The sequence below is a fragment of the Telopea speciosissima genome, chromosome 6 (assembly GCF_018873765.1).
Source record: "Telopea speciosissima isolate NSW1024214 ecotype Mountain lineage chromosome 6, Tspe_v1, whole genome shotgun sequence".
Lineage (NCBI taxonomy): Eukaryota > Viridiplantae > Streptophyta > Magnoliopsida > Proteales > Proteaceae > Telopea > Telopea speciosissima.
Window position 1 is genome coordinate 68,663,706 of NC_057921.1, and position 72,089 is coordinate 68,735,794.

Genomic DNA, 72,089 nt, shown 5'->3' on the forward strand with positions numbered 1-72,089 from the left:
ACAAAAATTTGGTGCTTTGTTTTGCAGCTACAGGGTTGGTATAACAGGTTACAGAGGGACGAAGTGATTAATTTCCATTTGACTGATCTCCTTACTATAGAGAAAGGAGGAGAGAAAGGGATGCCTGCAAGTTGCAGGTGGTTTTTTTTTTTTTTACCTTGTAAGGGCAAGTCTGTCAGTTTAAGTCTGATTTTTGACGGTGTTAGTCATAAACTGACGGACCGCAGAATTTTTCAAAATTGGGGGGTAAAAATATCCTTTTATCAAACGTCAGGGGTGATATGTGTAAATTTCCCAACAAAAAAAGCTGATTTGTCATCTAGGCAGGGTGAAAAAAACCAAAAAAAAAAAATAGTTGTCACATAGCCTGGAATTAATAAGGTTTAAATTTGTCATTTTATCCAAGCATGAGGTGGAGATTATTCTAGCTATCTTTCTGTTTTCATTGTTTTAAATTTTTCATTAATCTCAGGAGATTCAAGTCAGAATATTTGAGTAAGGGAGGAAGTTTATATTTTAAGATTTAACGGTACGCTTAGGGTTCTTCATTGATACTGTGAGAGGTAGATTTAGATTTTAGGTTCACGTTTAAGGTTTCAACTTTCATGGAGATTAAAAGGTTTAGGGTTTCAAGAGACAGGATGTCATGAAGAAGATCCCATCAATCTCATCGCAATAACTCAGATCGACCCCAAATTCTTACCTAAAAAAAAAAAAAAGATCGACCGCAGTCCCCAAACGAAGAAGAGTGAATTGAAAGGGGCCAAAAAAGAGGAGTGAATTATTGACAAAAATTTTTTCTTTCATCCATCAAGGGAAAACAGAAGAAGAAGAAGAAAGAAGAGAAAAAGTACAAGCAGAACAGGCACGAGCACAGAAGGGAATAGATCGAATAGAGTACACGTAGAGGTGAAGCACGATCGATGACGATGATGATGATGATGATGATGGTCATTTGTGATTAACAAACGAGTCCAGCACTAAAACTCTAACTTCCGAAGGAGACTAGCTTTGATTGCCTCTTCAGTTTTCAGTAATCCAGCAGTAGTAGTAGTAGCAATGGCTTGTGGAACCCTAACCACTACATCCTGAAGCATAACTTGTTTGACGCTGGAAACACTGGCGTGATGAACTTGAAAACCCAGTTCACGAATTGCATCCATCAGTCTTGCTGACGGGTGGTTCACATTCTCCGACTGTACTCGGATCACTGCGTCCGATCCCAGGATCTTCACCTCTACCTCCATCGTCCCTTGACCTGTTTCTGTGGCTGTATCACTACCTGACCCAGCGCCAGCTTCCACCACCTTTGTCGATTTCGTGATTCCTATCCTAAAACCGGTGGTGCATGTACTGCTATCTTGACGATGTTCATGATCGTTCACCATATCGACGGTCTCTCCTGCAGCTTCCATCTTCACTCTGATGGTTTCTCTCTCTCCCTGTTGTCGGAGAAGCTGAGCCTCCAACCCTTCTACCTTGGATTTCAACTCATTGATGTACGACACCGCGTCAGCAAGCAATGATGCCTTGTCCATCCTTGACACATTGGGGACCACCGACCTGAGCGCGTAGAACCGATGGTTAAGCTTCTCCCTCCGCTGCCTCTCCGCTTCCACGTGATTCACCTGCAAGTCTCTGCCGTTTAGTATAGGTTTTCTCCCTCTCTTCTTTGGCTTCCTCTTCTCCGGTATATCCGCAGCCGTTGTCATCGGTAGTACAGTACCTTCGGTGTCCGAAGATGACTGTCGATCTCTCTTCGACTTCTCTACCGCTTCTGCTACTTGTTGCTTAATCTCTCTTCTCTCTTGATGAAGAAGAAGATGATGATTACGATGATTATTATGCTTGTCTTCTCCCACTGCCTCGGACCCGGACTTTATCCCGATGTCTGCGAAGGAAAGATTTCTATCGAAAAAGCGCTTGGGAGGGGGGGTTAGTCTTCTTTCTGGGGTCAAGTCGGATCCAAACAGAGATTTGGTTTGCTGCACCAGGGTGGAATTCTCCGTGATCTTATCAGAAGAACCCAGCTCAAGCACCCCGGTCGAGGTTGGGATACAGACCAGAGTCTCAATCCCATACATTTGGGCTTCTTTGGCTCTCTCACAGTTGTACAGCCGAAGCTCGTGACTCCCCGACAACCACACTGGAGAACCGGAACTGAAAGCCCGAGCAGGTGCTCCGTCGCCTGCCGCGAAAGACCGTGTGAGGGATACCATAAAGAACCATTCCACATCGGTGACATCCCCGTCCATCCACCCATCGACTTGCGGATTATTACTTTCCCCAATCATAGCTTGGAAACCCTTCATCATCTTCCTTCGCCCCTCCGGATCGGAGCTAGATCTTTGCTGCTGATGGTGTTGGTAAGATAGGGTGGTGGTTGCCTTATTGGGACCACGGAAATGGCCATCGCCCCAAGTTAAAAGGAGGGGGCCATTATCATCGAAGTTAGATTTTTGCCAGAAAATGGCGTAAGCCCACCATTCAGGCCGGCTTTGAAAGAGAAACTGAAGGCGCTGCTGAAGAGTTGGTGGGGTTTCTTGGTCTTTTTGACAAACAAACTGTAACGAAGAAGGAGACTGTGAAGAAGAGGACGAAGATATCATCCCTTCCATGGACATTGGACGATGAACGCCTTTGTGGCTCTAATGGTTTCAGTCACTCGATCACACGACGGGCAAAAGATTTTAGTACTACTACTCTTAAATTCTGAATTGAGTGGAGAGATGGATCATGGATGGATGGATGGGGGGAGAGGAGGAGGAAGGAGGTGTCTTCTTATGGTGATTCCGATTCCATTGGCATGTGATTGAAAGCGATATGATTGGTGATTCCGATTCCATAATCCCGCCCGCTTGTCCGTTTTCCTGACACTTCTTTTTGGTGAAATGTCCCATTTCCTGACACGTTTGGTACGAAACACTCTCATTATAGTTTTTGTTGGCTGATCTTTTTTTCTCTCTTTTTTCATGACACTGTTAGAAGAACTGTTTAAGGTATCGGTGTCCGGCCGATATGTATCGGAACATAGCATTGGTACCTGATATCAATACCGATCTACCTATTCGATAGGGGTAACCGTAACGATAAAAATAGTTGTTTCGTACCGTGTTTTAAATTCATGGTGGAAACTGGAAAGCCCTCCTTGCTTCATCATAGTAGAAGAAGCATTATTCTTCAATATGAGACACCATCAACCTTAAACAAGCCAACACTGTCGAGGGGTTATTATATGTGAAAGTGACAACAACGAGTCAACGACCATACGAAACATGTTTTGGGGATGCTTCCAGCCTTCCACCCTCAAAACTTTGGAAGCCCATAACTTGGGCATGTAAGGCAAAGCGTAAAGAGGCATCTGATCATGGATCTGGATCCTCTCCAATGAGTGTCGAATGAGGCATTGGCCAATGCCTGGATTTCCTTGACACGTATCCCAATGCATGTCCAAGAAGCTCAACCGTTGGATGTTCATTTGGGATACTCATTGGGTGATGCCCTCATTGGAGAAATCCATATCCTCCGATCATAGTATCAAATAACTTTCATTTTCTAAAAACAGAATTGAAGAAAAAAAACTCTCATTTGTGGTTTAGAGATTGGGATCCGATTCCTCTCCTACGACCTGCCCCACCTCCCTCCCTCCTACCAGACATAAACAGGGGTGAAGTGAGAAAAATTATCACCATAATTTGTCTGTCCTTCAATTTCCTCAATTCCTTCTGATAGAGGGAGGTAGACCCCACCCGGATAGTGTGTTCGAGCAGGAGGTAGGGTTGTCATTTCTGCCCTCCCTATTAGATGGAATTGAGGAAATTGAGGGGAAGGTAAATTGAGAGGATAAACATCCGATGAAATGACCACCCTAGTACCCTACCCCCTACCTGGGTGAGGTTCACCCCTGTTTGTGTCTGGTAGAAGGAAAAGAGGTGGGGCAGGTTGTAAGAGAGGAGCCGAATCCAAAGATCGAAGACATAATTCATCACAATGGCTAGGCTGCTAGCGCCCATCGAGTCAACAACACTAGAACCCATGTAATTTTGTGATCTACAAAATAACACGAGAAAAACAATTATTCCCTGCATCCAAAATACGACATATGATGAGGACACCTTGAAATATGTCAATCCTAGTTTGCCTTGCTTACAAGGACAAAAATAGAACGAAAAAATAGGGAAAGGGTACAGTTTTCATTCACACATGGAGAAGGTAGAATCCCCTCCTCAATGTTCAATCCAGATCTTTTACTGCCGAGCGGCCCGGCAAGACTTCAATGTTGATGTGATCCTAAGAAAATGCTCTTGTCCATGCTAGTGGAAGAGGTCAAATCTCTATCATAAGATTCTTTTTTCACTATGGATGAAGAGAAAATGGATCCAAAAACAAAAAAGAAAAAAATGGAAGCAATATAGAGGTCCTAACCACTTTTCCTCCATAAATAATCAACCATGTTCTAAGAAAAAGAGGATGGATGGGTGGGGCGTAGGGTGGGAACAGGAAAAAAAAAAAAAAATCACAAAATAGAAGATCACGATAACATGTTTGACCTTATAGGAACCGCTTTGTGTTTCCCGCATGTGAGCAAGATCACAATTGACATATGTTTTTAGGATCCAGATCCTCTACGGTGCGTTGCCCATAGTGGCCTGAGCGGTGTAGACTGAGCTGTGCATGCAAAGACTGCCTTACCTCTGCCCAAACATCTTGCCCGAGCGGGGGTAAGGCGGTCATTGCACGTGCGGCCCAGTCTACACCGCATAGACCGCTACGGACAGCTGCACCATAGACGATTTGAATTGATGTTTTTAACTAGAGAAGAACCCCAAAGGCAAGGGCTGGGGGTCTCATTCGTAACCATCTAGGTGTAGTGATAAGAGCTTTTGCTGGTTATCAAGGAGTTGAAACCAATTACAATGCTGAATTGGCAGCCTTCTTTATAGGCATCAAGGAAGCTAAAGCTCTAAATGCAAGTAAACTCTGGGTAGAGAGTGACTCGACATCAGTGGTATCATCTATACTCTCACCCAAGCTTCCATGGAGATTCATTCAGGAATGGTGGATGGCACAAAAATTCCTAAACTCCATCTAATGGCGCATCACTCATTGCGACAGAGAAGGTAATGCCCCGGCGGATTCGCTCGCAAATCCTGCTGCAAAATTAAAGTCTAATCATGTTTGGAATGCAACTCCAAACCTCATAGTTGATGCAGTTAACTGAGAAGCTCTGGGTAGGCCCCTTTACAGGTTCTGTTGAGCTCTAGATATGGACCACAGGATTGGTTGTATTACAACTAAATGCAGTTGCCCTATGTAAATTATTTTATTCTTCCTCATTAATACATACATTGCTGATCATTAGCAAAAAAAAAACCCCAAAGGAGATTTCCGTAAAGCACCAAAGATCAAAAGTGAACTGTATATGACTCCGTCTCATTTGCTGGGACATTATCTACATTCCAAATTTGAGAGTTTATAAACCCAAATTCACACCAACCAATCAGGGGCGGCCACGTGTCCTAAATCAGGAAAGAAGACCCGCCCAGGGCCGAACTAGAACTAAACCGGTGAACCAAGGATGGACTCGATCCAAACCGGGCATGGGCGCGAACGACCCTCCACGGACGGCCATCCACATGATCACCCTCCACGGACGGCCATCCGCATGACCACCCTCCGGGTGTGACCTTGGACAAGCACAGGTTTAGACCCTGGTCTAAGAACAAGGTACCACGGTCGCCATCAACAAGACATGTACCATCACAAGGACTCTAGGCCACCGCCTATTGAGTCACGTAGTCTGAACAGACTCATGCACCAGAAACCCCATCTACCACGTAGATGAGGTCTATCCACCAAGGATGCTAAGTCTATCAAGGACACTACTTCTTACAAGAAGACAACTACCAGGTCTACCATGACACCATGTCTCATGGAAAGACAACCTATCAAGGAGGAACCCTGCTACTCAGGGACTCTATCACCCACGGCAAACACTCTACATCAACTGGGACTCTCCACCCCGCCATACACTACTATAAAAGGCAAGGTACACAACCTCATAGGGGACAACTTAACTCATATTGAATACTACTATTCATCTATTTGCTTAGAGAGATCTAACTTAGGCATCGGAGAGTCCTAGGCCGGAACCACATCGGTCCTCCTTTATCACCCCAGGGTCTTTTGCAGGTTACGGCACTCGAAAGACCGCTGAGCGATTTCTTAACTCAACAAGAGTCCAAAGGTTTTCTCTCAACACCGTCACACCCCTAGAATGTTTCACAGTTTTGTCACCCCCACCCCAAACAAAATAAAGAGATTATATATAATACTAGGGAAGTAGTTTTCTCTCAGGGAGCGATGCCTACGCCAGCAATCCCATGTGTCTATCTCTCTCCTCCTCAAAATAAGGGGCAAAGGTGTCTTTTCATATGGAGAGGAGAGAGATAGAGTCATGGGAGTGCTGACATAGGCCACACTCTCGGACAAAGTTCTTTTTCCCATAATGGTATAATACTAGCATCACCCAATTTTCTGAAACTGAGCATGTCCCTTCAATCATTGGGTCAAACAGTTAATACATTTAGGTTGTGTTTGTATGCATTCTTAAAATAAATTCTAGGTCTAGAATGCATTTTGAAATCCAATTCTTTTATACTTTCTTGCTTCAGAATGAGTTCCAGATCAAGAATCTATTCTACAAATGCATACCAAACAAAACCTAAATGTTAGATTATATGATAACTATTAAAGAGAGCTAATTAAAAGGGTAATTCAAGTGGTAATGTATTAGTAAACAAAGTAATGAAAATTGGAGTAGAGTTTAACTCTTGCTAGGGAATTTTTAAGATTTTTTTTTTTTTTTACTTGGGTCCGTCAGTGAATTTTTTCGATTAATATAAGAAAATAGAGCTCCCACTCTGCACAAGTTTACTGTCAAGTGGTAGTATAGGGAAGGATGAAATTTATAAATGGATAGACCCCAATATCCCTTGTTTATATGTCAAGATTTTGTCATGTGATTGCGAAGTGGCAAAATAAATAAAAACATAAAGAATTGAAAGAAAAGAGAGAGAGGTGGATAGACATTCATGACAAGATAAACAATTGACATGAGACTGAAATTTGATATGTGATCAATTCAAATAATTTCTGAAATATTTTTTTTTTTAAATTCCTAAATATCCAACAAGTAGAGTTGTCATATCACATTTTTCACACGAGACAACACAGTGTGCACACCAAATAAAATTACATTGTCTGTGCAAACCAAGTGAGCTTAAAGTTTCGGAGAGAGTTTTTCTACACCATCCTTCAGCCACCATCATAGGGTCCTTAAATTTCAAAGAACGAAGTTAAAAATACCACCAAGGTCGGGTGTGATTCCCTCTCCCACCCATCTGAAGGCCTCAATCAAGGGATTCTCTCTTGATTGGGATTGAAGAAAAACCATCCTACAATTCTTAGAATTAATATTTCACAAACTGAAGACTCGTGGAGGTGCACTCTATCTAAGAATGGGAGCTTCTCAACCAAGAAAGCTGCTCTATTCATCAACACCTCCACTGTTCATTATCCCAATGGTGGAAATTTTTTTGAAAATTACGAATTCACCCACGGTTTAAAATTTTTTTTTGGCGTGTTTTACATGCAGGGATCCCTATTTGAGGCACCCTTTCCAAATGGATGGCTGTCGAGGCTCAATGTGCTCTCTGTGGCTCTAGTGTTGAGTCCATCTGGCACCTGTTTTTGTCTTGTGATTGGACTAAGCATGTGTGGGCTTCTGGTCATTTTGGATTGAGAACCGAGCATTTATCTGCTCCATCTCTCATCGTTCTCGTTATCTCTTTGCGTGGTCCCCCACTCTTGGACAAGGCTTCATTAAACTGGTTTTTTTCTGTTTTTATTCTCACTTTTTATTTTATATGGTTTGTAAGAAACAAAGTTATTATGTGTAATGCTCCGGCTGACCCTATTACGGTTATCAACAATGTATCTCGGTGGTTAACGGATATGGACATCACCCCCTATACGGCATTTGAATAACCCCAACTCCCCCCCTTTAGTTATAAATCCCATTTCCATGAATAAGTTTAATTTAAATATGTCTGATTTGTTGGTCGCATGAATTTATAAACCAGATCTTAATTTAGCAAGGTAGGCTTATTATATTTTGATAGATGGTGAGAGTGTCCTAACAGATGCAGGTTGGGTGGCTACACAGGATGATATGGAAGCGGAGTTTTTTGGATTATGGAAAGGCTGGGAGAATTCACAGCAAAATACAGTTCAGATTAGGGACATATGGTTGTGCAATAAGTAAACTATTTAATGTTCTAACGTTTCAATCCCCATCCCCTCTACCTTGGAACACTTTATCTCTTTTCCTTACTTTTGTTGAAGCTACAGAAAACTTTCCTAATATATTTTTTTTGCTAAATGGTCAGCAAGTATATATTAAATGAAAGAAGAAATGTACAAGAAACTAATCAGCTGAAGAGGCACAATGGCTCAACCAGCCAGAAAACAAAACACTAAAAGGCATCAGCCTCACAACACATTAGCAGAAGCGATAGTACGGTCTGCCCGAAGCTTCCTAGCTAATCGAATGAGCAATGGAATTTCGGGAATCATTCCACTTCTCCGAGGTTTTAGAGCTTGCTACCCAATTTGCAAGAGCATCCGCTGGGACGTTTCCTTCTCTGTAACAGTGGGTAATACGCCACTGTATGGATCTAAGGTAAACTTCAACAGTCCACCAATGTTGAAGAAACTCCCAAGGGAGATTAGAAGTTAGTATACCAGTGACCACTGTGGCTGAATCACATTCCACCCAAAGCCGCTCCATCTGAAGCTCTTTCGCCTCTTTTATGCCAAGGAAGAAAGCTGCCATCTCAGCTTGGTAGTTCGTTCCAATACCTTGAAAAATGGAGAAGCACCTTCTTGTTATCCCCAAGTGATTCCTAAGAATCCCCCCTGCACCTGTATAACCCGGGTTCCCAATGGTGGATCCATCGATGTTCAGTTTCCACCATCCTAACGGTGGTGATGTCCAACGAACCTCTAGAGCCCGCTTCAGTTTTGGCGCAGCCGTGGTTACCTTAAAAAATTTTGCAAGCATGAGCTCATTTACTGAGTTAATTTGGACACCTTTGATGGTAGAGCAATCCGAAATCTCATTGATGCACCTTTGCACGACTTGCCTTGGAGAGCTACGTTGGTTGTCATACCTTCTTTTGTTTCGTTCAAACCAGATTTGTTGACAAACAATAATAAGGAGGGCCTTCCAAACGTCAGCCACCTTGACTACTTTTGCTTTCCTCTGCCACCATGAGAACAAGAGCTCAATAGAGGGGAAGCCGGTCAAAATTTCGTTGAATAGGCTTAACACCGCGACCCATATCTGGTTCGAAAAGTTGCAGTTGAGGATAATGTGGTTTCTTGAGTCATCTTCAGCCCAACAAAGCTCACACTTGGACACCAAAGGGAGCACTCTTCGACGGACATTCTCATCTGTGGGAAGGGCCTTGTGGACTAATCTCTAGCCAAACAAGGAGCTGCGGGGGTGAAGATGTTTTAGCCAAACAGCCCAGGTCCATTCCGGTTTGGCTGCTTTTTGTCTCAACTCCTCCCAGGCAGTGCAAACCAAGAAACAGCCCAATTTTGTGTGTGCCCAAACATGAGTGTCCTCCCTTCCTGAAGGAACGATTTCCAGGCTTTGTATCTTATTGAAGACGCCTTGTAGCTACCGATCTTCCACCTGTGGGAACACCCAGCTATCCTCCTCAATAAAATCCAACACCATGGCTGTGAGGTTGATAGGAATTTGGGCTGGAAGGAGCTGGTCTTCGATGCTTTGGTTGCCCATCCACCTATCATACCAAAACCAAATGGATTCTCCATTACCAACCACCCATCGTACAGTGGCCTGAACGAACCCTCACACTTTCTTTAGACCTATTAGCAAAGTAGAAGAGCACACATAATTCTTCAAAGAACCGTCCGTATTGACCAATCTACCTCTCAGAAAACCTGTTAAGCTTGACTTCCCACTTCTGATTGACCAGGCGAATTGGCTAAGAGAGCCAAGTTGACCTCCCTGAGGCGCCTTATACTCAACCTCCCTTCATGCTTCGGTTTACAAAGAGTGTCCCATCTCACAGTGATGGCTTTGCTCTTATCAGATTCCCCTGACCAAATGAAATTACGAATCCTTTTCTCCATGCTAACAAGTGCAGTCGCTGGCCAATAGTAAACAGAGAGATTGTGGATTGGGATGCTTCCCATCACAGATCTTACCAATCCCACGCGCCCTGCCAGAGAAAGGAGGCAACCCTTCCAAGAGGAAAGCTTTTTCTTGAAGTGATCAAGAAGGGGTAGCACATTTGCTTTAGTTATACGTCCCTTGACCAGCTCCACTCCCAAATACCTTGTAGGAAACTTTCTTAATATAACTTTTCACCTGTATAGGGAGAATGGTGTAGCACCCAACCGGTTGTACATCCCTTTTGTGCAGAAATGAAGGTTTTTAATTTTCATCCAAAAAAAAAGTTACATCTCATTACAAAAGTTCTTGGTATACTTAAATTTTTTTTTTTTTTTATCACTTTAAACTCACTTCCAATGCAGCCCCCACGCCTTCCCCAAGGGAGAAAAAAATCACCAATGCGTTTTCTCTCTTTCTGTCAAATGTCAACCATTGCTAATATAATGATCCATAAGATATTTCCTTCTTAGTCTATGATCCTATTATCATAATATATTGAGGACAAGGTTCAAGTAGATGGAATCAGACATGGGTTAGATTTGACCAGACTCTATAAATTGGAAATGGAAAGAAGCAAAAAAGTATTAACATTTAGGGGAATTCATTCACCAAAGCGGCTTCATATGTGTATAGGAGGTATTAGAGGGTATTTTGGAAAACAAACTAAAATCTAGGAAGGATTTGTGAACCCTAGGATGATGGGTGAGAATCCATTCATCATGGTAGAGGGAATCTTAATTCTAAAATATATGATTTTTTAGAGTATGTGATTCAATAAACTTGGAATCTTTCCACAAGATGTAAGCCTCTTTGATACCGGTATTTTTTTTGGTTAATTCTTTGATACCGGTATGGATCACCGATGATATTAATATTGATACCATACATATAGGAATCAATACGGAATCAAACAATATTTATACTGTATCAATCAATCTATATTGATCAAGACCGGTACTAGTACGAATCAACAACCGATACAGAAGATCGGATTCCAAAATCTAAAACCATGGAAACAATGACAATCGAAAATCAACCATAAGAATGGAAGAATTAAAAGTAAGAAAGTGTCAAAATCCAATAAAACTTTACGTCGGTCATTACTGTTTGCCTTTTTATTTTTTGTTTTTTTTGTTTTGTATAGTGAATGCGGTCGGGCCTACTGAAAGAGGAAAGTAGACAAGGTGGGGCCGGCATCGAGTGTCAGCATCAGAACGTGTTAATACTGCTGATGACGTTGAGAATATTAGATGAAGAACGACAAATGAAATTTCTAGAAGAAGTAGCGTTTTTAGGGTAGGAAAATAATGCAAAAAGTTAAAAGCGGGTCCCAATATTCTCCCAAGGACAAATCACCTAACCTCCCTCGATTAAAACGAGGTAAGCTAAAGTTTGCCCATTCTTATCTAAGCTGCCAATCCTCTCCTTTGAGTTACTTCACTTACCATCATCAATTAAAAAAAGCAGTCCAAAACAAGATTTAGTGTCATCTCATCGTTGCTGTGTATTGTCCATTGTTAAGTTTAAGATACGCCCCACAAAAAAACAAAAAACAAAAAAAACAGAGTATATATTTTGTCCATTGTGGAGTTCTAACTGTGATATATATATGGTCTAAGGGTTTTTTTTTTTTTTTAATTGAGTATATATATTTTTTTTTTGGAGACAGGAGGGGTATCCAACTTTAGGCCGACTAAATCCCCCTGGGTTCGTACATGACTTCCGCACCACACACGAATCGGGAGCTTCTAGACCCTAGTGAACCTCAGGCAGGTGGCCCCAAGAAATTATGACCACGATTTTAGTTCACGGTGTACTAATACTTAATTGGTATCGATACTCTCCAATATCAATGTTTTAAATTTTGAATGGGGTCGAATTGATTCCGGTCAATTCTATTCTGAATCAAATTAGAATCGGTACGAATCAATTCCAAAAGCCTCAGACTTACCCTTCAAATCTGAAACCCAATGATCAGGTCCCCAAAACCTGGAAGTGGGGGGTGGGTGATAGCAATATGGATCCATCATATTCAAGGATTTTAAACTTGAAATGGGGAATCGAGTTGGTCACTCCATTCTGATCTGGTGCGGCTGAAATTGGTTCCAAAAACTCCTATACTTGTTCTTCAAATATGAAAATCCAATCGTACGATTCCAAAATCCTAACTTGCAAGAACAAGAATTTGTCTCTCTCTCTCTCAACCAAATTTAAATAAATCATTTGACAAAGTAACACTAATGGAAGAGAGAATGCCAAATAAGGGTAAAAGAACACTAACTGGTTATGTAGCCCTTCACCAACATGATAACCAATAAAAATGCACACAAAAGCATTTGATTTGGATGCAATTTTTTATTTCTTTGAAGACTGAATAATCTTTTCACACACAAAAACATTGATTTATGTCTGAACGCAATAAATAATGCTAACCACATGACCGACTAGCATTCTTTTTTCCACAAAATACATTTTAAGAATGACAACAATCCATGATAATAAGAGAAAAGATATAGATAGCGGACACCATTACCGTTTCTCGCTCTGTTATGGTCCCTATTTTGTCTTATTATATCTTTGTACTTGCACATCATAATTAATGTCTCTCACCAGATTAACAACTCCTGATCTGACATGTGTTTTTATAGCAGCCGTCTAAATTAGGAATCCGGATCAGCTATCCACATGGGCTTAATGAAGATATCACTGAAAAAGTGAATAATTGTTGATGGACCCTTCCAACTTAGATGAGTACGTTGTGGACCTGAAACGGTCCCCTCATTGTGAAAGTGAAGAATTGTTGATTGATTCCTTAAAAACCTTGGTGCAGTGCTAAAAACAACATCTAATTTAATGTGCAGGGAACGTTTTAGAAGGTTTTACCTCAAACCCAAAAACCCAAGACTGAGTATGGAGGGGTTGAAGGAATTTAATTTGAAGAACAAAAAACCAACTGATAATATTTGGCATGGCCGATACTGATACGGATCAGTTGATACCCCGATCCAATACTTTTTTTAAAAACCATTGTGGGGACGGGGCTGCTCTTATCTTATGAAACTTGTAATTGTCTCATCCGGCAAGAGATCTCTACTTGATTGCATGATCTCTACACAAGCGTCTGGGTCAATGGATGAATACGTTTAGGTATCTATCCAGAGAACAGAGATGTCATTTCATAATGCCCTATGAGATGGGGTAAGAAACACCACCAAGTAGAGATTTTTTTCCATCGTCTCTTATCAGTTTGAGCAGTAAATAGTAGTGGAACTGTGGAAGTCAGCATGGAATATGAACATATAAATGTAATCTTCCCTTTAATATTTTAGTGTTCTGTAGAACAAAACTGAAGCAGCAGTCAGACTTGGAGAGGCCAGAGGGGATAAAGTTTGAGATTTATGATTTCTAAGACACGAACGAACCAACCCAACCTTACACAGAAAAGGAGAAGCATATCCAATATTATGTCAAATGTACGGATGTGCTACTATCGTAAAGTGGCCTTGGCATGCTGACTTGCAAAACCAATGTGAGAAATGTGGGCTGCTCGATCAATAGAATGCCATTTTGACTTCAGCATCTAAGATTACTTCTTCACTACGACAATATCCAAAGGATTTCAGCTTCAAATATGTCTTGTCCCTCGTGCAATCACACGTCCTGTATTTCAACCTCACGAATGTCTTGTCCTTTAACCCCCCCCCCCCCAACTCTCTCTCTCAAAAATGACAGCAATTGCACACATTTCATTTGGAAGGAATAGAAAACTAAACCACTCAATCCAGATATTATTTTTGTGTGGCCATCATGAATGATCCATCAGTTAAGAGACCCATGGTCTCGATCAATTCAATTTATTAATCCATGTTGATTATAGTTCATCGTCTCAAAATTACCAAATTTTGAAATTATGGAAGAGAGTAATTGAAACCTGTTTGAGATAAGAGGTTAATATTTGTTTTTTTGTTAGTAAGATCAATAACAAAAGATATTTACTTACTTCGAAGACTATTGGAAAGATTTAGAGAATGTAAGAAGGATCGTTATATGGTCTTTAATTACTTAGAAAAAGCTTGTGATAGAGTCCGGCCTTAGAGAGTTACTTAGACAAATATTAATAAAAGAGAAGGGTTTTGAGTAAATATATGAACATAATTACAGAGATGACTAAGTTTCCCTCCACCACCCGGAATTAGCCTCAATCACAATGAAATTAGTTGTGGAATCATGCATAATCTAGGGATTTTGGACCGTTATGCCTAGGAATTCGACACAACTAACGGTAAAGTGTGCTTGAAAACCAGTTTGAAGACTGTGTTGCTTGTGACGCTCTCTTTACTGATCACTTGCCAATGAACAGATTTCCACAATCCTAGGGTTGGCAAACCCCTCCTAGGTTTTAATATTTTTTTCAAAATACCCTTTGATACCTGTTGAGAACATCTGAACCCGCTTGGTGAATGGATCCCCCCATTCACCATGACTGAAGGGAAACTCGATCTTTAAAGATATGTATAATAATGTTGTGACTAGTATAAGAAGTAGAACTATGGGGGAGGGGAGGGGGGGAAGGTAATGAATTCCCAATTGCTATTGAATTACACAAAGGATTAACTTTAAGCTCATATTTGTTTGTAGTAATCATGGACTAGTTGATTATAGACATTCAAGATTAAATCCATTGGTTTATATTTTTTTGGTGATGATACTGTTTTAGAGGATGAAACAAAAGAAAGGTAAATTTAAAATTGAAATTATGGAGATCAACCTTGCAATCAAAAGGTTTTAAGATAAGTAGAACAAAAACGGAATTTATAATATAACTTTAGGAACAATAGGAGAAAATTGATGATATGAGATATATGAACAAATTACAGCTAATTGATAGGTTGTGAGAACCTTTGTTTGAGGTGGCATAGACAAGTGCAACAGAGTCCTTTGAATGATCTATTATGGAGAAGTGATTTGAGCCAAATTGAAGGAGCTATAAAATGATTAGAAGAGAAATGATGAGGAAAAACAGTTTTGTTTTTTTTGGGGTAAAGACGAGGAAAAACATACATGACGACTTAAGACAAGTAACAAGTATGGCTTTGAATAGAGTTGCAGAGATAAAAAGGATCCTTATAGCCAATCCTATTTAGTTCGAAGTAAGCTAAGTTGAGTTGAGTTGCATTTCTTATTTATTTCTTATTTTAAGGTAATAAGTTGAGTTGCATTTCAAAATTACCAAATTCTTAGAAGTACCTCAAAGCAGAGATCCATTTTGGTAATTGATGTAACCTTTTTTTGCTAAAATTTATCATGCATGGATGATGTAGCCAACATATGAAACCCCTACAACTTAGGGTTTCAATTAGCTTTAAAGGATCAAATGTGAGTTTTGGTTCAAGAAAATCTCGGCAACGCCTTTTAATTTTCACCTCACAAAGTCACACCCTTGCTGCAACTCCATTTGGAGAACCCAAGACGTTCGTCTTTAGCCCCCCAACTACTTGGCAATGATATTTTACCCGCCAGGTGCAGCCATTGACGTAAGGACTTAGCAGAAAATGTGCCATTCGAATTTCATCCTCTTGACAGGTTGAAGAGTGTTAAGAGTAATCCATGAACACGTTATTCAAAAGAATTATCACATCCAGAGTCTAGCCTGAGAAGGGTCTACTGAACTGAGGATTCCAAAGTTTTCTTTACAGCTTTACTAAACACAAATTTTTCCAAATCTGTTCAAAGTATAACCCAAAATACAATATTCAAGCTTCAACCAAGAAGGGTGGGGGGTGGGAGGGGGTTGTCCTATGCTAAGGAAATTGAAAGCCTTGGCCATTAACTTCCAGGTGTGAATGCCTATCAAAGGTTTGTTTATGAGCCAAATATAATGCTTCTGCAGAGACTATTCCAATCCTTCACTTTATTCACAACCCTTTTTATGTTAGTGACTTGGCATTCTACAGCAACTCAAGTCCTTTCAACAACCAAAGCAACCTAAATTTTCCGATTTTAAAGACAACAATTAACTACTAATATTCCACAAACATTAAGGCCTCAATATACACACTTACAATTACATGCCCAGACTCCAGCAACCATTTAATGCCCAAGCCTCACCACCCCCGTACTCCCCGTCCCCTACTATTTACAACGTCAAGATTTTCAAGCTTTTTTATTGGCTTACTCAATTGAAAGACCGGGAGCCTGCAGAGCTTCTTCACTCATTTTCTCAAGCTCAGCCAATCCAAGCAGAACCCTTCAACATCCTCACTACTGTAACCACTCTACTACAATCATTACCTACAGCCCCGATGTCATAATTCACACGTGTCATTCCAGGAAGCAGACTCATGTTCAACATCAGATTCACCATCGGTAGGGCTTCTGAGAATGTTATGCGAGATAACATTTCCATCACTACTACAAACACCAACTGTTGCCTTCAAGGATCTGCCATCAGTTTCCCTGCTCAACTTTGGTGAAGGGGGTTCATCCTTCTCGTCCGGACAGCAAAAAGATGATAATCTAGCCTCAGCAGCTGATTCTACTCTCTCACGGAGGGCTTTCAAGATCAGTGTCTTGAGAAAGTTCATTACTTGAACTGCATGGATCAGTGCAGTTAATGGATCTGCCATCTGGCAAGGCAAAAAATAATTAATTATTTATGTCAGATGAAAAAAGATACATCTCAGCCTGAAGAGAGAGAGAGAGAGATTCATGAACATGAACTCCCATTCTGGGTATCACTGAAATGGACACAGTGCAGGTTGGAAAGCCCTGCATTGATGGTCAAATTCATCTAATCGGGATAAATGACCATATATTTCTAGATGGAATCCATCAGATTGTGGATCCAGATTCCATCACCCAACAATGTTGCACTCTATGGTCAGTTACAGTAACCACCAACAGCATCTCCAAAGGGAATTTCCCAAATATTTGGGATATGTAATTTTTTTTTTAAAAAAAAAATCAATAACCTGTGTCATGTTAGGTGCAAAAACCAGAGCAATGTTGCGAGCATTCATCTTGTTCTGATGTTCATGTTGCACAACATCTGACATGAGATTGATGGCCCAGTCGAGCAAAGCAGCTTCCATGGGTGGCAGAAATTTTACAAGTTGGGTGTAATCCTCTTCAGTGTTGCAGTGCATTACCTGATCTGGCGAAAGACAGTCGAGTACCCCTGTAGGGAGTTCTCTAAACCATGCCTATTGAGCATCAAAAGATTCATACTAATCAATTAAAACAACAGTTACACCACAGAAGGAACCAAAGTACACCACTAGAAACCTCTTATTCACTGAATAGATGTGCACAAGCAGACAAACACACATGCACAAGAGAATTAAGCTCTCGAATGAGAACTTAAAGTTATTAATTAAAAAATTTGCAAGACCAAAATTCATAAATTCTAATAATTGATGCAACGAACCCACCACCTAGATCAAAGAATTACTTGAAACTGATAGTTTGAAGGTTTCTTGTTTCGCTATTTGGCACTATTTGCACCATATTGTTGGATCACCTGACTATCAATCGCAGGACCAAAGAATTGGCCACTGCTCCATTGATAAAGAAATATGGTTCTGCTGAAAATTTGGTATGGTAACTCCAGATTTTCTTTTTCTCTTTCTAGTTTTCCTTCCTCCTTTCCCTTACACAATGTGAACTAAAACTTACATGAGGTCTATCTTCTTTCATAGAAAGTTAATGACTAGCAAGATAACACGATTAAATTTATTTAAATCCTATATCCTTGTCACTATACACATTGTTTACAGCAATATAACGCTTTTAGACATATGGAAATAGCTATTTTCTTCCATATTATGCAATGCGAGTCCACACAGACCCTGTGCTTTATGCCTCTATGAGATTCTGATACAGAGGTGCATATCAATGCAACATGGACTAAAATGTTGAGCTGTCAACTAATGCTAATTATAGATCATTATGGTTCAGTGCATGGTTTTAAAGGTTGGAATTAAATCAGTCAGATCCAATCGATTATATACGCTGGATCAGCCTATCCACCCATGTATGGGTTATTTCTCCTTGGATCAGCCCAATTCTTTGTTTTGATTTTCTGATCCAGAACAATCAAGATCAGAATTGCCCTGGATTGCCTAACATTTTGTGCAGTGAATGCATTCAGAATCTCTAACCAGGCTGAACACAGATTCCCTCAATCATCATCTATGCCAGAAAAATTTATCAAGACAACAAAAAAGGTTTTGAAATTTCTAATGACTACCTTTATCAAACCTGCCAAACAATGCACATCAATTCCATGTGGTACTACACCCTTGTTTAGCTGGTCGCGGACATACTCCTCTTGGCTATTCTCAGCAGTGATTCGGAATATTCCTTCCATCTTCAAGCATAACAGGTATGAATAAAAAACCATAATGAGCAATAGAGTTAAGTTATTGTTTAGTAGTTCCAAACAAAACAAAGACATACTTCAAGGCCTCCTTCCAAATACAAGCGCCTTTGCATCATGAGAAGAATTGTCGGTACACTGTTTCCCCTGTGATCATAAGAGCATTGCATAGACTCGGCAGAGACTCCAAATACACTTGCACTGGACAAGAGAGGAAAAAGAATGATGAGGCCAAGAACATCAACTAAGAAAAATTTTACCAAAGGAGCAGGAATACAGTTGCAAAGAACCATTCTATCCCGAAGGCACGAGGAAAAAGACGAAATCAAGAGAAAAACCAAAAATAAGCTAATTTTAATCAAGAAGGTCAAGTTTTGCACTCAAATGATTTCTAGCCCATTCATAATCATTATGCATGGTCCCATAATCTAGAACATAATTCCTTTATGTCAAGTTTTCACTAAGCCTACCTAAATTCACAAACCCGGAATGCAAGATTTACCAATCTAAAACCACCCACAACACATAAATTGACAGAGTTCTTTAGATTTAAACAAAGATCCTGCTCTTTAACTAAATTTCCACCATGACAAATGACTCCAAATCATTGATCAAATTCTCTACCATCATGACCAAATCAGAGAAAATTGGTTAGATGAATAGACAATTTTCCTGCTGCAAACTAAGAGGGAAAGTAAAAAACTGACGGATAATCATAAAAATTATAAGGAAGCAGTTGAGATTGTGAAAAAACCTCCTCAACGTAGAGCGGAGCTGAATCAAATCTGGGGTGAAAGTCGAAGAGAGGCATCCAATGTGCAGAGAGTATTCCGTCTTTCCATTGATCCTTGTTGGAGTGCCATCTGTTACGATCCGATTCTGAGTTGTAGTGGCTTCCATTCATTTCCACTGCAGTTATTGCGTCAGATGGACTTCGGTCAAGTGATCATGGGGCGTCCATCGTGCATTGGTGCAGGGCAATCTATTAATCTTCTATGTTTCGCTGTCCCTAGGATCTTCTAAGTCGATGGTTATCCAGTTTGCAATTGGGGTGGGCTCTGTTATGTAGCTGCATTATCTCCAGCTGTGGCGTCCTCCGAATTTCATGACAACTTTGAATCGCAGTCCGGTTCTGTCCAGAATCCATTCTCCTATTCCTGTCTCCCTCTCTGGTTTCCTGGCCTCTCTGTTTTGGCTTGGTTTACTGCTTTCTTTATATTTCCCTTTTGTTCAACTCTATCCTGCTCTCTGCTTTTATTTTAAATGTATGTTGTTTCTCCGTTCTTCGTTGTGTTTTGAATGCCTTTTTTTGGATTGATCTGGTTCAGGTTATCCATCAATGTGTTTATTGGGTTTGTAGTTTTTTCATTTTTGTTGGTCATTTTGATGGCCAATTCTTCTTTAGAGGTAAAATGGTATTTTAATAAATATGGACAAAGATCAAAAGCATAAGAATCCTGTATTATGTGCTTCACATTGTCAAAGACCAAAAGCATAATCCTTCAACCAACAAGTCATCCACATCTCGACACTAAAGCGATAGCTAGCTCAACGGTATTGAATAGAAGAGTTAGATCTAACATTAGTTATCCCCTGCCAAAAGAAACTCTCGAGGATCTCTCAAGTCTCTGCTCAAAGCTGTCCGAGGTTCCATATGTATCAACCTCAAATCACTCCACTCAAGGAGAAAATGAAGCGAGATAGAGAACACTCAAGCTGAATTAGAGTAGTAAGTTCTGAAAAAGATGTTTCTCATTTGAGACTTTAGAAGATGAGATTCATTCTTCTCTATTTCTAAAGTATAACTTTCGTCAGTGTCTGAAAGAGTGCAGACTATGAAGGGCATATCATACGACAAGAATCAAAGGATTCGAGATGAACTCGTAAGCAGAAAATAAAACTTAGTTTTCCACTAGCAGAAAGGTGCGGCAGAGGTACAGAGAGAAAGAGAGAGAGAGAGAGGTGCTAACCTGGCACTGGGGACTCTCCTTGGAACATCGGACTCGAACTCAGCGGGCAAACCAAGAAAACCATTGAATCGATCAAAAGTAACGTGGGAGACATGGCGGACATCAACCGGCCAGCCGATATCCATGGAACTAATATCCTCCCTCTCCACACTACAGGTGGCCAAGGACTTCCTCAGCGCCGCAACCAAAATGGCCAGAACTGGGAACTGGTGATTCTGATCTTTGCTACTATTCCGCTCTCCCCCTCCCGTCGTGACGATCAATGGAGTGGATATCGGTCCCGTATAACACCCATCACTTTCTTCTTCTTCTTCATCTTCGAACTGCTCCTCTTCTTCCTCTTCCTCTTCATCTTCTTCGTCTTCGCCGCTAGTGAGGTATAGAGAAGGACTCGGGGGAGAGGAGTTCAACGCCATCACCCCTCCAAGTTTACAAGACTTGGATCTGAAGAGTTGAGTCATTATTAGAGGGGGGGCACCAAAAACAGAGGAACAGAGAAGCAGCAAAATTAGAAGCGAGATTCGAAAAGAAACAGATAATGGGATTGGGATTATGGTATTATTAGGATAGTTGTTAGTGGATTTGGTGAATGAAGGAAGTTAGCAGAAATAAAGGAGAGTAGTAAGAAGAAAGGTTGCTATTGCTTAAGTAAGTTGGGAAGGTGAATGATTGATCAACCAAACCAGACAAGACAAACAGAGAACAAGAAGGGATTAGGGATGGCGGGTTTTGAGACTATGGCGTGGATAATTGGAGGGAACATTTCACTCTTGTCAGCTCTCCTTCTTATGCTTTTTTTATTTTGAATTTTTGATTACATCAAGCATAAATCTAGAGAGAGAGAAAGAGGTGGAACCTGGAAGAGGAATCGCCCGGTCGTGAAACGGCGAAGACAACACACCATACACTGCATCATTTATGTTTGTTTGTTTGTCTGTTCGGTTTTGGAAGTTATACCCTCTATCCATCATTTTAACTCTTTGAAGTGGGAGGACTCAACAGCTGTGAATACTAAGTTACTAACTACCAGCAGTGACCCACTACTGAGTATTGACCAGTGTGTAAAGGTTAAAGGTCTGCCTCGCACTATAAAGGCAAATGTTCCATACCCACCATCAGGGGTCCCCAGGCTCCCAGCCTCCAGGGGTCTCTAATTTTAACCAACCATGATTTTCCTTCATCTCCTGTGTCTGGTTACATCGTGTGGGCAGCCACAAGGGCACATGATGATGTTATGCTCTTTTCACACTTCTACTCATCTTTCAAGTGTCCTAATGTTTGGGGGTCGCTGGCAATGGGCCTAAGACAAGTATGAGACGTAGACCAATACAACAAATATGCAGGTTTTTGGAACGGTTCATGAGGCCCATCCCGACACAGCCCTTCTTTCTCTCTCTTTCTCTCTCATGTCAAAACGAGGGCTCCACTCCTGCATCTTCTTTGTTATAGTTTGTAACACGAGAATAGAGCATAAAAAGAAGGGGACCGCTCTGCTCTCTCCACTTCTTACATTGGTTATACAACACAATGGGAGTGGGGTTCCACCATGCTCAGAATTCTTTTAATTATGCTCTTAATAACTGTCAAATGATAGTTTAATTGATGTTGTTATCTACATCATTATCTAATTATGATTAAATTTATGGATATGAGATCACTACTTGATCGCATGTTCTCTACACCAGCGTCTGGACAAATGGGGGAGCATGTAGGGATCTTTTTTCCTAAATTTATATATAAGTTTATTTTTTTTAAGTATCATTATAAGGTTTAAAAGGGTTTAATAGAGTGCATTAGAAAAAAAAAAATAAATAAATGAGAAAAATACCATTTAATGCTAGCTACTCTCTAGAGCTAGATTTTTTTATTTTTTTTTTTTTTGGGGGGGGGGTGGAGGATACGTAGGCCCCAACGAGAGTTGAACTCTTGACCTCTTTATTTTGAAGAGTTGGTTCGCCAACTCAGCAAACTCCACCTTGACAACAACAAGCATTTCTCTTCTTATTAGAGAGAAATCCTAGCTAGCTAAAGCTCATCTCGAGTTTGGATTGTAAATTTTCTATCTAGGAAAAAAAATTTGGAGCTTAAATTGTCGTGACTTTTGATCCTTAGATCTCTTGTACATAGTTTTAGTTTACGATATCAGTCACGATCATCTGATATCAATACCTAAAGCCATGCTCTCGTGTGGTGTAAGTATAGAGGATAACATGAAGAAAGTGGTGGTGGTGTGATGAATCATGGTGGTTGTAAAAGATTACTTTGGTGCAAAGTTGGGTGAAATGTGCTTTCCGATGAGAAATTAAGAGGGTGGGGAGGATCAAGATGATGGAACAGAGCTTACCTTCCCAAATACTCCTCACAACTTGTCACTGTATCAGTCATACGGCCACAACCTTAATTCTGATACCACTTGTAGGGACTTGGGTAAAACTCATCTTCAAAAACTAGTTGTTCCCCAACAATTACCTCCTATTTTCAAGGTTTCCATAATACTCCCTCTATGCTCAAAACTGTACACCGGCATCAAAAAGAACCCTCTTCTTAACGAGAGATAATATAAGTGAAGAGAGAGACTGTCAGTCTTTATACACAAAGGCATGTACTAATGTACTATGGGCAATGTGCCCATCTTTTTCCCTTGCTGCTATGTTTTGCTTGTACAAGTTACCTTCAAGCTTTTGTGTTTGCAGTACTTGCATGTTATTTGGCCCAAATCGGACGTGGTTGCCCCTGAGGCCTTTACCCTAATCCAGCTTGACCCAACCACAAGTTAAGATTTCTCAACCCTAGCCAGTCCATTGGCTGAAAATCCTAGTTGAAGCCCATTTGGGCAGGCTGAGCTTGGGCTGGGTTTTTGGGGCCCAGGTTGTTTCCCTACTTCCTACAACTTACTATTCACCAGGATCAAAATTTTTTAAGGGACTTGAGGGTTGCACTGTAAAGTCAACATGTCTTCATCTTCCACTACCTTCCAAGCTCCCCCCCCCTCTCTTATGGAAAAGCTTTTTCTCTCTTCTCCTAACAAATAAATAAATAAACTCTATGAGTTTGGTATGTTCCAACTGCAACATATTTAATTAACAATTTTTATGAATACATATGGGATCAGCTTTTGAAGAAGGCAGACTTGAGGACAGATTAAGATTTCATGGATCATGCACATAAAAAGATGTGGCATAATGAAGCATGTAGACCCATTTTTAACTATCACATCAGCTTCAATATGAAAATGGATTTGAACATTTTTATCCTTTAAATTCTTATAGATTTCATTTTCTTTCTGAATAAAATTTTTCTAGTCTTGCCCACTTATCTGCGTTAACGTTAAAAAAAGCTGTGGTAATTCCTATTGTTGGATATATAAAAAATAGTCTAAATTGGTCATGTGTCAAACTTCAAGCTCAAATTCAATAATGGAAAAAAATTTCCCACGATGCCAGTGTGCTAGCACTCCCTCACAACGGGTTATTTTTATCGTTCTCTATTTTACACCTTGACCATGTAGACCCCACGTAAGAGATATTATCCATTGCGCTGCTATTGGTATGGTGTAGCAAATTCCCCCACACACATCATGGATTCGTGGGGAATCCCTTCAATGGTATGTATATCCTCCCATGTATTGTCACTTTCCCCTTTGTTTTCAGCTACTCATTTCTTTTAAAATAGTTTCATTTTTCTAAAGATTTTTCAAAGGCATTGCTTTCCCAATTGGTAGATTTATTAGGGCTGAAACTTGACATGTGAGTCTTACCAGAAAAAAAAAACTTGATATGTGAGAAGTGTGCCTTGGTATCTAAATGCTTACAAAACTTCACATTCAACTATTCCAATTGTATTTTATCCTTCAAACTGAACAGTCTACACTTCTGTTATCCAAAGCTTCATGAGTCCCCATCCAAACTGCCCTATGGCAAATATAAGTTCAAGAGTAGGAGTTTTCTTACACCTGTTAGCTCAAAAACCCCACTCTTAATGGGTCGGGCCTTGTATGGGCCCTGGGGACTTCCGTATGGGCCTGGGTTTTCAAAAACCTGGTTGTAGCCTTGCCCAGTTGCACCGTATTTACTAGTAAACAAGACGAAGATACAATAAACAATGGAGAAAGTTTTTGACCACCCAATCTCATTCTCTTCCTATAATTAAGGTGATGTGATCCTATGACTCGACTTATGGATAGAGAGTTTCAACATTGCACTCCTGCTCTTTATTGTATTCGACCGAAATTACCCTTCTATAGCCAATCTAGGATCATATGAGATGACTTAAGAGATTCTTTCTTCATCGTGGGTGAAAGAAAATTTGATCCCTAAGCAAATTAGCATGTAAGATGACAAATCTACTTTTAATTGTAATGATATGTATCTAAAAAGTGAAAGCATTATTTCCTTATATCAACTAAACCAAGCAACATTCAAAAAGGTTATTCACACTAATTATGGACACCATTTTACTCAATAAAATGATGTAAAAAAATTTTACTCAATAAAAGACCTTATCCGCTAGTAATTCATATCCAATTTTGTCTTTTCTCACCATCACTCCATGTCAACCAAAAGGTATTACAACAATTCGACATAAAAATTAAAATAATAATAATAATGATGATAAACTGTATAAAAAATTAAAATTAGAAATTAAGAATAACCACTAATAATAAAAGTTGAAATATTAACAGGGCCAATGGGGCAGGTTTGCGAAGTACCACAATACACGTGGCTCTATTCGTCAGATTTTATAATCTCTACTCGCAATTTTTGCATCTCTTGGCTTATTCCTTCACATGTAAGGTAGCATCGAATGGCCAAAGGGGAGGGGCGGTTTCCACCCCAACAATAAGGGTTTAGTCCCATCACCAGTTCTCCACTTTTTTCTTTTCCTTTTTCTCTTTTTTTTTTTTTTTTTTCTTTTCTTTTCGTTTCGGGATAAACATCTTCCTCTCTACTGGTGAAGGAGAAAACTTTCACCTTAATCAAAACCTGCTCTAAAACTGTACCAAAAAAATGCATAAACTAGTGGGCTTCCATAAGTAATGGGTCAAATGAATCCACCGAAAGGTCGTTGACCCTATCATTTGTCCCCACCACATGATCACATACGCGTGTACAGTAGGAGTTTGATCCGTTTGACCATCTGTCTTGTTTTTCAATCATTTTAAAAATCTTTGTTATTAGGTGATTGTCTTTAGATATTGCCTATGACTTGAGCACTCTGGGTTTTGAAATATACGAATACCCGGTATTGATTTTTACCAATGCGTACAGTCTTTATTCGTACCTGTCTTATTTGCATATTAATTGATAAGTTATCAAACCGTTAGTTATTCTTAAATGTTTAATTTTAACTAACTGACCAAATTACCTTCAAATCGACTTAGGCAATTTTCACAGACACCCCAAATCAAACCGGTTTAAACTCACTCAACAAACCAATCAAACCCTTGAACCAAACTAAGGAGAAGGAAGGGTTTGGAAAAGAAAATCCCCAAATCTGTTCGTTAACCTCTCCATCGTTGAGAACTTGATTGCAAGCTTCTTCTCATCTGTTCCATCTTCGTGTAACCGTCGGTCTTCACATCTCGGCCGAATTCAGACCTCTTCTCTTCTTCTCCCAAAACTCAGAGCAAGACCATCGGCCTTCAAAATCCGTTGCAGTCAAGTTCTCAATACCGTCGGCCTTCAACACTGTTGTAGGAAGCTCTTCTCATCTTCTTCCTAAAACTGTGCTCCACAATTGATCTAAGCCCTGTTACGTATAACATCATCTGTTTGAACAACAGTTGCTAATCCAATATTTAATTGAATTTATTTAAATTTCAAGGAATTGATTTTTTTTTTTTTTTCTCTCGAAAGGACTTTTAAGAAATTTGAAGAACAAATAGAGAGAGTCAAGCCTCAATCGTTCACAAAGATTTAACCATTCATGGTTTTACAAGATACAATGATGGGTCCAGCAAAAAATAAAGATTGGACCATAAAGCATTGCGTTTAATCGAACGTTAATAGGGTTTATATGAAGAATTACATGTACCCATCGATATTATAGATATAGGAGTTTTTTGAATAAGAAGTTGTTAGGGTTTGATCTCCCCACAGCCCTTTTCTCCTATCCTCTTCATTGTTCTTTCCTCCTATTCTTTATTAATTTGTTTGTTCATTACTATTCTTCTCTGCTACTTGCGTTACATGGGTTGGAAGGAGTTGATACAACTCCTGGTCCTAAGTCCAATATACATGAACCTGAGGGGAAGGATCTCCCACCCAAAACGATCCAAACCCTTGATTCCTAATCCTTACAAATCTCCCTAGTATTGCATCTACCCAACCTGCCCTGTTTTGCAATTGTGTTGAGCCAGTCTCAGTCAAACCTTTCCAGTGGGTTGAGCTTCCTGAGTGTTGATTACATTTTAAACTTTGATAGATTTAAGTCTCCTTGATTCCTGGTCCTTACAAGTCCAGATAAGGAGGAGGCGCTTCGCAAGGGGCATACCCATCCCCTCCACCTCCACCAAATTATCGGCCATGGTTTTGGGCCTGGGACGACGACGCTGCACCCTGTTGAAAGGGTAATTTTGGGCCCGGGACGACGATGCTGCACCCTGTTCATCGACGGTGAAAACGATGAACAGAGAGAATGAAATCTGTATTTGGGTTTTACCCTTAAGGGTATTATGGGGAGTTCACCCTGTTGAAAGGATAATTTTGTCATTATAAAAATATTAACAACAATTTAACTGCAAAAGACTAGTGGACTAACGATTTGGACTAACTTATCAATTAATATGAAAAGCAAGGGAAGTACGAGTAAAAAGTGCGTACAGATGGATGCATCAATAAAAAATCAATACCACAGGAGGTATTCATAAATTTCCCTTTTTGTTTTTTGATAGAACCTTGAGCCACTCTGTTTCTTACCCCTTTTTTTGACGTGCTAAAATTAATCAATTAACTAATCAAGTTATCATTTTAGAAACCGTGTGATCCTTCCAATGTTTATATAATTTAGATAAGGGCAAAAGTTCACTTTAGGAGAGTGTGGTCCCTCCACATGTGGGGTCAATGGGAGCACGAGTAGGAGCATCATTTATGCAGATATGTTTGCTTTTCATGGGTAGGGCGGTTATTTTATCCCTTTTTATGTTTGGGCATGGGTGATACGCTCTCTCACAAAAAACATTTTTCCTTTAGATAAATATACAGGGAAACGGTTCCACACAACACTTAGGTGGGGTGAGGGTGAGAATCTCCCACGCTACACCAATGGTGATCTGGAGAACATTACCCTCCTTATGTTGCTCAGTGGGTTATGGCAAGAGAGAAAAATGAAATAGATTTAGGGTCTAGAACATAGCTTGAAATTCATCTCTTCTTTAGTTTTTCGCTTCAGAATGTACGTATTTTAGATTCAAAACTTGTTCTAACAATACATACTAAACACAACCTTAAAGTACACTTAACTTTCATTCCTAGATCTCTTAATAAGGTGGTTCACTTTCTTGCTTCAAGTGCTTCAAAATTTAATATGTGTAGAACTTGGTGGACTAGCCCACCTCCTTTTAGCTGTAATCTAGAAAGTACTATGGTGATTTTTCGACGGACCATTTTGCCTTCGAAACAATCAGAAGGGCCAAAAAATGCATGTCAGCGGCGTAATCGCTGATTCCTGGAGAGCTCATAGAGAGCTTTGATTTGATATGTATTTCGCCCTATGTTGTTTTGAAACGGACCAAATCGGGTGGGTTTCTGGGTAATTTTGTATTTTCTAGTATTAGGGTTTTCCTATATATTGTTGTTTATCTCTTTGAAAGTTGTGTGTGAAGGTTTGTATTTTACTTCACAAAAAGAGTGGATTCATACTATCGCTCGGTAGTGGATGTAGCCTTCCTTTTTAGGGGTAAACCATATAAAATCTTGTCTTATGTATGCGTGATTTCTCTTTCCATTTGTATTTCTTCTACAAAATCTCTATTCTATTGCGTTGCTTTTTTAACACTTCAATTGTAAATAGGTCTTTTCTCAGTTGGAATTGATCTTTGGTTGATTTATATTAAGAAATAAATTCGGATCTTTATAGAAAGATTTAAAAAAAAAACACTTAGCTTTATTTGGTTAGCATTTTTATTATGTTCTTTTGGCAACAAAGGATGCAGGTCAACGGAAAATAGATGTAAATGTGTAATATCCCCACTTTTCTAGGTAGCATATGAACTAGGCATATCAATTTGTTGATTAAAGAGAGGTGGAGATCATGTGTAGGTCATACATCAAATTTTGGGCTCAAAGGCAATCGGTTGGTTCATCTATTATTGCATATTTTTTTCTTGTATTTTCAATTGTTTATACAAAATAAAGTTCGTGTTTTTTTTAATTGTTGTTTTCCTTTGATTTACCTTGTAGAAGAGTCAACCATGGTTCAAATTTGACTTGTAAGCAAAAGTGAGGCCTATTTGTCACTCAACATTTTGAATCCCAACAAACTGATCATATGGTAAATAGTACAATACTACAATATAACCAGTTTTCTAAACAAAAATTATTTGACCAAAATGTTATGAGGTAGAGGGAGCATGTTTTTCATAACCAAAATGATCCATTCTGATTATTTGACCAAAATGTTATGGTAAGAAAGGAAAACAATGATTTTCATGAAAGATTGGAAACAGTCTCCTATTTGAATTTTTCACTAAAGACATTGAAAAAATGATAGAAGATTGTAGGAAGAGGGAAGAGGACTATCACTTACTTCTGGATTGAGTTCCTCTCCAGGGAGCCCAACACGCCTAGGGGGCATCCAGTCGTTGGGTTGTGCCACACACATGTCTAGGCATACACCGAGATGTATGCGGCACAGCCCAACCCTTGGATGCCCCATGGCACTCCCTGGGCCCTAAGCTCCCTGGAGAGGAGTTGGACCCCCTTACTTCTTCATAAGAAAGCCTAAGAAAAACAATGATTTTCATGAAAGATTGGAAACAGTCTCTATTTGAAGCTTTTCATCCAAGGCGTTGAAAAAATGGGAGGAGGATTAGAGGAAGAGTGGAACAGGTCAATCACCCTCTTCCACACAAGGCCTAAGAAAAGCAATGATTTTCACTGAAGATTAGAAACAGTCTCACATATGAAGCTTTCCATCAAGGGCATTTAAAAAAATGAGGGATTGGAGAAAGAGGACGACAACTTCATACGAAGGCCTAAGAAAAAAAAAATTTATCCGCTCAAGTGCGGTGCACTGTCCAATGCACTTTTAAAGTGCATCAGACCGTGCACTGCACTTGAGACTTTGATTTTTTATTCTCCCAAGTGCAGTGGCCACAGTCCAATACACTGGGCAGTGCACCGCACTTCATGAAAGTTTGAGAACAGTCTCATGTTTGAAGCTTTTCATTGAGGACAATGGAAGAAAAAAAACCCTAGAAGATTTGGAAGAAAAGAGAGAGAGAATTAGATGATGACTTTTCCATAAAAAAGTCCTAAGAAAAACAATGATTTTCATGAAAGATTGGAAACGGTATAAGGTTTCTTAGAAGCTTTACATTAAGGGCAATGATAAAGGACTTTGGAGGAATAGGGGAAAAAAAGACTTATCCTCCTTCATCATAAGAAGGTCTAACAAGAGAAGGGGCCCAAAAGCAAACCATTTATTCAATTCCTCCTCTCTGTTGGGATTTAGGAAGGACTGTGAGGATGACAGTGATGGATGAGGACTCACCTGCTTCTCAGCTGGAATCATTAATCTTTTTTCTTAATAATCCATTCCATTTATGTATTTGTATTTTGCTTGATTGAATGGTTTCTGCCTTGGCAGTTACAAGAGGGCCCACATCTATGATACAAGGAAGGACTGCACCCTCTTTCGACCCTATAATGTGTAACTGCTGTTTGAAAAGAGAAACAAACATATTCCATGAATTTCTCCTGTCTCATCTTATATAATCTCAATATTTTTTTTAAATCTTTGCAATAAAAAATAGTTTATCGTCCCCTTCAGATAAACAATACCAAATGGAGTAAAGGTCAAGGGACCATGAATGAATTTTGAAGGGACATAATAACTAACGAGTCTGAACTTTTGATCATCTAACCATATGAGTACGCTTTATGTTCGATTAGATGATGATATAAGTCTCACTTGTTGCCATTAAGAGAGTTTGGGGTTATTTATAAAAGCCAAAAAAAAATTCATGTCATCACTTAACCATATGTGCAATGTATGCATAGGTAATATACATTCAACTAACATTAATGTTGTTTGTCTTCTCTTTTCATTTTAATTTCTTTCTTAATCAATATAATTTATAATAAATTGGTAATTATGTTTAACAAATATTGGAAAATAATATCATCTTGTTCTTCCATTGGAGTGAAGGGAGAAACCTCAATATCATTTAGATGGTTAATTATTATAAATTTCTGTTATCACTCCCATATGTTTATCTCTCTCCTCCTCAAAATAAGGGGGCAAAGGTATCATTTCAAATGGAGAGGAAAGAGATAGACTCGTGAGAGTGTGGCCTCTGCCACACTCCTGGACAAAGAACTTTCTCTTAATTTATTATTATCGGCCACCTACCACAATGGAGGTCTCGAGCTTTAACTTTCTTGCTATCTTGAACAGGTTTTTTTTTTTTTCCTTCAAGTTTAGAAATCCATAAAAACCAAAAAAACAACTGAGCCAAACTCTTCTCCACTCGCCAACCAAGACCCCTATCATGGACAGGCTATCATTCAAGACATTAGTATTTTACAACGACCTTCACATAGTGTACTTTTCCACCTATTTATAGGGATGCAAACTGTACTTCCCATTCTCTAGCGCGGATGACCCCATGTCTCTGACAATTAAGACAAATTGGCCGATGTTCACTTCATAGTTTTTTGGATATTTGTAATTTGGAAGTTGTGAGTTCATCTTGTTTTGTTTTAGAATAATAACCGCTTTTACCAAAGAAAAAAAAAAAAAGACTTCGGATTTGGTTGGAATCCACACTTAAATCAGTGAATCCTTTCTTCGCATTTTCTGTATTACGAATTAGTTGAATTTTTTTTTTCACCGTGACTATGGGTCAAAGTTAGTATGCTACTTACTATCCAAATTAAAAAATGGCCTTTACTATTTTCAAAGTCTCATTTCATAAAAACTAGGATTGTGTGGGTGAATGAAAAATCCTATCAATTATATATAAAAGTGAAAATCCTACAGTGAGGTCCACTAGACCATCTTAGGGTTCACAAACCTCTATAGGGTTTTAATATGTTTCTCAAAATATCCTCCTGATTCTTTTTCGTGCACACCTGAAACCCCATGATTAATGAAATTCCATTCACTGTGGCATAAGAAAATTATGTCCATTGTTAAACTAGCCTTTATTTGTTATCTATTATTAGGTCAAAAAATAAATAAATAAATGGACACTAATAAAGTCGAAAAAAAAAAAAAACCAAAAGTCCAATGAAAGAGAAAGAAAATAGAAATATTGGCAAGGCAAAACAAAGAGTACGTAAGAAATGGACCGTTGTCTGCTCTTGCTAGTTATGCAACTGATACACGAGAGAGAGAGAGAGAGAGCACTCCAATGAGGTGCAACAAAATGGTATTGCACATAGGAGGCATCAAGGTCATTTCATGTAAGAGAAAAGATCTAGATAAACATATAGGTGTTAGTGTACCACACCTGGAGGCTTGGAAAACCTTTTCCCAAAATATAGATATTACATTTATGAGACTGAGTTCTTTGCCTGAGAGTGTAGTGCTTCTCGAGTCTCTCTTCCCATGGAATGGGGCAAATACATCATTTCATAAGAGAAAAGAGAGAGATAAACATAGGGAGGTACTACCGTGTACGTTAGCACTCCTAGACAGATAACATTATCTCTATATTTATTAGTTTATATATATTATAAATATTATATTAAAGATTTTTCTTATTGACATCTCCTAAGATGTCAATTTGTAACCTTACTTTTTTGGATTTGGATCCTCTGCAGTATGGGGTTGAGTGGCCATCATGCTGCACTCAACTCCTAGGTTGCCACATCAGATTCCATATTGATCCAATGCTTGGTAGGCAAGCTCCAAAATTTCGAATTTTGAATTGATCTCATCTACCAACCATTGGATCGATATGGAATACGACATGGCAATTTGGGAGTTGAGCATGGCATGATGTTCGCTCAACCCTAGGCCGTAGAAAATCCAAATCATATTTTTTTGCTATTTTAGTATAACATACTTCTTTTTGTCAATGAAGGTAAATCCCGTCATTTTACAGGTGTACTTGAAAAAAATGGGCACGACAGCAATAATAGTAATTCAAAATAGGGAAAAAGATATATGTTCGGGAGTGTGGTGTACGCTAGTATTCCCATGAGTCTATCTCTCTCTTCCCCATGTGAGAAAAGACACCTCTGCCACCTTGTTTTAACTTTTAAAGAGGAGAGAGATAGACTCATGGGAGTGCTGGCGTAGGCCACACTCCGGTACAGAAAACTGCTTCCGTTCAAAATATATATCTCTTCTAAATTAAATTGAAAAACCTTATATTATCTTTGACTTAATTTTTTCTTAAAATAAATAAAAAATGAGTTTTTAATACACCTACAAGTAGGGATGTAAATGAATAGCCAAAATTCGTTTCTGTATCCTTGTTCGTATTTGTTTAGCATTATCTGAATCCGTCCGAAAGCTAAACGGATACGGATACGGGTAGGCTATAGCTATCCAAAAAGCTATATTTACATGTAAACGGATAAAATATCCGATCCGTATTCGTTTAGCACTATCCGAATCCGTTTGAAAGCTAATTGAATGCAAATGCAGATGCGGATATAGCATTGTCCGAGCCGAATCCAATCCGTTTACATCCCTACCTACAAGGTGTCTTTCAGACAATTTTAAACAGTCGCCATTACATGTTTAAAAAACAAAACTTCCATTATATATATTATATTATATGAACAAGGGAAATTTGTATCAAACCCCCTAAAAGAAAGAGACACAGAAAAAAGGGGGGGGGGCTGAGGAGCAATATCTGCTTAGAAACGAAACTCTCGTGCTCTGCATAGGGAATAGGGATTATCAAATCTCAATCCCCGAACAGATTCATGGTTTTATACCCCCCAAAGATCTTTTGTCTCTCTGTTGCTTTCGACTTCTCTTCAGTTTGTATGCTTCTGTTGTCTCATTCTTTCTCGCTCTTCGCTGACACTCACCTCCTCAGTTCTCACCTTCTCTTCTGGTTTCAACAGTAGTCTCGCTGCCGCTGTGTGTGTACCTCTCTCTTCTTTTGTCCGGCTCAATTCATTTATTCGCTCCCTATTTTTAACGTTTTCTTGCGGTAGATCTCTTTCTCTTTGTCTCTGCCGAAATCCAGAATCCTCAGATCCGTACAGAGAGCGATTGATTCCCATGTTAGGATTTTGACCGATCTTTCGATCTCGAAAGTCGTAGCAAGCGATGGGGCAGTGCTACGGCAAGAACATTTCCGTCGTTGAAGACGACACCATCGTCCGCGACGGCGATCGTCCTCAGACGCCGTCCACTTCAACTGCCGGTAATGGCTTTTTCGGTTTGCGCTCAGTGAGGAACACTCCAGCTCGCTCCTCCTCCAACAGCCCTTGGCGCAGCCCTTGGCGCAGCCCTCACCCTCACGGTTCTGGTACTAGTCCTCTCCCACCCGGTGTCTCTGCGTCGCCGGCGAGGTCCACTCCCCGCCGATTCTTCCGCCGCCCTTTCCCTCCTCCGTCGCCGGCGAAGCACATCAAGGCCTCCCTAGCCAAACGTCTTGGACCCCCAAAGCTCAAAGAAGGTCCGATCCCTGAGGATGGCGCGGAGGTTGAGCGCCCGCTTGATAAGAACTTTGGATATTCTAAGAATTTCACTGCCAAATATGAATTGGGAAAGGAGGTTGGCCGCGGACATTTCGGTCATACTTGCTCCGCCAAAGGCAAGAAAGGAGAGCTTAAAGGCCAACTTGTTGCCGTCAAGATCATATCCAAAGCTAAGGTGCGGTGGTATGCTTTTTATTATTTTCTTTGCTACTGACCAGCTGCAACTGATTAATATTCGACACGTCTTTATTATGAACTTCACTATAATTTATTTGGCTTCTTAAAGTTAGCATTTTTCATGGCAATGGTTCAATGGCTTTACTCTTTTGCCATCCAGTGGCCTGAAATAGTAAAATGACTAAATTAGGTAGCTTTCTCATTTTCCAAACTTGTTTTCCTTTAAATTTTGGACTAGCAGGTGATCGTATCCTTCAAGTCTCTAAATACTTTGTCCAGGTGTTTGATTCTTTATCCTGTGTTGAAGTTACAGAACACTCCTCACTTCTGGGGTGTCTTCTTACTCATCAAAGGCAAAAGCAATTTAATACTTTTTTGTCTCATTGTTCGTGATCTTGACAACAATTCCTTTCTTTGTTCATTGCACTACACCTAATCCGCCAGCATTGTTTATGGTTAAATTTGCAATGGTGAGGACACTGGTTTGGGTGTGACAATCTTCGTATTATTTGTATTTTGTCATACTCTCATATAGGACTGAGCCCCAAATTAGATTGTGAAAGAAATTGCCAAGCTTATGAGGAACATTATTAAAATCTCAACGGGAGATTGGTAAGTTCTTTATTGCATCAAGCTGTTGATGGACAGAAACAAGGGATCTGAGAATGTATTCAGTGACCATGCTGGGCTCATCTTTGTGGAGTGGAGAATTCTTTTGAACAATTAATGGAACATGCTGACGATGGTTGAACTGGTAGTTCTCTTTTTCTGTTTACTTGGTGTTGAGTAGAAGCATTCTGTCCTATTGGCCTAAGCGAAGAAGGTGATCGGGATTTCCTGGGATGGTATGTAGGATAGATGCACATCTTGTTGGAAATCTTTAACAGGAGGTGGGAGGTAAACAAAGAAATTCAAATGAGCTAGAGATTACTGGATTTTCACAAAACTAGCAACATAATGGATTGGAAAAATGAGAAATAGCATGCAACCATGGGAACAAGATGTTGACTGAAACTCCTCATCACCATATTATGGGAGAAGAAATAGTTGCACTGTTAATCTCGAACCAGTGAAAGCCAGCGAACGACAGTATCGCTGGTATAAGGATAGAGCCACGTTTGAGAGTAAAGCAAATAACTTGATTTAAACGATTCTGATCAACCTCGAACTCCAGTCGAATGAACAGTACAAGAAGTAGTTTGAGTCTGTAAAATATGTTCTGAATTTGACGATGTAACTATGGGAATGAAAGATATAAAAAAAAAACAATAGAAAAGATATGATGGAATCGCCACTGAGGAGCCTACTGAATCGCACCACAGAACCAAAAACAAAAAGAGAGAATTTTCATTCATTCGATAAATCATGTAGCTAGGCTGTGAAGCCATATATATATATTAAACTAAAAAGAAGGGTGGGCCTTGGCGCAACGGTAAGGTTGCTCCATTGTGACCAAGTGGTTGCGGGTTCGATTATGGAAACAGCCTCTTTGCGAAAGCAGGGGTAAGGTTGCGTACATTATGACCCTCCCCAGACCCTGCAGTGCCGGGAGCCTCGTGCACTGGGAACGCCCTTTTTATATTTTAAACTAAAAAATAACAAAGTTTGATGCATGCACAGGAGAGGGAAGAGGTAAAATAGGAAAAAAAGAGAAAATAAAGGTGGGAAAGAGATGAAATAGGATAAAAGATAGATATGCTCTATTGACGAAGCAAGGGCGTCCTGGCGTAATTGGGAGGTTGCCCTATCCTCTTTCTCACAAGAGAGAATTTTTAGGAATTTTCAGATACCTTCTTCATTATCAATTACTGTTAAATAGGTTGCTCAAAGAGGCAACCGTTAAATAACCGACACCTTAGCTTCCCATTTTGTTTAGTTACAACTTCCATTCTCTACGTGCAATACTACGTGCACAGTAACCTACTCCATAATGACTCAACAACACATATCTTCATACCAATATGTAACTACTACTATGCACAGTAACCTACTCCATAATGACTCAACAACAAATATCTTCATACCAATATGTAACTACTACTAAATACATACCACGTGGCAAGGTGCACATAACAAATTCCTTCCCCTTTAAAAGGAGCCTTGTCCTCAAGGCCGAATTTAGGGGGTGTTTTTTTTGTTTTTAAAAGTATATTGGAAGGTCTCCCCCCATGTTGCCTCGCTGCCGCATTATGATCTTGCACCTCTTTCTTGTTCAGCTTAACCTGGTCGATTTCTCATGTTTACGATGGGTGGCCATGTCTTTCTCCATTGGGTTATGGGTTGCCGTCTTCCCACCTTCTCTTGGACTGTAGCTTTTGTCTTGTCCATGCCCGATTTTGCTGACTCAATATTTTGATATGCGGAAGTCTTGGCTTTGATACTGGATGATGCGTACAAGGGTGGGAAGTGGAGAGAAAAAAAGGGAAAAAAAGGGTAGGGAAGAGATAAGGAAAGGAGATAGAAATTGAGATAGAGAGAAAATAGGGATATAGATTGGCTTTACAGACGAAGCCATGACGTCTTGGTTTATTAGGAGGTAGTCCACCTCTTCTTAAGACAAGATCTGGAGAAATAAATTTGGAATTTTCAAGTCTATCTCATTAATGGAACAACAACTATATAAAGAGTACAATGTGGTTATAATAGTTAGTACAACTCCCCACCTCTAAGTAACCAACCCCATCTTTACCACTATCAGATAACTTCTTAGTCTACTCTTTAACTCCTTAAGTTACCTCCTACTCACGTTGGTAACTCCCATACATGTCATGCCACTCCTTCTGCCATGTGGATAGCTTCCATGCAAGGTAGAGGATGCCCATGCACGTAACAACTCCTTCCCTCTTGAATTGTGGTCATGTCCTCAAGACCAAGTGCTGGAAACTGATACATCATTTTTTCAAGATCTTCCTAAGTGACTTCAGCAGGGGAAAGTCCTTGCCAGTAGATAAGAATCTGCTTGCGCTGCTTACTTGTCCGCTCATCTGAGTTTGCTTATGGCTGAGGATGCAATGTTCCATCAGACTCTTGTGTGGTTGGCAAGTCTTCTTGGATGAGTTAATGACTGCATTTCTTCTTCTTGAGTGAGACGGGAAAGTTGAAACATAAGATTGATGTGGGTATCTGATGATAGGGCCTTGCCTGGTGCTCTGATACCAGATAATACGTACAAGGGTGGGAAGTGGTAAAATAGGAAAAAAGAGAAAATAAAGGTGGGACAGAGATAAAAGATAGATAATGCTTTACTGACAAAGCAAGGGCGTCCTAGCGTAATTGGGAGGTCACATGATCCTCTCTCTCACAAGAGAGAATTTGTAGGAATTTCCAGATACTTTCTTCATTATCAATTACTATTAAATAGGTTGCTCAAAGAGGCAACCGTTACATAACTGACACCTCAGCTTCCCACTATATGTAGTTACAACTTATTCCATTCTCTACGTGCTCAGTAACGTACTCCATAATGACTCAACAATACATATCTTTATACCAATATGTAACTACTACTAAATACATACACATGGCAAGTTGCACATAACAAAGTTTAGACACAGTAAAGTACTCCTTCAAGCTGCCTGTTTTGGGGCTTCTAGATTGATTTAACTACTTGACAAATAAACCCAAATAGATAAGGAAACTTCCTACATTGGACTTCTAGACTGACTTAACTACTAGACAGAATAAACCCAACAAGACAAGGAAACTTCCTACAGTCGATGGCTAGACTGACTTAACAACTTGACAAAATAAACATAAGGGCGAGAGATCGCTGTTTGGTTGTGTAGTGCCTGCACCAGTGCAGGGGCCAATGAGAGCGGACACAAGAGCATCAACATAGATGCGGTTTTTGATTTCATGGGGTGCAGGGTGGTACTTTGCGCTCCTGGGTCTGGGCACAGAGCCACATGACCAGGTAGTGTTCTTTTTCCCTAAACATAATAGATAACGAAACTTCCTACAGTCTATGGCTGCTTTGGAAGAGTCTAATTGACCAAACACTTACATAAAAAGACCCAACTGAAAAAGGAAACCTCCCCCCCTTGCGTGGGCCAAGATGGAGTTCCTCTAACTGACTAGGAAACTGAAATAGATTAGGAATCTAAATCTAAATCAGGTCTAGAATTAAATATTACTTTCCCAGCCTGTCTAAACAGCTAAACAGAAATAAAATAAAGTAATTAATATCCTAGAACTCTTCCACAATTTGGGTTGGAGATAATATTCCTGATTTCCGGAATTCTGGAACCACAAGTCAAAAGAAAGTCTCCAACAGCTTGGCACGCCTAGATCCACAGGCTGTGGTTTGAACTAAACTTGTTCAAGGTTGAACCAGACTCAAATCAAACCGCAAAAACAGGAAACAGAAATTGGGTGGCTCTAGGAAATTTGGGTCTGTTGGCACTTGGCAATTGTGATTTGATCTCTGCAAGTGTATCTTTGGGACCAAACATAGCTGTGCCCTTTTGGCATGGAACTTTCTGTGTGACAATGCGTTTGCGTCCCCCCAGCCCTTGTTGTTTTTTTGGGTGGGGGGGGGGTGCATTTCTGCCAATTCTTCATCTTATCAAAGTCTGTCTTTAAAGGCAAGCTGTAAGCAGTTCGTTATTAAGTTTTATCCCTCCATGACGATCAAATTAACAGCAATATAATATTTAATACTACAAAAGAAGAGCTAACTATCTGGAATTTATTCATTTGGCATCATATCCTTTTCGTCATAAAGGGGGATGGGGGTGGGGTGTTGGATATGCCTTCACTTGTACCATTTCCAGCTAATTGCTTGATGATCTGTATCTTGATCTTTTTTGCATGTGAGGTAAGGTTTGCTTACTATTCCCTTCTTTATGGAAGCTGTGACTACATTGGTTGAACGTTGGTGTTAAGTTGAGTTGTATTTGCCCATTTGCTAACTAAGTGAGTTTTATTTCACCCTTGGCAGATGACAACCGCAATATCAATTGAAGATGTTCGTAGAGAAGTCAAAATTTTAAAAGCTTTATCTGGGCACCCGAATTTGGTAAAATTTTACGATGCGTGCGAGGATGCCAATAATGTCTACATTGTCATGGAGTATGTCTTTACTATTTCTTTTTCTCGTCCAGATCATATGGGGCCTTTCATGATTGAGATTTTTGTTTTATTAGATATTCTTGTTCCTATGGGTTCTGTTTTCTCCAGGTACTCACCCAATCTCTCCCTTCACCATTTTAGATTTATAAACATCCAGTGAAACTCAACAACTCCTTATCATGGCTACTTTGGGGTTGGCAAATCCTGCACCAGGGATCCACTCCACTAGATATGGGGCCATATCTTCCGCTACCTCATAAACCTATAAATTTTTTTCCTTACTATTTTAATCCAGTTTCCTTCTTCCCATCTTCTAGTTCTTTTATTTGTTCGTATTTGTAATGTTTTTTTTGCAACATTGTGTAACTCATGAAGATGAACTCTGTCAGGAGTTGACTATTAAACTCCGAGTCTTATGTCTGATCTGGAAGATTCCTTTTTAACATTCTGCATCCAAATAGTGACCATTGGTCCAGTTACGTTTCCAAGTCCTTCTGTTTATGCATTTACAACATTGCAAATGAAATTTGTCAGAACCTGACTCTTTATCCTAGTCTAATGTATGATCTAGATGCTCTTTTGATGTGTACTGCATCCAGATAGTGACAATTGATTGAATAATGTTTCCTATCCAGGATGTAATTAATCATGTTTTTTGCTTAGTCAAACTCGTTTTCTGATTCTCTGACTGGAGTCACAGATTCAAAATGTGGTATTTAATGATCTCATGATATCTTTCTGAATTTTAGTATTTTTTCCTGTCTTTTATTTTTTGTAAATCAGATTGTGTGAAGGTGGAGAACTGCTGGACAGAATTCTATCCAGGTAAGGGGGGTTGCTTATTTATCTTCATGGCAACTGGTGAAGGTTTCAATTTGATTTAATTTTACTTTTGAAGAGGAAGTTCTTATATCCATTTTTGGGTTAAAGGACTTTTTTGAAGTTTATAATATGCCAGTCATTTGTTCCAGAGGTGGAAGATACACAGAGGAAGACGCAAAAGTTATTGTTGTCCAAATTTTAAGTGTAGTTGCCTACTGTCATCTTCAAGGTGTTGTACACCGTGATTTGAAACCAGAGGTTTGCATCGATAACACTTTTTGATTAATAAAGGCAATTATACTTCGTTATAACACTTTATTATTACCAAATAGAATGGGATTTCCCCTACTGTTTCACCTTCCTCCTACCTTTCTACTGACATTTCTTGTTCTTGACTGTGGAACAGAATTTTCTTTTTACAACTAGAGATGAAGATGCTCCAATGAAGCTTATTGATTTTGGTCTTTCCGACTTTATCAGACCAGGTAATGCTTAGGCGTCTGTTATGATTTATATTTACTGAAGTTCATTGATGAACACTCCTCCAGTCATTATATACTGCCTTGCAATGAGAAGTTGAAACAATGATGCATCACCTCTTAGAGGAAGTGTGCTTTTATTACCTTATTTTTTGGGTAATTCTGTTATTCTTCTTGGAAGGCTAAAATTCCTTGAAAGTCCTTCTTCCATGAAAGGGCGAAAGAGGAAAATAGGTAGAATGAAGAATTAGGATGTAGAAACTATTAAGGTTTTTAGTTGCTTAGTTTTTTATAGTGGCAGATATTAAGCAGTTTTTATTCAATGTTGTTGGTGCTGTTTCATGGGTTCTGTTGCACTTGTGTTCCATGTAGCCATAGCCATGGAGAGTTGGTTGAACTTTGGTTCTCAGGTCCTCCATGTCAGTCGAGCTGATTCAATGAATTTCCACAACTTTGGTATCTTTGCCTCTGAGTGTACTATAATATTCACTCCATAGATTTTTCTTTCGGTTTGAAAGAAAAATCTTTTCATGAAGGTCATACACTCATACAGTTGGGACATGTTCTTATCTTGAGAAAAGTTCTCCTTTAAATCATCCCAGACACCTTCTGTAGTGGTGTGAAACATAACATTAGTAGCCAATGAGGGTTCCATGCTATTTCAAGTCAGACAAGTAAAATATCATTCTCATGCATCCACTCGTTATGTCCTGCATCATCTGTGGATATGGAGAATGGAGATGAATATAGATATTCCAATTTACCTTCGGCATTAATATCTACCTTGACAGTTTTTTTGTTCCCAGAGCAGATAATTGGAAGCACTATTTAACTTAATGATAATTTGGACATTAACAGTGTGTCTAGAGGGTTTAGAGTCTCCATTGTAGCAATAAAGATAGAAGATGAGCAACCAAATCGATCACAAAGTAGACCAAATTGTAGAGCACAGAGAATAACCCTCTGAATTGTAGGATATAATGCATACAACAATTGCTCAATCCACAGGGCAAAACCAGCAGAAATAATTACAGTGATCCGAGTAAATCAGATTAGGAAAAAAAATACTGCTGGAGAGAGAAAATACCATGTGCTAATAACCAGAGAACTTAAAATCGCAGGGGGTAAACAAAGTCTGATCTCTGTGAAATTTATACCACATTTGCTGCTGATAGTAGATAATACTTCTGCAGAATTTCACTGGAGTCTGATAAGAGGACAAGAGTTCCTTGAAAAAACCTTCCAGAATTAGGGACTCAAGAACATGTAGAAAAGTGATCTGATGACCAAGAAAATAGAAGATTTCATTTCAAATTACTGAACAAATCATCATATGTAGTTCATAGGAGAAGGGAAATCCAGCAACAGCGTTAAATAGCAGTCACAGGGAAACAAAACCCATACACATGGAGAGAAAACCTTCTTGCGCAGTAAGGGTTAGGTGTAGAAATCAATCCCTAAGGATAAGCAGCAGCAGCACATTGATGTAGCCTACTAAGTAAAAGAATACCAAGAGGACCCCTACCGATACTACTTAACAACTTAACAGGCATGAATTTTGAGGCTACTCTGTTAGCAATCCTTTCTGTCTAGAGATGGACAATGTAGAGTAACAGACTAATCAATTCAAATCTGGCAGAAAGAATTGCCTGACCTATAGAAAGAGGTACGGATGTCTCATTGAACTGGTATCAATGCGTTAAGATGCTAATTGGAATTATCTTGAAATATGTGAACATCGGATGGCTCAGGGCTTGAAAGTGGTGAAAACATGTGCTGCTTGTGCATTTTACTTCAATTGTGGTCATGACCATGTGACTTGGTGCCCATGTCTTGTTTTTTTTTTTAAGCATGATTGAATCCTCTTTCTAGGGGATTCCGATTTACCTCAAGGTTGACTATAGACATGGAAGTTTGTTTTTTATAGGGTTGTTTTATGTAATGGGCCGTTTCTATTTTTAGGATTCTTTATTTGTTAGTTGATTAGATTTCTATTAGGATTTTATTTTATCTCTAGAAGACTTTGGTGTAATCGATTTGAAGTTTATAAATAATGAAAAAAAGGACTGAATACAGCCTAGTCGAGTTTGAGAAAAAAAGAATGAGCTTGATTATAGCCATTAATGGCTGTGAGAGACAGGTATGGTGAGAGGCTGTGGGTGAGAGACCCAGGAGACAGTGGGATATTCGATCCAATCCTATCCTCTTTGTTTCTATTTCAATCAATTTCATTGTGTGATCTGCTACAAGTTCTTCAATTGTTGCCTAGTATTTTGAAGATTAAATCAGCATTAAACTTTATTCAAAAAGATCCTGTCTGGGGCTAGGTCCTTCGTGATCCAGCTCTACATTAGCCCGTGGAAAAGCCGTTGGAATGTAGCAGTTGGAAACGTTTTGGAAAGAGTGCATTAAATGCTCATCATCATGACTACATCAATTTCATGACTTCTGGAATCTCATTTTTTACTTCATTTATTACTCTAATACTTGTTATGATTGTATTCAATTTAGGTGAAAGTTCAAAATAGATCTATCTACTGGGGGAGGTGGGGGGAAGAAAGAAATCTTATTGTATGTTCAAAAATAGCTTTTTGTTAAAAACCTTTAGCTTTTGTTTTGTGCAGATGAAAGACTCAATGATATTGTTGGCAGTGCATATTATGTTGCACCTGAAGTCCTCCACAGATCATACTGTATGGAAGCAGATATTTGGAGTATTGGTGTCATAACATTTATCTTGTTATGTGGAAGTAGACCTTTCTGGGCACGTACAGAGTCGGGGATTTTCCGTGCTGTTTTAAGAGCTGATCCGAACTTTGATGATTCACCTTGGCCTTCGGTATCGCCAGAAGCCAAAGATTTTGTTAAAAGGCTTTTGAACAAGGACCACAGGAAAAGAATGACAGCAGCACAAGCTCTGAGTAAGTTGCCAATTCCATTGTCTTCTGCATTTCTGGTGGACAATTGCATTAATTTGACCAGACATTGTAAGTTAGATGCTGGAGATTGAGTATATCTAGTTCAAGTCTCATCTGTTTGTGATGTTTGTTATCTATGAATACTAACGAATGCTCATATTTTGGCAGCTCACCCGTGGCTGCGAGGTAAAACCTGTTCTGTGCCTCTAGATACATTGATCTATAAGTTAGTCAAGTCATACCTTCGAGCCACTCCTTTCAAACGGGCAGCATTAAAGGTAGTGCCCTCTTTTGTCATGGTTTGTAATTGTGTTTTTCATTTTCCATTGACAAGCTACTGCTACTGATGGTGGGGCAATGCTGATCTGTCACATCATGAAATCACTCGAACTCTGCTGGTTGCTTAGCTATTTGCTTATGGCCTTTGAGAAAATTTGATTGTCTTTGTTTTTTGGGTGTTTTGCATGTTAAAGTGTTTTATTAGGATCGAGTTCGTTTATTCTGTTTTGTACTGTGTGACAATGAGTATGTAGTACAGTCGGTATTGGGTATTGTATCAGAAGGGTGATTTTAAGAGATGTATCGTATTGGAGAGACACAAGATACGCATGAAAATGGTCAAGAAACACATGGATGTGCTTAGGATACATGCAATATACTGTTTTGAAGCATAAAATACCTTGTTTCGATCAGTTTGATGCAAGATTTGACTTGTTTTTACCTAACCTAGTGATGCACAACGCCCCCCCACCCCCCAAAAAAAAAAAAAAAAAAAAAAAAAAGAGAGAGATTTGCAACTTTACTTCTTTTCCGCCTACATCTGTTTCAATCCGTGATTCGAGCAGTACAAATCCCCAAAAGTTGTTGAAATGGTGAAAACTAGGGTCTTTTTTAAAAAAAAATCCTAGATGATCTTCCCCCAATTCAGATCGAAGAAAAAGTTTCCAAGGTCTTCTATTGCTCTTGGTTTCATTTGTCATGGATTTGTTTTGCGGGTTTAAAGGAGGAATATTTAGTGTATCTTACCTGTATGTATCCATATTGGTCCTGTATTGGACCGTATCGGTCGATACAGGGAAGATACAGTTGTTTTTAAAAAATAAGTATCATATCGGTTCTCACCAATACTGATACGTATCGGCCGATATGGCACGATGCATAGCGATACTTAAAACCCTAAGTACAGTTACGTGTAAGTTGGAAAAAATTTATACTTTCTCTATGGCTCTGTGCTGCGTAGTTGGACGTCTTTTATATCTTTTACATTTCCTAATTTCCAGACACTACACTCCCCGTCCCCCACGCCCTCCCCCTTCTCCCTGGTTTCAAGTATTGCAATTGAATGCAGCTCAGCTGGGTCATCTTTGGGCTGGATTGGGATAGGCAGTGTCCAAGCAGAACGGATCCTGAGTTTTAACCCCCTCCCCCCTTTTAAAAAAAAAAAAAAAGGCTATATTGTGGATGTTATGTTTTTACCATTCCTCCCCTTAATTTTTTTGAGAGCAATCAATTCAATTGTCACGGTCTCAACCGGCAATATATGTACTGTATCCTATATCGTAATGCATAAACTGTATCATTACCTCATCCTCCCTTGAGAGAACTGTAGCTCTGAAATTTTTTTTTTGGGGAGGTGTGGGGGTAGAGATGAAGAGGTACAATTGTGGGAGTAGAGCTCTTTATTGCCATTAGACTTGCACTATGATGATACTTTTATTGAGTACCCAAGCAACCCAAAGCCTATGCCCCAAGAAGGATGGGGGGTGGGACTTGGGAGGTCTACTTCATCAGTCTCCCACTATTTATTCTACTCTCTGAAGAGGGTGGTGTATCCAAGAATTTGAGTTGGAGGCTTTCTAATATTGGTTGTCGTTAAGAAATAAATTGAATAAGAAGCGTATTAAAAAATTGCTTTGTAGTAGTAAGATTTTAGTTGTTGATTTTTAATCAGATGATTTATTGTTGCTAATGGATGAGAAGATCCCTTTTGCTGTACACCATAACTACTTTTGTTTAGGTGTAGTTAGATAATTGTCAATGAATTGGTAGAAATCATCTATCATAAAATCAAACCTAATGGGTACTTATTGCTGGTCGTGCTAATTTATTGGTTGTGGATTTATAGGTCATTGGACTATTTAAGGGGCAGGAGTCAAAAGTGTCTGGAGTGTTGTTTGATGGACGTATTCCTTTAAAATTCAAAGATTAATTTTATAGAACAGTTATACGACCAGCAATGATGTATGGAACTGAATGTTGAGTGTAAAAACAACATATAGATAAATTTAGTGTAGTTAAAATGAGGATGTTGAGATGGAGAGTGGTAAAATTAGAAAGGATAAAATAAGGAATGAACAAATTAGAGCTTTAGGAATATCTCCAATACATGATAAGTTGCAAGACAGTTGTTTGAGGTGGCATGAACATGTGCAACGGAGGCTTTTAAATGCTCCAGTATAGAGGGGTGATTTGATTCAGATTGAAGGAGCTAAAAGAGCCAGGGGTAGGCCTAAAATGACTCTTGGAGTAGTGGTGAGGAAAGACATGCATAGCTTAGGACTAGTAGCTTTGAATAGAGCTGATTGGAGGAGAAGGATCCATATAGCCGGCCCCATTTAGTTGGGATAAGGATGGGTTGAGTTGAGTTGGGAGTCATAAGTGTCGGCACACTGGAACATGTAATTGCATAGTGAAGCTTCACTTTGTGTCAGCTACCAGTTTACACACTTATTTTCATGTAATTAACCTGATCATTGTTCAAGAAAGACATTGTTGTTTGTGTCAATGGAATTAGAAGGCCCATTTGAGGGATCTGTGAGTTCTGTTATAGGTGATGAAATTGTCAATTGTTTATCAGGGTAAACAGCAGTGGATTCAGTTCAGTTCATAGAATCCCATTAGTCAGATGGCTTTTATTTGGCTACAGCTGTGAGTGAGAAAGCATGGCTAAAATTGGTGATGAGAAACTACACCAGTTTCATGGTGTAGTTATCACCAAGTGGGGAGGACTTGTCCTGTTTGAGTAACAGACTAACAGCAGGTGAAATCCAGCTCAAAGGAATCTGGTGGCAGTCATAGCATCCCTGAGGAAGCAACAGAGTTTCATCTGTGGGAGGAAAATGTGTTAAAGGATCCATTATTACCCGAGCCTTAACATATTCTTAATCAAAAAGGAGCTGAAAACTTGAAGTGGCTGTGCATACTCCAACAATCCTTTAGTGATTGTGATTGCTTGAAGTTCATGCTTAGGTGGTTTGTCTCCTGTTTCTCTTGTGTCCATTGTAAACTATTAGATGGTTCTTGATGGAAAAGGTACCCCCTTGGGAGTGGGTAATGTAGTCTTAGATAGGTAGGAGACCTACTAGGAGCCAGATAACAGGATCACTAGCAAAAGGGGTTGCTGGTTCGAATGGACAGCATTAGGCTTTAGGTAAATTCTAGGGTTTAGGATGGGAATTTGGGAATGGGTCTTATATAGGTTTAATATGCAGGTCTAGGGGGTTATTATGAGATAAAAATAATTGGATTTGGTTAAGTTTGAAAATCTGCAGAATTAGGGTTAGGGTTTTGGGTTTTAGGTTTAAGGATCTAGGCTGAAAACTGGGGTTTAGATGGTCAGATGGGACTCAAATTGGGATCGAGTGTAGGAGGAAGAGGGAGGGATGTTTGCTGGAAGTTTGGCACAGATCTGATGGTTGGAAGGTGAATGCTTGGGGATCAAGCTAAAATTCGAAGGAATAGTTGCAGGTTTAATGGAGGGGATGGAAGGCTGGCTGTAGTGATCCGATTGGGTCGATGGGAAAGGATGGATTAGGTTAGAGGATGAAGAGGAGAAGGATATATGCAGGAAACTAAATTACTTACTGGTTTGATCTCCTTCAAAGGCAGCAGCAGCAGCAGTTTGAAGAAGCTCGATTGAAGAAGAAGAAGAACCTCCTGGTACTGGACAAACACAAGGAGTCGCAGGAGTCCACCCACCCTATCCACTTTGAGATCCACAAGGATATACACTCACAAAGAGCAGCAGCAATGACAAAGGCAACAAGCATAAGCTGAGTTTTTATTAATCAAAATTCGTATTCAATGTTGGCCTCCCTTACAAACTTATATAGAAGACTCAAAAATAGACTTAGACACTAAAAAGGAAAGGCCTAACTCTATCCCTAACCTATTAGGTAACTTAAACTGAATAAGAAACTAGAATACTAAAGGAAATAGACTCAAACATGGCTGGACTTATAGAGTCCTAATCCAGCCCAACTTACATCACATGACTACTTAAGTTGTCACATGACCACTTAACCAAGTCACATGATTACTTAAATTGAACCAATTGGATGCAACCAATTTGAACCGGTTCAATTAAAAAACATAAAAATAAACTAAGTATTGGGCTAATACCGTATGCAACCTATATACCCCTAGTTTAGGCTCATGAAAGTGGCCTATTACATAGAAAACCCTTGGGATCAAAAGTCCAACATATATATATCCCAACCCTAGACTTATTCCTAATAAAAGAAGCCTAGTTTGGTGATAATTCTGCATCAGTGGGCTTTACTTTAATTCTATTGGTTACTTGAAATATGCTGGCAGAATTAAGGGAAACACAAATTCATGTATGGTTTGAGGTAGTTGAGTCTTGCAAAAATTGGCAAGGATTCTCTAACTTCTTTGTCTATTATTGTTATGATATTGAGCTAGGCCTTTGCCTTCTATCAAAATAAGATTTTTGGTGGATAAAAGAACTCTGTTTTCTTATGCTCGGCCATAGTTTTTTTTTTGGATGAAAAAAGGAAAATATATTACTGGAAGGATAAGAGTGTCTGAACAATATTGTGATGGCGAACAACTTGTTCTTTGTGGACTGCTATACATATTTTGTTATAAAATTTGCAAAGCTAGAAACTATGCTCGGCCATAGTTTCTCTTGCTGTATTAATTGTTTTTCCTTTTGTGTGTTGATGATGTTAATTTTTGAACTGCCTGGGTCAGCTGACCAAAATTACCTGAATTGTAGAGTTAATCACTACGTAGTTTTCAACTATGTTTAAAATTTTTTATCATTCTGTATAGTGGATGTACTAAAACATTTGCCTTGTGATGAATGGCTTTAGTAGGAAGTTGAAGTACGTTACAACTGTATCTTGTGCACTGTTAACGTTTTGTTGGATAAATGTCATGCTGTCATCCTCTTCTGCTTTGAAGAGGAAGGTGTATATACTGGAATTATCATTGGTTTCTGCTCTAGACAACAGCCTGCTTTTTTCTTCTTAGTACTTTTGCTTTAAAGCTTGATATTCTTATGGCTGCAGGCTCTGTCAAAAGCGCTAACTGAGGATGAACTCGTGTACCTTAAGGCTCAGTATAGGCTGTTGGAACCACATAAAGATGGGCGTGTTTCTCTTGAGAACTTCAAAATGGTCTGTTGGTTTCTTTTTCAATTTTTTTTTGGTTTTACTTTACTCTCCTTTTGAAATTTAGTGCTTCATTTTCTTACTTGAGCATTTAAAGTGTCATCTTGGGTTTTATTTTATTGCTCAATGGAGTGCCGCTGCCATTTAATGACAATTTTTCATAAATACTGTTGCTGGCATCTTATTCATATTGCACTTTTCTTTCTACCCTTATGCTGTGCACTGTGCAGGCTCTCATGCGAAATGCAACTGATGCCATGAAGGAGTCAAGAGTTCCTGACATTTTAAACACTGTAAGACCTTTCGATACTTTTTGGTGCCTACAGTTGAGATTTTTTGTTCATGACATGAGATGTTATGGTCCATGTTTAAAGTGCATTTTATTCTTGTTGGAATTAGAAGAATAGATTGATTCAAACCTGTGGATCGAGGATGAATTCAACACTTTGGTTATGAATACAGTTGAATTTTGTGGTGTGGATCTGGTTGTTTAGATTCACTTAGTACAAACCTAGATTTAGCCTGCTTTGAAGTTATCCTAGTTTCAAAATTTCACAACATGCATCTTGAATTTACCTAGGGTTGGCTTACTCCTAATGTGATCTGTCAACTTCACATGAATACTGCATGAAAATAATGAGTTTGGGTTTATTGTTAATGATGTTCAGGTCAATTTTCATGCCTAACCTGCTTAATGGATGGATTGTGTTCAATCTGAGGGTGTGACAACCTATTTGTCAGGTTGAAATTTTCTATTAGTAGTAATTAACTATATACTAAAAACCACTAGGTAGAGTATCTCTTTTTACTCATGTATGATGCCTGTATTCAAGACATCTTAATGTAATTCATGAACAAATTTCAAGTTTATTAACCTTAATCTGTTTGTCTTTTATTGTGTCACATTCCTTTTGTTTTTTGTTTTGTTTTGTTTTGTTTTTTTTTGTTTTTTTTTTTTTTGGAGCACAACCTGAACATGACCTGTTTATTGGATCAGCCAGGCATGTGCATTCACTAAATGGGTCATTTTTGTCATATTTCAACATGATTATTAAATGTGGTGGGCTCGTGTTGTGGGAATACCTGCTTATATGCACATCTTCAGTCTTGACACAAACGAAGCTGTCAGGACATGACATTTGCGACCCCTAAATTTACTTTGGCAGTCTGAGAATCATAACAAGAGCTCTTTGTTGTATTGATACTGTCAAAAAATAAACTTCTGTTTCGAGTTTGACCTTCTTCCTTATTGCATAAAATGAAGTTTTGCTGTCAATGAATCAACAAACCATTTTGAATTCAATCTCCCTTCACTCAAAAGTTTGTTATCTAACAAGCTGAGTTGACACAAATTCTGAACTCACAAGTAGGTCATTTGTCTTTCTGGTAGTGTCCAATATTCGACACTGAAGGTTTGCATCTTATCCTTTTAAGTTTGTTGTGGTTATCCCAAATCCTGATGAATAATAATAAATTGTTTATTATTGGGGAACGGTTTTCATACTAAGTCTAATGGCTGAATTGTTAATGTATTGATACATGACTGTTTGAAACCTTTCACCTTAATATTATTATAATTATAATTATTCGTAGGCAAAAATTTTCATGTACGGCTGTGCACATTAAATACAGTGAGATGGGCATCTAAAATAACCAAAACATCTCCGCCCCCTATAAAATGAAGTAGACGGGAGGAATCTCCCGAGCATGAATCCCTACCAAACTTACAACAGTTGCTTTATGATGGAATCATGAGTAATATGTAAACTTTTATTTTCTCAGATGGAACAACTTTCTTATGGAAAAATGGACTTTGAAGAGTTCTGCGCTGCAGCAATCAGCACATACCAACTGGAGGCTCTTGAAAAGTGGGAGCAGATTGCGAGCGAGGCTTTTGAATATTTTGAACAGGAAGGGAATAGAGTTGTATCAGTGGAGGAATTAGCACGGGTATGTGTACCTATGGCTTCAAGCAAATAAATTATGGGAAAAAGAACGCTGCTTGTTTGCGCCCTTTACGGCCCAGACACATGGGCTGGCTAAATGACCACCCTGCCTCCCATGTTGGATGCCTGGGTGCACTTGCTGGAGCCACGGGACCAAGCAGCTTTCTTTCTCTCATAAATTATAAATGTATTTCATCCATGGTAAAAATTGGTAAACAATTCACCAAAAAAAAAAAATAATAAATTTGATAAACCATTTATGCAGGAAATGAATCTTGGCCCCACTGCTCACTCAATCCTTAACGACTGGATCAGAAGCTCAGATGGCAAGCTCAGCTTTCTTGGGTACACCAAATTTTTGCATGGTGTGACAATACGAAGCTCAAATACAAGACATCAGTAATTTGTGTAGCTCTGGTTGCATATAATTGTTTCAAAGGTAATGGCATGGAAAGGTTTATAATTTATTTTTTTTTTGGCTAGAAATGTGTGTAAATGAAATTTTTAGTCAAATTTTTTTTTTGGTAAAATTTTACTAGTCAATTCAGATGAGAGGTTCTTGAGGCAATTCAAAATGGATTGATCCAGCTGACATGGTATAGTTCCATAGTATGGTGATGACTGATGAGTTGGGGCCTGAAGCGGATAATTCCATCACCTTACGGGGATACATAACCATCGATGGAAATCCGTTTATAAAATTTGTCTAGGCGGAACCAATCCATCAGCCTGTACAAAACAATGTGAAACCACCATTCAGTGAAGGAGAGGAAACCCGTTTGAAGTCTGGATTCATGTTGAGATGGGAGTGGAGCAATAGGTCTAATTCTTAACATTGGCCATGTCAAAACCTTGGGGCGTCATTGTTCACAAAAGCAAAATGTTTGTCAAATTTTTATGCTTTATATGAGGGATCACATTAAAGGCCCTACTCAGAGAGCTCAACAAGATTATGTATCTGGCATGAGATAGTGGCTAGGATCTTACAGGAAAAATCAACAGATTTTGGACCCTCCAAAAGGTAGCCTCCTTTTTAGAGAGAGAGAATTCAATGGAGGAGGCTTTCAGAATGGGCATAAATCCCATTGAGATGGAGATAGCAGGCAAAGAGGGTTGTACTCAAAGTATAGGTTAAATTTCATCCCCAATCTAAAACTATATATGTCGGTAACTGAATGTCAATCTGCAAGAATAAGGATTCACGATTGATTGGGGGGGGAGAGGGAGTTAATAGCCAAGAGACCCAAACTCGAGACGTCATGGTGAGCATGGGCATGAAGCGTCCCACAGCTCACCAATTGCGCTAAGCAGCTGTGGTTACACCATCAATAGATGCAACCTTTTCAGAACAAAAAACCATACCATTGCAGAATGACATAATATATATGATCTGTTTGTTGCAGTCCACCATGGCCACTTTAAATATATTTCAATGGTCAAACTTCTATAAATAGAACCACAAATATAAGACTGTAGATCGCATACCGATCGAATTCCCTCCAATTCCTCACATAGGAGCAGAAATGACCACCCTACACCACCTTGGGCAGTGTGTTCAGGAAGGGGGTAGGGTGGTCATTTTTGCTCCTATGTGAGGAATTGGGGCGGGCAGCAAATTGGAGGTGATAACGATTCATCGACTACATAGTTGACGGAGCCAACAAGAGTAGGAGAAAAACACCAAAACCTTTTACCCCACTAAGTGCAGTGGATTATTCGGCTTTAGTGTTAAGCTGTGGTCGCGGCGTTGGTGATAATTAGGGTTAGAGTTGGAAAAGGAAAGGGAGGTGATGGTTGAGACTAGGATTGAGAGGGGTAAATTTGGAATTTATTTAATTGGGAGTATGACTAAACCAAAAACCCAAAACATCCTTTTTAAAAGAATGGGTACCTCATAAATCCTTTTAACAAAGATTGGGTACCTCAAGTGTATTTTACCTAAAAAAAAATAAAAATGCAAAGATCAGAATTCACGTACATTTTTGGCATTTATGTTTTAACGAAAGGTTTTGCTAACCTCAAAAGACTTCGTAAATTATTCTGATGGTTCAAAATGCCTCACCTGGGATCATGGTTCAAGTAATCGGTAACGGTAGAGATCGATACCGATTTTTTATCAATACGATAATTATCCAGGGGTATTGACCAAGGGTAAGAATGTAATTAAAATAAAATTTTATTGAAATTTAGAGATTAAATTGTTTGATCAGGACTGATATGAGCTGATCTGAATTGGTATCGTATCAATATCGATTGATACCCATCTCGATACCAATTACTAAAACTGTCTCGGAGTAAGGGGATTGGTATTGTAAAATAGAGGTGGATAAAAAATAAAGAACCAAGATTTCCTTCACCCATGGTGAATGTCTTTCAACAATGGAATCCTCCTCTTGGATGGGATTCTGAGAACAATAAAGAGTAGTTCGGGACTTTCAACATACATGGTATGGGTAGGTAATTATGATGGGTAGATTTGTAGGAGTGTCTACTACAGGTGAAGGGAAACTTTCAATTTTTAATCTCTCTCTCTTATTCGAAGAAGAGGCATGTCTTCGAAGTTTGATCTCGTTAAGATAATCAGAAATTTAGAGTTTGTGATTCGTCACGATTGGAGAGCAAGACAGTCAAAAATCCCCATTTTAGTTGAGGGCCATTAAGAGTCTTTAACACTAATCATACCAAAAGGCATGCCACAATTAGAATTTGACTAAAATTAAAATTTAATAGAAAAAATAAACAGACAAATAAAAATTATGGATATACAAGGTTGGGGTTTGAACCGTTGGGTATAGGAGGCTAGGAGGCATGAATCCTTCCTTCACTTTTGGTGAATTCATTACTCTTTAGTCAAAAAACCACTCCACTTGAGCCCCATTAAACCCTTTTCTCTAAACAAAAATCATGCCTTTTTTAGAATTTGATCAAAAAGTAAACAAGAAAAAAAGGTTGGATACGGTTCACAACTTGCATTTTGCATTTAATTTAATAGACCCCTCCCAAGTCCCACCCTACCCACCAACCCAATAAGTGATAAATCTCATACATGATACCCCCATGGTCTGTCTCATAATCATGTTTAGCAAGGTGTGAGGAAATGCATGATCTGAAAATGCTTAGGTATGAATTTTTATGATCCTCTATAAAATTCAAAGATGCACAATTTATTCAACTTTAGAACCTTAATATCTCACTCAATATTCAACAATTAGCATGTGAAGGAATAAATTGTGGAAAGAATGATGAGAGATTAGAAGAGAAGATAAGTTTAACTGATTCAAACTTAAACGTGTCTGAATTAATAATCGCTTGGTCAAATGGGAAGATGTCAATTGCTAAATTAATTTGTGTAATTATCAAATATGTGGATTGAGTCAGGCTATCATGAGAGGAATCCAAAGAATATTATTATGTATAATTTGGTAAGGAAGGAAATGACTTTAGAGGAGTTTGTCTTGATCGAAAACCCTAATGCAACGATAAACTTCTTGGAAGAGCATTATATTTCAAATCAGCCGTCAAAAAAAGTAATTTTTATTTTCTCATCCCCCTATTTAACAGTAGTAGGAATAGCCAAAACCTTCGTGAAGTTTCTCGTGACACTAGCAAAGTCCTCTCTTGATTTAGGCCTATAATTGTGATAGTATATATGACTCATGTTGCTCTTAACAAAAATACCAAGAAAGTCTCTGAGCAACTAGGGTAACCTATGTTACAAGATCAATACAATCAGTCCAAATGTCGACGATGGCAAAGTTTAAGGATTTGGCTTTTTGTAGTCCCTTGAGAAGTCCTTTTGCTTCTGCTTCTTGCGCACTCTTGTAAAAAAAGACAATCGGGCTCTAAAGAACTAATAAAAAAAATCATGTGAGATGGCGTAGGCTACGTTGTTTGCTAATAAAATCAGAGAAACCTCTCTCTCTCTCTCTCTCTCTCTCTCTCTCTCTCTCTCTCAGTTGCACCCTTATAAATAAATGTTGTCAGCCATGTTTACTTTCCATTCTTGTGGCTCCCTCCATAATTTTTAGGGTTACTTGGCTCCCACTAAAATTCAATCCCTCAATTATACAAACCTTTTGTGATTCCGGAAGGACCAAAAAACCTATTTTCCCCTTCCTTTCAAACATGCTTTACATTAAATTAATTTTCATGCATTTTTTTCATAGAGTTGACAAATTTTCCTAATAGAGTAATACTTCATCTAAAATAATTTTTTATTTTTTAAAATACAAATAAATAAATTTCAACTCCTCCTTTTTTGCATATAACAGTCTGCATATTTTTCATATCAATTTCATTAACTATACTTTCAATCAAATAATTCTATTGATTGTCTTAATTTTTATTTTTATAATTTTTTTTTCACTTTACTTCGACTGACACCCTCTTGTATAGCACAAATGTTTTCTTTTATAACTTCAATACTCCATAGAGAGAGTCATTAAGCCTTTCTTAATCTAGTAGTTAATGTTATCTTGTTTCAAGTTATTTAGATCTTACTCAATGTTAGTCATTATCGATCATTAGTTACTATTTTAGACTGAATTGGTTTGCTAATCCTTTTAAGTCAAAGCTTCAAGGTTATATTATATTATATTATTTTATATTCCCTACATTATATTGTATTATATTATATGTTACAATTATATTATGGAATTTTTCTAAAACTGAAAATAATCTTTATATATAATTTCTCTTTGGTAGTTGGGAAGGTATTAAAAGATTTGATATGCGGGTAGACTTCTTTCAAGTAGGCCAGGTCCTGTGTACATTTTTGCAGGCCAGAGCCTGAGGCCCCCCACCCCCCTTTTTTTTTGTTTTTTTTTTTTAATGTAGCAAAATATTTTTAAGGAAAAGAAGAAGAAACATGGAAATAGTCAAAACTAGAAGAGAGTACAAAGAAATAAGCAAGAAACCTAAACCTTGTCTGAACACAACATCGAAATAAATGCAGTCTCTTATGGTGGCTTCAAACTTTTCGCTGAAACTTGGAAGGTAAATCCGATATAACCCATGGAATCTAATTCATAACTCTCAAGACAATGATGATCGAGATCAAAGACTTTTGGGATATAATTTGACATGTATGGGATGCATGTCAATATATGAAAATGTTTTGATTGAATTAAGCTATGAAATTTGACACATGGTTAATTAGGATCATGTACGTCTTCTCTATTTAACGATAAAAAAAAAAATGCCATATCAACTATCCATGTGGCTCAAAATAGTGACCCATGTATTTTTTTAATTAAATATTTATACAAGTTAAACATATCATATGCCACACATACACCACAAACAGGGAAAACGTTTTTTGAATAGATTACCTTGATAATTAGTTAATCAAGATATTCCAAGTATATAGCACGTGGCAGATTGGATGTCACGCCCCCATCCCAACAAGGGATACAATACATTATAAGGGGTGACTAGGACGACGCGTGTCATCCTACTAAGCTGCCAGGATCACTGACACAGTGTCCCAACGCACAGTCATAACTAATATTAAAATAATATAATATCAGAGTGCGGAAAGAAAAATATTACATTCCAAAAGATCAATAGTTTTGCGGAAGCGTATAAAATCAATAGTTACAAGATGATCAAAGCCTAGATGATAAATACTGTAGTTAATCCATTTTTCATTACCATCTAATAATGATCAACAAGGGTATAGCAGTAAATGTTTATACATGGGCCTACGCCCTAAAATAAACAAAAGGGGAACAAGTCCCTAGAATTCTCACGGCCCGTAGGCGCAATCGTCACAAGGACACCCGTTGCCATGTTCCTCTAACACAGCTTCTGGCTCCTCCGTACCTGCATCATAATCTAAAAATTGTGTACACGAGGGGGTTAGCTCTCCACTGAGCCAGTGAGGGGATGTGGATGCACAAACACACAATTCACATAGTCCAATGATGCATGCATATGTTAAGTAAATTTTCCACCTAACATCACAACTAAGTCAGAGGTATATGCTACTGTGACAACTCGGGAGACACTGTGGGTCACTTAACTTATCGCCACAATGAAACCTCAATTGTCACGTGGGACCTACGCCGATCGAAGCCTCCAAGATCACTCGGTGGCGGACCCCACGATAACCAATACTACCATGACGGCCTCTCCCACCTCCACAGAATCCGGTGTCGATTACCCAACACCTAAACCCCTGTTGGTAAGGGTCGTAGCATAAGGGTGTAAAATCCTAGCCACAGCTACATGCAAGTCCTATCGTCCCGAGAGGTAATCCGGGCGCATCAACTTTTCATCCGGTTTAGTGCCCGTTACGACGACGACGCGCATACGATTCAACATGACATTCAACATAATTTCTTCATAAATGTATATAGTGTTCGGGGTTCGCACCGTACCCACCGCACGAGACCCATCAAGGTACAACATTACCAATCAACATTATAACAATTATATATAAAAGTATGCAATATGCGCAAACATGCTTATTAATTATAATGATTACATAATATATAATGCAATAATAATAACAAGCCCAACCAACCAAACCCACTCACAACGTATACGCCAAGCACCAAGATTATCAGTTGTCGTCTCGATCAAGCAATAAGCCACAAGATGAATATATTAACCTAAACAAAGAGTGAAATAAGGTTAAACGAGCGAAGGAAAAGGATCCCCAAAAGGTCTCCCATAATCAATTAAGTATAAGGTTTCAGAAACAAAGTGGTTGCAGGAGTGGTTTCATGCCCAAATTCTGCAACCACATGTAAATCCTAGGAAACCAGAGGTTCGAGACAGTTTTAGTCAAGGTCGGTTGCGAGATGTGGTTTTTAAAACTGAAAAGCAGTGTAAATCCTAGGAAACCAGGGGTTCGGACAGTTTTAGTCAAGGTTGGTTGCAGATGTGGTTTCATAAAGCTGAAACCGAGTGTAAATCCGAGCTTCACAGGGGCCTTCTCGGGAAGGTAATTTCAGGGTGGTTTCTTGCAGGTCTGAAACCACATGTAAATCCTAGCTAACCAGGGGGCTTAGGAAGGTCTCGCCAAGGGTGGTTGCGGTGTGGTTTCTCAGTGCGAAACCACATGTAAAACCATATACCTGAGAATCGAAAATTGAAGGGTTTCTTGCTAGGGATTCATTTTCCAAGGGGTTTAAAGGTAGGGAGGCTTCAAGAAAGCTTCCTCCTAGGTCCATTAGGGTTCTAAGACCTCATTAGTTCCATGTAATCCCATGGATTTAAGAGGGAAACAAAGAGAACCTAAATTAGGACATAATAGGGTAGAAACCTTAAATTTCTTAAATGGAAAGAGATTACTTAGGCTTAGAGGTTGTAATGGAGTGAAATAACTCCACCATAGTCTAGGTTTAGAGGTTCTATCGATTCCTTGGGTTCCAAGAGAACCCTAGGTCGAATCTCTCCCATTTCCCAAACCTCAAAACTCAAAATAGATGAAGAGATGTGGGTTTCAATGGCTTACCTTCCCCAATGTAGAAAAGCTCCACGTAGAGGGCTCCACAAGGTGAGGTTCCAAGCCTTCAACCAAGCTTTTTCATTCTTCCTTCTCCTTTTCTCCTTCTTTCTTTCTTCTTTCCTTCTTTCTTCTTTCTTCTTTCTCCTTTCTCCCCTCCACGATTTAGGTTAGATGGGAGAAGAAATGAAAATGAATGCTTCTCCCTCCCCCCTTTGTCTTATTTATAGAAAATGGGCTTGGGTCCTTTAAGTTAAATGGGTCAAATAGCTAAATGGGTGGATCCAAGATAAATGGGTCAAGAGGGCTTAATGGGTTGACCCATGGTCTTATTTAGGGTACAGGAATAGGTTAACCCATCTTTGGGTCAAATAGAGTCAAATGGGCCCTCAAGTTGAATGGGCCTCTTAACTAAATGGGTCTGCCCACAGGTTTCAAATAGAAAAGAACCCACTTGGGGATGGGTCCATCCACCATGGGATTATAACCCCATCACACGCTCCCTTAAATAAGTGGGACCCACAAATAGAATATTCCCAACTCAACTAAAATAGCCCGGGTGATCCAAATCTTGACCCGCACTTCGAGGGCATCGAGGGAAAGGGTAAATAAATAAACTTAAGGGCTAGAACTTACTATTTCCTTGTCATGGTTTGTCACTATGACCCCGAATAGTTTCCTCCACAGGTAAACCCGCACTGTGGTCAATAATTTTGTAGCTGGGTTTGACCACTAGTGAGAACAGTTCACTAGCATACGTGGCAGTGATAACCACACGTCACGGGGAAAAATAAAAATTAATTATGATCCAGGGTGCGGGTATAACATCCTCCCCACCTTACAAGAAATTTCGTCCCCGAAATTTGAGGCAGCTAGGGTCTCAAGTAAGAAGGACTGTTGGATAACAACATCCCAAGTCACCCACATCTTGAACTAAGTCAAAGGTCGAGTCAAGATGAGGCAGTGCCTACATGGCACAGCAAGTCAGGTTTCACAATTCTCTTTTCCTTACAGGGTCACATTACCACAGGGGTGTGGTTCACAATAACCCTAGAAAAATAGGGTTCCAACTACTAAGTTAAGTCTCAAGGAACAGAGTTCCCTAAATCTTCCAGATCAGGTGATACCATTCTAGCCTTCACTACTCTGGTCATTCTTGGGTTACAGGATTTAACTGTCCATGTCCCAACATAGGGTTCACATTCGAAGGCTTTCACATCCGGTTGTCTCATTACCTAACCCAACTTTAGAATGATTTGGAATATTGATGGAATCTCCTATTGTTCACTCCCAGTACGGAGTGGACGCATTTGGTGATCCATTACCCCATTCATATCTGTCGTTGGAGAAGGTCTTGTTACATCCTTCAATCTCAGCTTTCACAACCTTTAAACCTACAACACAGTTATCCCACAGGGAAGAGTCCACATCAGTCCTCTTTTGAGAACCAATAACCTTTTAATAGTTTTGGTCCAAGTCAACTCTTCAAGCATGTCTCAATAATTTAACCTACTCGATCATTAAATTCATTATTCATTACCCTAAGGTTTGGTCAACCAAGGTCAGGGCACCAACTAGTTACACAGCAAGGTCGAGGTAAGGTCATACTTGTAGTACCAGAGAATCACTCTAGTCACACAAGTCCAAGGTTCTAAGGTATATCTATATATATTTATCACACCAATATGTAGGCATAGATTCAATAATTATATTCAAATCCCTATGTACATATCTGTCATTTAGGTCAATTCACAAGAACAAGAAGTTCTCAGGTACGGTTCACTAAGTCTTTTTTTTTTTTTTTTTTTGAAAAGTCAAATCATGGTGTAGGACTTCCTCTATGAGTCTAAACAAGGTTTGGATGAACCAAGTAAAGTTCAACTAGAGTTGTCACTAGCTTGAGGTGTTATGAATGACTTCCAAATACACGTGACCTTCATGGCTCACTCAAATAAACCAGTCTATTACTTTCCTTTCCTACGCACCCCATTGAGGGTCTCTACCTGTATAGGTTTAGGCTTCTCTATCCATAAGGTTCGGGTCTTTAAATTCATAGGATCAAAGGTCTTTATCCTCAAAGGTAACTCTTCTTCCTTTATGTAAGAGAGGAGTCACAGCGGTTACCAATGCCTGCTACTTTTTATTAGTTGGCCCAGTCGGGTACAAGTCCTAACCTCTTTCAATTCAAGGTATTGACTAGACTTAGGTGGTTCCCACAAATGGGTCACACAACAGGGTGTCCGATCTAGGGTATAGGCACATAATCATCACATATAAGTGTAGTCAAAGGTCTCCAAAACAAGCTAAAATTCCTAAAAGAAATTGGGTGGACTCACGAGCGGTGTCAGTACTCTGGGTCTGTTCGTCGCTCCTCCGCGAAAATAGGGAGAGCAGACTAACGGGCGGATGTGGAATGCGAATCCGTTCGTTTGTCCGATCTCAAAAGTCTCAATGGCCGAGAGGGTTTAAGTCAAACGGATTTACGGACGGATGCATGAATGTGGATCCGTTCGTTGATCCGCACAGATTTAAAATGATAATTTCAAGTTTTATGCGGAGCGGATTCACGATAAGTGGATTCGCTCGTTCGTTCATTTGCAGAAATTTAACATAACAGAGCCGCGAGTTTTAAAACTCACTTTTGGCTCCAAAGAAAGGACATAACTGCAGGGAGAAAAAGCTCTACAGGGACTTCCTTTCAAGCTTCCCTTGGGTGGTTTTTCTTGTAATCTCAAGGTTCAACTCTCAGTTGTGCAAGAAATGGCTTTCTTCTCATTCCTACTTTCTCTTTTCTTGGATTTGGGATGAATCATTTCAAGTTGTGATCATGTCTTGACTTTGCTTGTAACCTCATGGCTATGTACACCAAATCCATGCCAAACCGATTGAGACTAGGGTTTTTGGGTGTAAATCAAGTCCTATTTGATCGATGACACTAAGTTGTTGGATCCTTGTTTGATTATTGCATCTTTTATAAATTTTCAAGTCTTTGCAAGCATTTTAGAGATTGTTGCTATGTTCGTCATGTCTAGTTGAATTTTACTTGGATTATGTTCAAGTTTTGGTTGTAGTAAAGTCCTCAATTCACAGTATTTTGGGAAAACTCTCCAAGTTCAAATCTAATTCTTTTACATGTCATAAAATCTCATAGAAAATTATCACATTGTCTTATCTTCAAGCACATTCTCTTGTATACATGATTGTTGATAAAATCCTTAGAATCTTTCCTCTTTTCCTCAAATAAATAATTCTTGTCTCTTGTTGGGGTATTTTCATCCAATAACTTGCTTGTTTGATATTGGTTGGGATGTAAAGTAGCCAAAAGTATATGTTGTTCACATTGATCTCATTATTCACATCCACGCATTAGGAATCTCACATGGATTTTTTACATGTGCATTGATCTTATTCATTTCTCTTCACTCCAAACATCTTCCTATGGTTATCGTGTCTCATTTTCCCTTATATGCTCTTGTCACAATATAATTTTCACATCTTGTAGACATTTCACTTCTATACTTTTATTTGCCAAGATAAAGCTTAAATTACCGAGGTAAGATATGCCACAAGAGGGGCGAGGGAAACATCAAATAGAGGTAATAAAAGCCTAACATAGGTTGGTTCATCAAGACAGAGCAAGAAAATCCTTTCTGGCTTGGGCGGTTTTAGGTGTGGTTTCAGTAAGTTGCAACCACAGGTAAATCCGAGCTTTTACAGAACCAAATTTTGTTCTCAGAAATTCGTGGATTCTCAATGGGTTTCACAAAATTGAATCCGCGGGTGAAACCGCATGGCCCAAAAATTAAAATTTTAAAACCCACAACTTAGGGGTTTATTTCCCTCCTTCGAAACACAATCCTAATACATTTGAAGAACCAACAGCCGTGATCGTTCTTGCTCTCTCTTCCCTCGGTGGATTTTAGTGCTCCCAATTACTCCTCAACAACATCCAATCGCATTCGGGTAAGATCTCTCTCTCTCCCATTGATTTCTCTCAAGGAGAAACCCCAAAATCGATTTCAGGTTTATAAAACTTGGGGTTTTTGTTTCCTTTTGCTCGGTAGGCTACTCACAATCTAATCTTAACCATTTTTTCACCATAAGCAACCTATACAAAGGCTTGCATACAATCTTGGCATCTAACTCAAGGATTTAGGTTGGATTTTGGAAAAACCAAAACCTACTCAAATTTTCCTCTTCTCTTTTGCCATATTTGATTTGGTCTTACTTGATAGGGCTTAGCTTACATTCTCAGAGTTGTCACAAATCATATTTACTTGTTCCTTATGATTCAATCTCCCAACCACAAAATCTGAAAAATTCTTTTTGAAGCCCAAGGCATGCTCCATGATCGAACAAGTCTACTTCTTGTTTGAACTTACTACTTTGTATAAAATATCATATCCTAGGCATAATATGACCATGAATCTTCATTATTTATCATGTCATTCACATAATGGCCATGCCTTTCCTTTTTTTTTCCCCCAACTTCTTAGATCACAATTGGATTAAAAAAATCAGAATTTTCTAGCCTAAGAATTCTGCTGTAATTTAATTTGCTTTGAAAGGAAAATCAAGGGCTAGGTTTTGAACCTCATAATTTTACATTGATCATCTACTTAGGCCTTAACATTCAAGGTACTAATTTGCTGGTTGCAGGTTAAAACAATTAATGGCTCCAAGAACACAGCGTGCATGCGTTGAACAAGTTGCACCAACTGTCCTAGATCCACTATGGTTTCAAAAGATAGAGGACCAAGAGCTTTACCAAGACTACTTCCGCTTCAAAAATATAGTGGAAGGGCGGGATGTAGTGTTGGATGATCTCAAAGCTTACATGGTGGGGCAGAGATTCGAGGCATTGGGGTGGACCAACATTCTCAACCTTCCTGAACCATACTACCCAAAACTCATTCTCTATTTCTATGCAAATCTGAACACCGGAACCCGGGCACACAAAACTATCGGGTTGTTTCATATGTCAAGGGGGTTCCTATAGCTTCATTGCAGCACAGTTGGCCTGGTGTTATCAACGTGTCCATTGGAGGAGCAAGGACCTATTGTTCACTTAGAAGGAATTCCTATACCTTAATCAAGTGGGAGGTATTGACATTCTGACGACCATCAGGCGGCTGAACCTGCGAGTGGTGGATGGCTTCGATGAGGTCACGAAGTAACTCTCCAATCAGACTTGGCGCCTAGAGGGTATCGAGAGAGGGGTAGATGACATCGACAGCTTTCTTGGTCGCGATGGTGGCGGTGGTGCAATGTCTAGCTCAGCTTTCTCTCAACAATTAAAGTTATCCCGGATCAGTTCTTATAGTTCCTGTCTTAGGATGAACAACTGGGAACTTTTAGAAATGGTAGACTTATATATTTAATCTGAGATGAACAGAATCAAATGTTTTGAGTTGGAACAGATGAGATCTTGCATTTTGAGTTGGGAAAGACACAGTTATGCCGAAGCAGAGAATCTGGACCAATCATGGTGTTTAGATTAGTATCTTTTGATTGAGCAGGATAGAATCGTATGTTTTTGTTGGAATAGATAAAATCATGAATATTGAAATGGGAAGGATATGATCGCCTCCCAAGAAGATTTGGAACGATTGAATATTTGTAATTAATCTTATATGTATCTCTATGTATTTGCTTACTTCTTTCTTGTTTAAATCATTGTTGATAATTATGCTTGGTTATAATTGGTTCATTATTGTTTATGAATTTTAACATATAGTTACTCATTTATGACCTACTTAAGGCTCAACCAAGCAATTTCAAAGTTGTAGCTTAACAGCTTATGGTTCAAGTCCTAAGTGCCAAGTTGTTTATTATCTTCTAAGTTTTTGTTTCACCACAACCAGTCTTCTCCTATGTCTGCACACAATAATTTATGTTCTTGAAGATTTTTAGTTTAGAACCTAATTGTGGAGAGTAAATCAAGAGTCCGCGAGACTGTGGTCGGTGCAGAGCATCATTGCTCTGATACCACTCTGTCACGCCCCCATCCCAACAAGGGATACAATACATTATAAGGGGTGACTAGGACGACGCGTGTCATCCTACTAAGCTGCCAGGATCACTGACACAGTGTCCCAACGCACAGTCATAACTAATATTAAAACAATATAATATCAGAGTGCGGAAAGGAAAATATTACATTCCAAAAGATCAATAGTTTTGCGGAAGCGTATAAAATCAATAGTTACAAGATGATCAAAGCCTAGATGATAAATACTGTAGTTAATCCATTTTTCATTACCATCTAATAATGATCAACAAGGGTATAGCAGTAAATGTTTATACATGGGCCTACGCCCTAAAATAAACAAAAGGGGAACAAGTCCCTAGAATTCTCACGGCCCGTAGGCGCAATCGTCACAAGGACACCCGTTGCCATGTTCCTCCTAACACGCTCGGCTCCTCCGCACCGCATCATAATCTAAAAATTGTGTACACGAGGGGGTTAGCTCTCCACCGAGCGTGAGGGGATGTGGATGCACAAACACACAATTCACATAGTCCAATGATGCATGCATATGTTAAGTAAATTTTCCACCTAACATCACAACTAAGTCAGAGGTATATGCTACTGTGACAACTCGGGAGACACTGTGGGTCACTTAACTTATCGCCACAATGAAACCTCAATTGTCACGTGGGACCTACGCCGATCGAAGCCTCCAAGACCACTCAGTGGCACCCCGATAACCAATACTACCATGATCGGCCTCTCCCACCTCCACGTAATCCGGTAATCGATTACCCAACACCTAAACCCCCGTTGGTAAGGGTCGTAGCATAAGGGTGTAAAATCCTAGCCACAGCTACATGCAAGTCCTATCGTCCCGAGAGGTAATCCGGGCGCATCAACTTTTCATCTGGTTTAGTGCCCGGTTACCAGCACGGCACGGCGCATACAGTTCAATATGACATTCAACATAATTTCTTCATAAATGTATATAGTGTTCGGGGTTCCGGCACCGGTACCCACCGGCACCGAGACCCATCAAGGTACAACATTACCAATCAACATTATAACAATTATATATAAAAGTATGCAATATGCGCAAACATGCTTATTAATTATAATGATTACATAATATATAATGCAATAATAATAATAAGCCCAACCAACCAAACCCACTCACAACGTATACGCCAAGCACCAAGATTATCAGTTGTCGTCTCGATCAAGCAATAAGCCACAAGATGAATATATTAACCTAAACAAAGAGTGAAATAAGGTTAAACGAGCGAAGGGAAAGGATCCCCAAAAGGTCTCCCATAATCAATTAAGTATAAGGTTTCAGAAACAAAGTGATTGCAGGAGTGGTTTCATGCCCAAATTCTGCAACCACATGTAAATCCTAGGAAACCAGGGGTTCAGGACAGTTTTAGTCAAGGTCGGTTGCAGATGTGGTTTCAGAAAACTGAAACCGAGTGTAAATCCTAGGAAACCAGGGGTTCAGGACAGTTTTAGTCAAGGTTGGTTGCAGATGTGGTTTCATAAAACTGAAACCGAGTGTAAATCCGAGCTTCACAGGGGCCTTCTCGGGAAGGTAATTTCGTGGTGGTTTCTTGCGGGTCTAAAACCATATGTAAACCTAGCTAACCAGGGGCTTAGGAAGGTCTCTCGCCAAGGGTGGTTGCGGTGTGTGGTTTCTCGTCTCGAAACCACATGTAAAACCACATACTGCAGAATCGAAAATTGAAGGGTTTCTTGCTAGGGATTCATTTTCCAAGGGGTTTAAAGGTAGGGAGGCTTTAAGAAAGCTTCCTCCTAGGTCCATTAGGGTTCTAAGACCTCATTAGGTCCATGTATTCCCATGGATTTAAGAGGGAAAACAAAGAGAACCTAAATTAGGACATAATAGGGTAGAAACCTTAAATTTCTTAAATGGAAAGAGATTACTTAGGCTTAGAGGTTGTAATGGAGTGAAATAACTCCACCATAGTCTAGGTTTAGAGGTTCCATCGATTCCTTGGGTTCCAAGAGAACCCTAGGTCGAATCTCTCCCATTTCCTAAACCTCAAAACTCAAAATAGATGAAGAGATGTGGGTTTCAATGGCTTACCTTCCCCAATGTAGAAAAGCTCCACGTAGAGGGCTCCACAAGGTGAGGTTCCAAGCCTTTAACCAAGCTTTTCCATTCCTCCTCCTTTTCTCCTTCTTTCTTTTTTCTTTCCTTCTTTCTTCTTTCTTCTTTCTCCTTTCTCTCCTCCACGATTTAGGTTAGATGGGAGAAGAAATGAAAATGAATGATTCTCCCTCCCCCCTTTGTCTTATTTATAGAAAATGGGCTTGGGTCCTTTAAGTTAAATGGGTCAAATAGCTAAATGGGTGGATCTAAGATAAATGGGTCAAGAGGGCTTAATGGGTTGACCCATGGTCTTATTTAGGGTACAGGAATAGGTTAACCCATCTTTGGGTCAAATAGAGTCAAATGGGCCCTCAAGTTGAATGTGCCTCTTAACTAAATGGGTCTGCCCACAGGTTTCAAATAGAAAAGAACCCACTTGGGGATGGGTCCATCCACCATGGGATTATAACCCCATCACACGCTCCCTTAAATAAATGGGACCCACAAATAGAATATTCCCAACTCAACTAAAATAGCCCGGGCGATCCAAATCTTGACCTGCACTTCGAGGGCATCGAGGGAAAGGGTAAATAAATAAACTTAAGGGCTAGAACTTACTATTTCCTTGTCATGGTTTGTCCCTATGACCCCGAATAGTTTCCTCCACAGGTAAACCCGCACTGTGGTCAATAATTTTGTAGCTGGGTTTGACCACTAGTGAGAACAGCTCACTAGCATACGTGGCAGTGATAACCACACGTCACGGGGAAAAATAAAAATTAATTATGATCCGGGGTGCGGGTATAACATTGGATGTGACCCAAATTTTACGGATAAATAGACCCAAAGATCTCTTATTCATATGTAAAAGTATAATCCAAAACACAATTTATTAGAGAAATATTTGAGGTTTGAAAAATATGAACTACAAGATAATACAAATTACGTAGTGATGATCGAAGTATCTTAGGCATGTAAGAACATACATGCCAATACTGGAAAGGATAACAACAACAACTCAGCCTTATCCTAATTAAATGGAGTCTGTTACAAGAAACCTTGCAACACTAAAAGATTGATAAAAGTAAAAATAAAAGAGCATAACAACAATAATGACACAACTAAGCATAAATTTAACTAAATGGTATCAACTACATGGATCTTTGCCCTCCAACTAGCTCTATTCGAGATCATACTAGAGACAAGACCTAGCTAAACTAAGCATGTCTTTTCTCACTACTTCTCTCAGGATCATTTTAGGTCTGTCCCAGGCTCTTTTAGTACTTTTAATCTGAATCAACAGCATTTGAAGGCCTCTGTTGAATATGACCATACCATCTCATACGACACTCTCGAAGCTTATCTTAAATCGGGGCAACTCCCAAATCGGCTCTAATATGATCATTCCCCATTTTATCCTTCCTAATTTTGCCACACATTCATCTCAACATCTGTATCTCCACAACACTTAACTTATCTATATGACGTTTTTGCCCAACATTCTACATCATACATTATAGCTGGTTGTATGATAGTCCTTTAAATTTTTTCTTCAATCTTTAAAAGAATATGCCGATCACATATCACTCCGGACGCATTCCACCATTTCATTAATCCTATTTTAATACTCTGAGCAACATCATCAATACTTGAAAGGACATTTAATTAAAATAATTGAGACAATATATTATCTATCCCTATACAGTGAGAATCACCACATTATAATTCAACATGGCAATACCGAAAACAAGTGGCTTTAATCAACACACCAAAGTGGGTCCAGGCCCTAATCAGGCTTACATATTCAAGCCCAGGCCTGGGCTTAATATCTTGGAGCCTATACTAAAATATGCGAAGCCATTGGCAAAGCAACGCTAAGAATTGCGGGCTGCAGCCCTAACAGCAGCACAGCCCTATCCTATTAAATGGTTGGTGGGCCCACTCCGACCCCACCATCACCAGAACCCCCAACTCACTCACTCACCCCCATTTACCTACTCAATATGCAACTTGCCAACCGCCCCTCCCATTGCTCTCCCTTCCTTCCTTGGATCATCACCCACTCTTTCATGAGTCATGACATCCTCTTCTCATCTACACGCTGCATAGCAAACCAAACTTTCTCCTTTTTATGTCTTGGAAAAATTCTCTTATAAATCACAAGTAGAGAGAAGAAGAAAATAAGGGGAATAGTAGTGTAACTTTAATACAAAATAGAGACTTAATTAAATTAAGAGGCAGTACTGCAGTAGTGGTTAATAATTATGTCAATTTGTTTCCTGAACCATAAATCAATTCCTTCCATTCTTATCTCTGTCCTGCCTTTTCAAGAATCACAATCCAAATTTTGGCCTTAATTTTCTTCCCCTTTTAAAAGAAAAAGAAAACTAACACAGGTTAAGCAATGGCGGCTCAAGCTCTAGCTCTAGCTCTAAACGACGATGTTGATACACACACTCGTATAAGATCGAAAGGAATCTCTTTTCCCTTTCTATATCGTTCTCTTCTCTCTCTCTCTCTCTCTCTCTCTCTCGTGACTGTTCATACAAACAAGTTGGGCCAAAAAAAAATAAAATCTTGTAAGGTTTTCTTCCCTATTAAGTTTTTAGTTAACAAAAATAACACAAAATCATAAATATTTATCGCCAACTTTCTTTCATTATTATTATAAGTGTACCATCAACATCATATATCTTAATTTCTCTGTTTTTCCTTTTGTTTTCAACAATCAAGAGAAGTGGAAGAGCAGCAAAGAAAGAAAGCAGAAGAAAGAACCCCCTCCCCCAAATACACCGATTATATCTATAATTCCAAATTAACAGGACTGCAAATTAAGCTCAGATTTGAAAGACCCATTTAAGATTAAAGGATGATTGACTTGGCAGCTTCAAGCCCTGAAACACCCAACAACATGAAGAGGAAGATAATGAAGATGGTTGTTGTGGTGGTGGTGGTGGTGGTGGTGAAGTGACTTATTCTCTCTATCGATGATACCCTGCACGTACCGAAATTCTTGCACTTCACAAGGGATGGTGATGGTGCCCTTCTGCTCAAATCCATATTCGTCCTCTGCTTCCTTTAGCAATTGTATGAACAGAGGATGGTTGATGTACGTGACAGGAATCACGAACCTCTCCTGTTCATCTCCTTGACCCACCATAATCGCAAGGTACCCCTTTGGGATGACCTTCTGATCCTTCTTCCCATGCTGATGCCACAACTGCATCTGAAAGTTCATCAGCTGTTTGTCTCCGCTACCCATCTCTCTTCACTCAGTCGATCAAGAATACAATTTTTGGGGAAGGAAAAAAAAAAACCCTACTTCCTTTTTGGGTTTTCTTTTGTTTTAATTTAATGTTACAAGAATTGAAGCATGGAGAAAGGCCATGGATCGGAAGCAGACATAGATAGATGGAAGAGGTTAAGAGAAGAGTCTCTCCAAGAACTAGGAACGTTGGTCATGGTCCCGAACCAGAAGAGATCCACAAGTTTAATAGAGAAAGGGAGAGAGAGACACACAGAGGTGGAAGGAGGTGGGGGAGAGATCCCTCTCTATATGGATTACACACACTTTCGTTTTTCTTATCTTACTTTGCTTTGAGATCAAAGGAGCTCAAGTTGAACACCGTCTCAGGGAATTGCCGTGTAGGAGAGGGATTCGTTTAGTTTTCCTATAAATACTATTTTATTGGAGTCAAACGGGAAGACACTAACGACGTTTAACATTTTTGAGGCGGTGTAGTACAATATTATAACGCCGTAATGGTAATTGTATCCTATCGTAATTTTATTGCTTTATTTATTTATTTTAATGTGTGCGTGTGTGTGTGCTGAGTAACAGGTTGCTTCTATAAATGCCCTTAATGATTTACCAGAAAAAAAAATTAAAAAAATTGCCCTTGATGCACTTTTAATGACGAGCAAGGGTCATTTATGCCATGAATGCTTCACGACATCATGTGTCTCTCTTCATTTTTTTTTAGTAAAAACAAAATAAATACCTTTTGACACTTAAATTAAAGAAGATGATATATCGATTTCAATTGTTGGATGGAGAGGACATGATTTAAATTAAATAAAAATCAAATTTTAGAATATATTTTTATCAAGGGCAAGATATCGTTGCTTGGTCATGTAACCTCTAAATCAGGGCGGGGTCAATAAAAACGTGTATAAGATCATCGATATGGATTGGATTTTTTTTATTCACGGGGTGACGTTGTAATTTTGTACACTCCTGTTTCTAGGTGCAAGGGCCTCTCGACCAGACAACATTATTTTTTCCCTTTAATCAAGTACTACCTTTGCAATAGCACTAAGGTATAAAATTTTTGATTTGGTTAATTCACATTATTTTTTAATCATTTAATATTAGAATTTCTAAATTACCCTTTCACGTAGCAAAACACGCATGGTATGCTGATCCACTTTTTTGTGAGGTCATGGTTAAATATTTCTTCGTTTACCTTCCATTCAATTTCTTTTTTGGAAAAATGGTGGCACAGCACACCATCGCGGTGTACATGCTCATGGTTCTAAGTATCGGTATGTTGATATATATCGATTTTACTAGTCATCATTATTGATATTGTGTCGATATCGTATCGGTAGCATGATATGGACAAGAAGTAAAATGATCAGAAAATTCATTTTTAAGAAAATTTAAGGATAATTTTATCCGATACAGTCGATCCAAGTAGTATCGTATCATTTTTACGTATTGCCGATACCCATTTCGATACCGTGCACTAAAACCATGTATATGCTCCCTTATATGAACCAACACTCATCGAAACCCTTGTTCTCCGTTTATGATATTAATATATTTACTATAAATTTTTTCTTTTGATAAGGAGACAGTGTCTCATCCAATGGTAACCTTTTTTGGTAAAAAATAAATTTATTCATGAAAACCTCGAGGGTAGAAAGTCAAGTGAGAACTAAAAAATAGAATAAGGGTACATTGCTTTGAACTTAGGAAATTCTTCACCCAAAAAAAAAAAAAAACCTTAGGAAATTAAGAATATCCAAAAGCATGGAAGGATAAAACTTAGGGTTCACGATGCCGACTTGCTCTTTGTTTTTATTCCTAAAGTCAGATGCAATCCCTTCCTCTAAATGACAAGAAGAAATATTAAAATTATTAAAAAAAAAGAAAAGGGAGAATCCGGCGTATATGGAAATGTGTCAAACAGATGAACTACACTGCTCTTAAATGGGTATCATCGATAGCTGCTGTTAAACTCATGGGCCCACCACCCATGGCCCATCTTTTAT

At 39.0% G+C, this 72,089-nt stretch overlaps 4 protein-coding genes across 7 annotated transcripts; 1 reads left to right on the forward strand and 3 right to left on the reverse strand.

Moving 5' to 3' along the window:
- Positions 1-942: 942 nt before the first annotated feature.
- LOC122666105 (transcription factor MYC2-like) lies at positions 943-2,624 on the reverse strand. Its single transcript, XM_043862214.1, has 2 exons — positions 1,319-2,624; positions 943-1,264 (listed from the first exon to the last, which is right to left on the reverse strand). Exons 1-2 carry the CDS (start codon positions 2,622-2,624, stop codon positions 981-983), a joined length of 1,590 nt encoding a protein of 529 aa, XP_043718149.1. The 3' UTR covers positions 943-980.
- A 13,612-nt stretch (positions 2,625-16,236) lies between these two features.
- Positions 16,237-21,324, reverse strand: LOC122664404 (rho GTPase-activating protein 5-like). 2 transcript variants are annotated; one of them, XM_043860201.1, is made up of 5 exons: positions 20,618-21,324; positions 18,728-18,848; positions 18,519-18,638; positions 17,242-17,472; positions 16,237-16,896 (listed from the first exon to the last, which is right to left on the reverse strand). In XM_043860201.1, exons 1-5 carry the CDS (start codon positions 21,076-21,078, stop codon positions 16,576-16,578), a joined length of 1,254 nt encoding a protein of 417 aa, XP_043716136.1. In that variant the 5' UTR covers positions 21,079-21,324; the 3' UTR covers positions 16,237-16,575. The 2 variants fall into 2 exon arrangements, with proteins under 2 accessions (XP_043716136.1, XP_043716137.1); XM_043860202.1 differs by having other exon boundaries at positions 18,519-18,635; positions 18,725-18,848.
- On the forward strand, positions 20,580-51,729 carry LOC122664402 (CDPK-related kinase 3-like). Of its 3 annotated transcripts, none has more exons than XM_043860199.1 (12): positions 20,580-20,609; positions 34,009-34,621; positions 39,563-39,693; positions 40,477-40,518; positions 40,665-40,773; positions 40,922-41,000; positions 43,619-43,915; positions 44,081-44,190; positions 49,228-49,335; positions 49,560-49,622; positions 51,112-51,279; positions 51,541-51,729. In XM_043860199.1, exons 2-12 carry the CDS (start codon positions 34,073-34,075, stop codon positions 51,676-51,678), a joined length of 1,794 nt encoding a protein of 597 aa, XP_043716134.1. In that variant the 5' UTR covers positions 20,580-20,609; positions 34,009-34,072; the 3' UTR covers positions 51,679-51,729. The 3 variants fall into 3 exon arrangements, with proteins under 3 accessions (XP_043716134.1, XP_043716135.1, XP_043716133.1); XM_043860200.1 differs by lacking the exon at positions 20,580-20,609 and adding an exon at positions 32,170-32,186 and having other exon boundaries at positions 34,020-34,621; XM_043860198.1 differs by lacking the exon at positions 20,580-20,609 and having other exon boundaries at positions 33,605-34,621.
- A 17,934-nt stretch (positions 51,730-69,663) lies between these two features.
- On the reverse strand, positions 69,664-70,095 carry LOC122663724 (auxin-responsive protein SAUR32-like). Its single transcript, XM_043859358.1, has one exon. The coding sequence runs from the start codon at positions 70,072-70,074 to the stop codon at positions 69,700-69,702; it is 375 nt and encodes a 124-aa protein (XP_043715293.1). The 5' UTR covers positions 70,075-70,095; the 3' UTR covers positions 69,664-69,699.
- Between the last annotated feature and the right edge of the window lie 1,994 nt (positions 70,096-72,089).

Bases quoted from the DNA above. Each gene is read 5' to 3' on its own strand.
- LOC122666105 (XM_043862214.1), bottom strand. From the start codon at position 2,624: ATGTCCATGGAAGGGATGATATCTTCGTCCTCTTCTTCACAGTCTCCT. The intron at 1,265-1,318 runs AATCGACAAAGG...ATACAGCCACAG, and splicing joins TTTTAGGATAGGAATCACGA to AAACAGGTCAAGGGACGATG.
- LOC122663724 (XM_043859358.1), bottom strand. From the start codon at position 70,074: ATGGGTAGCGGAGACAAACAGCTGATGAACTTTCAGATGCAGTTGTGG.
- LOC122664404 (XM_043860201.1), bottom strand. From the start codon at position 21,078: ATGACTCAACTCTTCAGATCCAAGTCTTGTAAACTTGGAGGGGTGATG. The intron at 18,849-20,617 runs GTTAGCACCTCT...TCTCTTGTCCAG, and splicing joins AGGAGAGTCCCCAGTGCCAG to TGCAAGTGTATTTGGAGTCT. The intron at 17,473-18,518 runs GTAGTCATTAGA...GATGCTCAATAG, and splicing joins GTTTGGCAGGTTTGATAAAG to GCATGGTTTAGAGAACTCCC.
- LOC122664402 (XM_043860199.1), top strand. From the start codon at position 34,073: ATGGGGCAGTGCTACGGCAAGAACATTTCCGTCGTTGAAGACGACACC. The intron at 44,191-49,227 runs GTAGTGCCCTCT...TTATGGCTGCAG, and splicing joins TCAAACGGGCAGCATTAAAG to GCTCTGTCAAAAGCGCTAAC. The intron at 49,336-49,559 runs GTCTGTTGGTTT...TGCACTGTGCAG, and splicing joins CTCTTGAGAACTTCAAAATG to GCTCTCATGCGAAATGCAAC.